The sequence below is a fragment of the Heptranchias perlo genome, chromosome 19 (assembly GCF_035084215.1).
Source record: "Heptranchias perlo isolate sHepPer1 chromosome 19, sHepPer1.hap1, whole genome shotgun sequence".
Lineage (NCBI taxonomy): Eukaryota > Metazoa > Chordata > Chondrichthyes > Hexanchiformes > Hexanchidae > Heptranchias > Heptranchias perlo.
This window is the reverse complement of record NC_090343.1, coordinates 7,912,513-7,984,366: the sequence shown is the minus strand read 5'-3', so window position 1 is coordinate 7,984,366 and position 71,854 is coordinate 7,912,513. Positions and strand designations below refer to the sequence as shown.

The 71,854-nt window shown below is 46.1% G+C and overlaps 2 protein-coding genes across 2 annotated transcripts; one reads left to right on the top strand and one right to left on the bottom strand.

The window, feature by feature from the left end:
- Nucleotides 1–153: 153 nt before the first annotated feature.
- Nucleotides 154–18,967, top strand: maf1a (MAF1 homolog, negative regulator of RNA polymerase III a). The gene is made up of 7 exons (XM_068000245.1): nt 154–403; nt 8,011–8,139; nt 10,199–10,367; nt 12,655–12,776; nt 15,077–15,196; nt 16,495–16,599; nt 18,126–18,967. The coding sequence occupies exons 1-7, from the start codon at nt 321–323 to the stop codon at nt 18,145–18,147; spliced, it is 750 nt and encodes a 249-aa protein (XP_067856346.1). The 5' UTR covers nt 154–320; the 3' UTR covers nt 18,148–18,967.
- Nucleotides 18,968–32,326: 13,359 nt separating this feature from the next.
- Nucleotides 32,327–43,874, bottom strand: trib3 (tribbles pseudokinase 3). Its single transcript, XM_068000244.1, has 4 exons — nt 43,112–43,874; nt 39,546–39,842; nt 37,068–37,360; nt 32,327–34,744 (listed from the first exon to the last, which is right to left on the bottom strand). Exons 2-4 carry the CDS (start codon nt 39,834–39,836, stop codon nt 34,288–34,290), a joined length of 1,041 nt encoding a protein of 346 aa, XP_067856345.1. The 5' UTR covers nt 39,837–39,842; nt 43,112–43,874; the 3' UTR covers nt 32,327–34,287.
- Nucleotides 43,875–71,854: the final 27,980 nt, after the last annotated feature.

Here is a 71,854-nt window from a genome sequence, read left to right as displayed (position 1 = left end):
AAGTTCTTTTTCACTAAGTTGACAGTTTTAAACAGTGAGCCAAATTGCAGTTGGGTGGCACCTGGACTACAGGTTAGACTCTGGCAGGGAAAGACTACAACTCCCATGATGCTGTTCAGCAGCCGCGCAGACTCACTGACGCCGTGCCGGGCGCGCAGGCGCACTGAGCCTAGCCGCCGGAGGAGGCCCAGCGATAGTCGGGAGCGTCGACCGTTACCGGAGCGGCCGAGAGATGCGCGGCCCCGATTCGGGCCGCGGCCTGACCCGTCTTATTCCGCTTTAATTTTCATTTAAAAAGAGAGAGAGAGAGAGAGTAAAACATGAAGCTGCTGCCGAACTCGAGCTTTGAGGCGATTAACTCGCAGCTCACCATCGAGACCGGAGACTGCGGCATCATCGGCAGGTGAGGGGAGGAGGGGGGAAGAGTCTGGGGGACATCTGGATCGGCAGGTGAGGGGGTGGGTCTGGGGGACATCTGGATCTGCAGGTGAGGGGGTGGGTCTGGGGAACATCTGGATCTGCAGGTGAGGGGGTGGGTCTGGGGAACATCTGGATCTGCAGGTGAGGGGGTGGGTCTGGGGAACATCTGGATCTGCAGGTGAGGGGGTGGGTCTGGGGAACGTCTGGATCTGCAGGTGGGTCTGGGGAACATCTGGATCTGCAGGTGAGCGGATCAGGGAAACACCTGGATCTGCAAGTGAGGAGTGTCTGGGGAACACCTGGATCTGCAGGTGGGTCTGGGGGACATCTGGTTCTTCACGTGGGTATGGGGAACATCTGGATCTGCAGGTGAGGGGGCTCTGGAGAACATCTGGATCTGCAGGTGAGGGGGCTCTGGAGAACATCTGGATCTGCAGGTGAGGGGGCTCTGGAGAACATCTGGATCTGCAAGTGAGGAGGGTCTGGGAAACACCTGAATCTGCAGATGAGGGATGGTCTGGGGAACACCTGGATCTGCAGGTGAGGGGGGTCTGGGAAACATCTGGATCTGCAGGTGAGGGGGGTCTGGGGAACACCTGGATCTGCAGGTAGGGGGTGGGTCTGGGGAACATCTGGATCTGCAGGTAGGGGTGGGTCTGGGGAACATCTGGATCTGCAGGTAGGGATGGGTCTGGGGAACATCTGGATCTGCAGGTGGGTCTGGGGAACACCTGGATCTGCAGGTGAGCTGATCGGGGAAACACCTGGATCTGCAAGTGAGGAGGGTCTGGGAAACACCTGAATCTGCAGATGAGGGGGGTCTGGGGAACATCTGGATCTTCAGGTAGGGGGTGGGTCTGGGGAACATCTGGATCTGCAGGTAGGGGTGGGTCTGGGGAACATCTGGATCTGCAGGTGGGTCTGGGGAACATCTGGATCTTCAGGTGGGTATGGGGAACATCTGGATTTGCAGTGAGGGGGCTCTGGAGAACATCTGGATCTGCAGGTGAGGGGGCTCTGGAGAACATCTGGATCTGCAGGTGCGGGGTCTGGGGAACACCTGGATCTGCAGGTGAGCGGATTGGGGAAACACCTGGATCTGCAAGTGAGGAGGGTCTGGGAAACACCTGAATCTGCAGATGAGGGATGGTCTGGGGAACACCTGGATCTGCAGGTGAGGGGGGTCTGGGAAACATCTGGATCTGCAGGTAAGGGGGGGTCTGGGGAACATCTGGATCTGCAGGTGAGGGGGGCTCCTGGGGAACACCTGAATCTCCATGTGATGGAGGGTCTGGGGAAACATCTGGATCTGCAAGTGAGGAGGGTCTGGGAATACCTGAATCTGCAGATGAGGGATGGTCTGGGAACACCTGGATCTGCAGGTGATGGGGGGGGGCCTGAGGAACACCTGGATCTGCAGGTGAAGGGGATCTGGGGAACACCTGGATCTGCAGGTGAAGGGGTTCTGGGGAATACCTGGATCTACAGGTGAACGGGGTCTGGGGAACACCTGGATCTGCAGGGGGAGTGGGGAACACCTAAATCTGTAGGGGTGGGAAATATGTGGAAAGCACCTGGACCTGAGTGGGGGTGGGGTTTCTGGGGAAGTGGGAAAAACCTGGACCGGGGTTGGGGGGGGGGGTTTGAGTAAAGTGGGGGATCTGGATCCGGGCATGGGGAAGTGGGGAGCACCTGGACCTTGTGGTGGGGGGGGTCTAAGGAAGCGGGCACCATCTGTACCTAGACCAGGACCTGGATCTTGGGCTTTACATGAACATGGACTTGGAGGAGGTGGAGTGGTAGAGTTAGAGAGACCTGGACCTGGATCTGGACCTAACTGATGGGGGTGGGGGTGGGGGGGGGGGTAGGGGATCAGGACACTGGGAGAACGCCCCTGCTTCTCGAATAGTTCCATGGGATTTTTTATCTGTGTCCATCTAAAGAGTCAGTCAGGGCCTTGCTTTAACATCTCATCTGAAAGACGGCGCCTCGGACTGTGCAGCACTCCCTCAGCACTTTACTGAAGTGTCAAAGTAGATTATGTACTCAAATCTCTGGAGTGGGACTTGAACTCACAACCTCCTGACCCAGAGGCAAGAGTGCTTGCAACCGAACCACGCTGATCAGGGATAAGAGAGAGAACAAGTTAGGCAGAGTAGAATAAACATGCCTGTTCACTCTTTGTTTCCGTGTAATTGCATTTCCTCTTGCTGGGTAGTTTAATGTCTCATTTATTTGAAGGGAGTGGCGGAGGAAGCGGGGGGGGAGAGGGGAAGGAACATAGGAGCAGTCTGCTTTGGTTGTCTTATTTTGTAGTTTCGGTAAATTGCTTTCAAAGAACTAGCAGATCTTCTGTGGCATCACTGACGGATAATTTGGAGTACAGCTGAGGTGTTTGGCTGCTACGGTCGAGCGTGTTTCAACTGGCTTTTTAACATGTTGGTCATAACGCACTGTGTCACAGAATGTGTGGTTCTTCTTAGAATGATACAGCACAGAAGGAGGCCAGTTGGCCCATCGTGCCTCTGCCGGCTCTTTGAAAGAGCTATTCAATTAGTCCCACTCCCCTGCAATGAATGTGGTTTTGGTCTTTTCATGAATAATTTTACTTTGAAATGTTCACGAGGTAAGATATCCTTTGTGCTGTGTCAAAAAATTATAAACCTGTTTTATAATACATTTCATTATATAAAGCACACAGAGGAAATCTTGCCTCAATATTGTTACCTTAAGGGAATCTGGTAGTGCTCTTAGTAAAGAACAGGTGATTATGAGGAAGTGACATCCCAACTAAACAATGGAAGGCCCTATGAACTGGTGTACCTTGACTTCCAAAAAACATTTGACAAACTTCTGCATAAAAGGCTCCTAGTTAAGCTTAGAGCAGTGGGGATTTAGGTTAAACCCTGGAAATGGAAAAGAAGTTGGTTGAAGGATAGGAAGCAGTGGATACATAGAGGGGTTATGTTAGGGTAGAAAGGAATTACTCAGTTGAGTACTTCAGAAATTATTATCGGGACCTCTACTGTTCTTCATTTTTCACAGGACAAAGAAGAACTTCCCCATATCAGCCCTAATTTGCCTTTCACTATCTTGCACACAACACATAGAAATGGACCACTGAGTAGAATAGGGGAGGCGGAAACCTTGGAATCATTTTAAAAACAGTTGCACTAAAGGGGGTCTTTTAAGGTCTTTCTGGATGTATGAGTTGAGATAAGTCAAGTGGCCTTCCTCATCTGTATCTATCTTGTGAAAAAAAAGTGTACTTTGTTGCCACTTGAGAAGATTAATACTGCATCTAGAGCGAAACTAGCCCCCCCCCCCATTTAACACTAGAAATGATGTAAAACTAAAATCAGCATGAGATAAAATTACTTTTATAATGTCTTCATACTGCCTTGAATCATTGTTCTTGGATATTTAGAAAGCAAGAACTTGCACTTATAAAGCTTCTTTCATGACCTCAGGATGTCCCAAAGCCCTTTACAGCCAATTAAGTACTTTTGAAGTGCAGTCACTGTTGTAATGTAGGGAATGCAGCAGCCAATTTGTGCACAGCAAGGTCCCACAAACAGCAATGAGATAAATGACCAGATTTTAGTGATGTCGGTTAAGGGATAAATATTGGCTAGGACATCGGGAGAAGTCCCCTGCTTTTCTTCAAATAGTGCCTTGGGATCTTTCCGTCCACCTGAGAAGGCAGACAAGCCTCAGTTTAACGTCTCATCCGAAAGACGGCACCTCCGACAGTGCAGCGTTCCCTCAGAAATGCACTGAAGGTCAGCCTAGATTATGTGCTCAAGTATCTAGATATCAAGCCCAACTTATGGGAAGGATTTTCCTCTTGATCCTGTAGATCGTTTCCTTCTCTTCTGCTGAAGGTGATGACTCCTGCTGGGTGCAGTTCCACGACACAAACCACCCTCTGATACTGCACCCAAGTGGCTACACTTCATGTGTGTTGGCAGTCTTATTTTTCTTATGAGACTTGGATGTCAACGCCTTAGAGAGGGTGCAGAGGAGATTTCCTAGAATAGTACCAGGCATGTAAGACTTAAGTTACATGGAGAGACTAGAGAAAACAGGGTTGTTCTCCTTAGAGCAGAGAAGGTCAAGAGGGCGATTTGATAGAGGTGTTCAAATTCATGAAGAGTTTTGATAGAGTAGATAAGGAGAAACTGTTTCCAGTGGCAGAAGGGTCGGTAACCAGAGGACACAGATTTAAGGTGATTGGCAAAAGAACCAGAGGCGACATGAGGAGAAAAAAATTTTACACAGCGAGTTGTTATGATCTGGAATGCACTGCCTGAAAGGGTGGTGGAAGCAGATTCAATAATAACTTTCAAAAGGGAATTGGATAAATACTTGAAGGGGAAAATTTTGCAGGGCTATGGGGAAAGATCAGGGGAGTGGGACTAATTGGCTAGCTCTTTCTAAGAGCCAGCACAGGCACGATGGGCCTCCAGTGCTCTATCATTCTATGATACTATGTATAATTTTGCTTGACAGCTTGAAGGGAGTAAGTGCATTTCCTTTGCAAACATAGGAAATGTCTGCCTTAAATGAATTTTCTTTGTGTAGGCCAACATGCATGGGAAAATCAAAATACAGCCCATTGTTTGTGTCCTCGGTGGCCTTTGCATTGCGATTGAATGCTTTTAAAACCAACAGACTTTCTTGGTATTTTCAGTTCCCTGTTTTGCCCTGCCTCTGCTGATGATGGGGCAAATAGGGAGTTTGGGAGGATTTTTTTGTGTGTCCACCTAAACCGTCAGTCAGGGCCTTGCTTTAACATCTTATCTGAAAGATGCTTTGGTAATAATTTTCCAAAATTCTCTGGACTCAGCAAAGGTCCCAGCAGATTGGAAAACTGCTAATGTAACACCCTTATTTAAAAAGGGTAGTCGGCAGAAGGCTGGAAATTATAGACCAGTTAGCCTAACATCTGTGGTGGGTAAAATTTTGGAGTCTGTTATTAAGGAGACAGTAACGGAACATTTAGATAAACATAATTTAATAGGACAAAGTCAGCATGGCTTTGTGAAGGGGAAGTCATGTCTGACAAATTTGCTTGAGTTCTTTGAGGACATAACGTACAGGGTGGATAAAGGGGGACCAGTGGACATAGTGTATTTAGACTTCCAGAAGGCATTCGACAAGGTGCCACATAAAAGATTATTGCTCAAGATAAAGAATCACTGGATTGGGGGTAATATTCTGGCATGGGTGGAGGATTGGTTATCTAACAGGAAGCAGAGAGTTGGGATAAATGGTTCATTCTCGGACTGGCAACCAGTAGCCAGTGGTGTTCCGCAGGGGTCGGTGCTGGGTCCCCAACTCGTTACAATCTATATTAACGATTTGGAGGAGGGGACCGACTGTAACATATCAAAGTTTGCAGATGATACAAAGATGGGAGGGAAAGTAGAGAGTGAGGAGGACATAAAAAACCTACAAAGGGATATAGACAGGCTGGGTGAGTGGGCGGAGATTTGGCAGATGCAATACAATATTAGAAAATGTGAGGTTATGCACTTTGGCAGGAAAAATCAGAGAGCAAGTTATTATCTTAATGGCGAGAAACTGGAAAGTACTGCAGTACAAAGGGATCTGGGGGTCCCAGTGCAAGAAAATCAAAAAGTTAGTTTGCAGGTGCAGCAGGTGATCAAGAAGGTCAACGGAATGTTGGCTTTTATTGCTAGGGGGATAGAATATAAAAACAGGGAGGTATTGCTGCAGTTATATAAGGTATTGGTGAGACCGCACCTGGAATACTGCATACAGTTTTGAACATAAGAAATAGGAGCAGGAGTAGGCCAATCGGCCCCTTGAGCCTGCTCCGCCATTCAATAAGATCATGGCTGATCTGATCCTAACCTCAAATCTAAATTCATGTCCAATTTCCTGCCCGCTCCCTGTAACCCCTAATTCCCTTTACTTCTAGGAAACTGTCTATTTCTGTTTTAAATTTATTTAATGATGTAGCTTCCACAGCTTCCTGGGGCAGCAAATTCCACAGACCTACTACCCTCTGAGTGAAGAAGTTTCTCCTCATCTCAGTTTTGAAAGAGCAGCCCCTTATTCTAAGATTATGCCCCCTAGTTCTAGTTTCACCCATCCTTGGGAACATCCTTACCGCATCCACCCGATCAAGCCCTTTCACAATCTTATGTGTTTCAATAAGATCGCCTCTCATTCTTCTGAACTCCAATGAGTAGAGTCCCAATCTACTCAACCTCTCCTCATATGTCCACCCCCTCATCCCCAGGATTAACCGAGTGAACCTTCTTTCTACTGCCTCGAGAGCAAGTATGTCTTTTCTTAAGTATGGAGACCAAAACTGTATGCAGTATTCCAGGTGCGGTCTCACCAATACCTTATATAACTGCAGCAATACCTCCCTGTTTTTATATTCTATCCCCCTAGCAATAAAAGCCAACATTCCGTTGGCCTTCTTGATCACCTGTTGCACCTGCATACTAACTTTTTGATTTTCTTGCACTAGGACCCCCAGATCCCTTTGTACTGCAGTACTTTCCAGTTTCTTGCCATTAAGATAATAACTTGCTCTCTGATTTTTCCTGCCAAAGTGTATAACCTCACATTTTCCAATATTGTATTGCATCTGCCAAATCTCCGCCCACTCACCCAGCCTGTCTATATCCCCTTGTAGGTTTTTTATGTCCTCCTCTCTGCTTTCCCTCCCATCTTTGTATCATCTGCAAACTTTGATATGTTACACTCGGTCCCCTCCAAACTTTGGTGTCCATACTTAAGAAAAGACATACTTGCTCTCGAGGCAGTACAAAGAAGGTTCACTCGGCTAATCCCGGGGATGAGGGGGTGGACATTTGAGGAGAGGTTGAGTAGATTGGGACTCTACTCATTGGAGTTCAGAAGAATGAGAGGCGATCTTATTGAAACATATAAGATTATGAAGGGGCTTGATCGGGTGGATGCGGTAAGGATGTTCCCAAGGATGGGTGAAACTAGAACTAGGGGGCATAATCTTAGAATAAGGGGCTGCTCTTTCAAAACTGAGATGAGGAGAAGCTTCTTCACTCAGAGGGTAGTAGGTCTGTGGAATTTGCTGCCCCAGGAAGCTGTGGAAGCTACATCATTAAATAAATTTAAAACGGAAATCGACAGTTTCCTAGAAGTAAAGGGAATTAGGGGTTACGGGGAGCAGGCAGGAAATTGGACATGAAGCTGAGTTCGGATCGGTCAAGGCCCTGTGGGTGGCGGAGAGGGCCCAGGGGCTGAGTGGCCGGGTCCTGCTCCTACTTCTTGTGTTCTTTAGATTTGAGGTTAGGATCAGATCAGCCATGATCTTATTGAATGGCGGAGCAGGCTCGAGGGGCCGATTGGCCTACTCCTGCTCCTATTTCTTATGTTCTTACGGCACCTCCAACAGTGCAGAACTCCTCAGTACCGTCAGCCTGGATTATGTGTTCAAGTCTCTGAAGTGGGACTTGAACCCACGACCTTCTGACTCAGAGGGAGATTGCTACTACCACTGAGCCAAAGGCTGACACCAAAAATATAGTACTGCCCAATCTGACTGTGCCTTGTGTATTGAATTTTCAGGATTGAGAGTTATTCCTGCAAGATGGCTGGAGAAGACAAACAGATGTTTAAGCATTTCTGTCAGGAGGGACAACCGCATGTTCTTGAGGTCCTGTCACCGCCACAGACTACTGGCATTAGCCCTAACAAGTAAGCTTTGGATTGTCGTTTTGAAGAATCATCTAGATTTATCTTCTTGTTTATATGGTGAAGTCGAAACGGACTTATCTCCATTAAGAAATGCTTTTCAGTGAAGCCTTTCCTCAACTCAGCTGATGCTGTTATAAGTTCTTATGTGACATTTTGAAAATGGATTTCCTTGGAAATTTTTCCCTGTTGCATTGAGTGAATTCAGTGAGTAAAACTTAGTAGTCATAAGGGGGATCGGATGAGTCAGTTGGTGATGGTGGTTTAGACACTGGCCTTTCACATCTAGGACCAGTCCAGACTGATGGATTGAAGTCTTTTGTCTGGGTGTAAGGGTCCTATATGAAATGAAGTCTCGGTCTAATTCCCTGTGGGCAAACCTCCTTCAGTTCGCTATTGGGCAGTAAATCGACATTCTTACTCGGAGGGGCTACAAGATGGCTGGTGTGGAAAATGTCACACTGATGCAATCGGGGTTGCTTATCTTGGGTTGCGGTTGAGTCATTGGTCAGAGAGAGGGACCTTTGATCTGTACGTAACTGCACTATACCTGACCTGGGAGCGCTTGATGTTGACGCTAGGTGTCTGAAATGGAAAGTGTTCCATTCCTCAGCACTAGCACCCCTTATCTTCATGAGCATAAAGGCCACAAAAAAGTAATTAAAAAAAAACTGGGTGGCCTTAATGGGGGTAGGTCAGGTGTGCAAGGAAAAATTTAGCAGCAGTAATTGTGGATAAAAGTTCCATTTATAAATTTCACTAGAAAACAGAAGACTTGGGCCATAGATAATGGTATTGCATGAAAAGTTAAAGCACCGTGGACTGCTATTACTGAGTGGTTAAGGGAAATTCCACACACGTGTTTCAGGAGGTACAGGCCAGGCAGGATGGGATAGGACAGAATTTTCTATTGCAGTATTAATGGCAAAACAGATAAGATCACAAATGACAGTGAATGGCTTAAAAAGCATCCATAAGTTGTAAAATTAGAGCACAATTCTTACTGTTGGCAGGGCCGGGCTAATAGATTTGGACATTCGTAGGAGAGGTTTGAGCACTTAGTTCCTGAGAGAAGTTCTGGCTTCCCTTTCAGACTAAGTATTTGAAGAGATTGGGGGAGAGAACAGAGGTCGTAACTTGAAACTTCTTTCCCCACTCCACCCCTCAGACAGTATTTTTTGGGTGACATTTTCCATTTATCTATATATGGATGCATCTTCGCTCAGTAGTGTCAAAGGCTTATTTAGTGCATTGGTGCCAATTGTATAGGAAAAATCTCACGTAAGCCTATTCAGTTTAATTCTGTGCCAATATATTTCTGCAATACTCTTAATTCATCAAAATTTCCGCCATTACTGCCACTTTATTTCACCCGAGTATCATACAGCTGCAAATGCTCTCTCCACACACAACCCAACTATGGAAGAACAAAATCTATCATTGCACTCCTAGGTGTTTTTCCACAGTTGACTGTCCTTCAGAGAAAAGACCCACCACCCTTACCTGGTCTGGGCTACAAAAGACCCAGCCCCACATTACGTGGTTGACTCTTAATGTCTTCAAGACAATTGGGGATAGGCAATAAATAGTACCTTGCCAATGTCTCCCACATCCCAAGAACAAACACACAAAAAAGTGTGGACATAGTACACAACCATTATGCTTTATTGAAATACTATTAATTTGTTTATCAATATTTGTTTATCCTTTCTCCCCATACCATATGCCTTTAACACTCCTGCAGGGGTTAGTGAGTGAACATCTTCCAAACAGTCCCTCTGGGGAGGCAATAGCCACTGCTCCTCAGCACATCTCACATCAGGAACTTGCTATCTGGAGAACAGTGGGAGCGAACACATGCCTTGCCGGTCCCTAAACTTGCTGTGCTCTGGCACCCTGTGTAGCCTACAATTGGATTCTCTTCAGATTGCAGTACAATTAGTTAAACGATTTTAATAAAGACCAATTTCCCAGTCTTTGTTTTTAGAACTTTTTAGTAAAGTTGATACGGAATAAGATGATGAACACGTTAACACATTCAACCCTCCGATTTATCTTCCAGGCTAAGTCGGAGTCAGAGTGGAGATGACAGCGAGGGCCCGCTGTGCGACAACTGCAGTCGCAAGACCTTGTTTTACTTAATCGCCACGCTCAATGCGTCCTTCCGCCCAGACTATGACTTCAGCAGAGCAAAGAGCCACGACTTCAGCAAGGAGCCCAGCCTCAAATGGGTAGGTGGAGGCTGAAGTGGATTGCAGGGACACTGGCCTAATTTTAGCTAGGTTCAAAAATGATCTACGTCAGCTACTTAAAGTCTGTTGGTTTTAATGTAGCAGGAATGTACTGGGCATCTGTTCAACTTAATAAGTTGGGTCTAAATAGAATCCAAAAAGCTGGTTATGAGATAAACAAACTCTTACTGTAAAAAGAACCATATATTGTTTGTTTGCTGCACAGTTGTTTTTTTTGAGAGTGCATCTCCAGCAGTGTTGTCATTGAGCTAATTTAAGAAGGAAGAAGAACTTGAATTTATACAGCACCTTTCACGACCTTGGGATGCTTTACAGCCAGTGAAGTACTTTATGAAGTGTAGTCACCATTGTAATGTAGGAAGCACGGCAGCCAATTTGTGCACAGCAAGCTCCCACAAACAGCAATGTGATAATGATCAAATAATCTGATTGTGATGTTGGTTGAGGGATAAATATTGGCCTAGGACACCGGGGTGTGGGGCGGGGGGGGTCTCTTGAGTGGGACTTGAACCCATGACCCTCTGACTCAGAGGCGAGAGTGCTAACAACTAAGCCACAACTGACACAGCGTAACAGTAGCTGTAGGAAGAAAATTGTGCTTAAGCCAATACACTTCTTCTGTACTACTCGTAATTTAGCACCTCACATTTCTCCTACCGCAAAGCCCACCAGTGGCAGACGTGTAACCCACAAGTACTTCACCCCAGTGTTAAACAGCTCAACATGCTCTCCACATACATCCCAAGCTTGAAATAGGGGGGAAAGATCTATAATCGTGCAGCTAGAATTTGTTTTATTGTTAAAGTAGACGGCTTATGAAAATTTCACACCCTCACCAATGTGCTCCGACTGAAATCATCCGAGAATACTGTGTAGAGTGAGGTGAGAGTGATTGCCCTTGACATCAAGGCAGCATTTGACCGAGTGCGGCACCAAGGAGCCCTAGTAAAATTGAAGTCAATGGGAATCGGGGGAAACCCTCCAGGCTGGAGTCATACCTAGCACAAAGGAAGATGGTAGTGGTTGTTGGAGGCCAATCATCTCAGCACCAGGACATTGCTGCAGGACTCCTCAGGACAATGCTCTGGGCCCAACCATCTTCAGCTGCTTCATCAATGACCTTCCCTCCATCATAAGGTCAGAAATGGGGATGCTCGCTGATGATTGCACATTCTTCAGTTCCATTCCAAACCCCTCAGATAATGAAGCCGTCTGCGCCCACATGCAGCAAGACCTGGACAACATCCAGGCTTGGGCTGATAAGTGGCAAGTGACATTCTTGCCAGACAAGTGCTAGGCAATGACCATCTTCAACTAGAGAGAGTCTAACCACCTCCCCTTGACATTCAACAGCATTACCATCGCCGAATCCCCCACCATCAACATCCTGGGGGTCACCATTGACTAGAAACTTAACTGGACCAGCCACATAAATACTGTGGCTACAAGAGCAGGTCAGAGGCTGGGGTATTCTGCGGCGAGTGACTCACCTCCTGACTCCCCAAAGCCTTTCCATCATCTACAAGGCACAAGTCAGGAGTGTGATGGAATACTTTCCATTTGCCTGGATGAGTGCAGCTCCAACAACACTCAAGAAGCTCGACACCATCCAGGACAAAGCAGCCCGCTTGATTGGCACCCCCATTCACCTCCCATCACCACCGTTGCACCGTGGCTGCAGTGTGTACCATCTACAGGATGCACTGCAGCAACTCGCCAAGGCTTCTTCGACAGCACCTCCCAAACCCGTGACCTCTCACCACCTAGAAGGACAAGGACAGCAGGCACATGGGAACAACACCACCTGCACGTTCCCCTGCAAGTCACACACCATCCCGACTTGGAAATATATCGCTGTTCCTTCATCGTCACTGGGTCAAAATCCTGGAACTCCCTACCTAACAGCACTGTGGGAGAACCTTCACCACACGGACTGCAGCGGTTCAAGAAGGCGGCTCACCACCACCACCTCGGGCAATTAGGGATGGGCAATAAATGCTGGCCTTGCCAGCGACGCCCACATCCCATGAACAAATCAAAAAAAATTTACTAGTCCCTTATTCCCTTCTCACTGTCCTTTTATATCACTGCATGTAGGTTACTGAAATACAGTGGTGGGTGCAGTACGGTTTCTCGAGATTAGCATTATCTTCAATGGGAAGGTTTTGAGCTTGTGGCACTCTAGCACAGCACCGTATGGACAATGTGTGTGTTTTTCATTTTATGAATGGTTACTAGCCTACTTCATGCTGTCTGGGTTCCTCAGGTTGTAAATGCAGTGAACGGCAGCTTGTCCTCAGCTGCCGGGGAGGAGTTTAACCAGCTAAAGCCTGAACTATGGAAGGCCATTAATGATGAGATCTGTCTTTCGGAATGTGAAATCTACAGGTAAGGAGTGTTCCTAGGCTCCTTTGTTGTGGCATTTTTCAGATTTTTTCACAGAATGTGCCCCCTGATTGTACACAAAAGTGCCAGAGCATTGGGAGCCTTAACAATACTCCTCTACAGATTCATAGTATTTTCAGTCTCTTTCTTGGAAGTGGTTTTCAAACTTTTCTGTGGGGGTCACAGAAAATAATGACACATTCCCAAGGAGCCCCAACAAATACTGGCTCGCTATCAGAGAATCCCTGCCTTAACTTGCCAAGAAAGCTGTCCAGAGTGCTGTTATTGCAGAAGTGTGTTTCTGTCAAAAATGCAGAAAAATTGAGAAATGTTATGACAGATGGACAGAAGTCGGATAGCTTTAGAAATCCCTGGGGTCCCCTTGCAGATACCTCAGTGTGAAAAACTATGATTTGAAGCAGAGGTGTTTAACCTTTTGGCGCTTTGTCTGATTTAAGGGTGCATTTAGCAACCAATGTTAAAGTTATACTGTAAATTTACCCTAATTTTCTATTTCTTTCTGTCTCTGTTTTTCCTCTCTCTCTCTCTCTTCGTGCTCTCTTTGTCTCTTTCTATTTTCTTTCTCTGTTTCTCTCCACTCTTTACCTTCATTTTATCACCTTCATTCCTGTCTCTTGCACTCTTTGTTTATCTCCCTCTCCGCTCTAATTCCACTAACATCTCGGCCCCTCCTTCTATGCTCTTTTACTTTTCTTTTTCTGTTTTTACGTTTTTTTTGTTTCTATGACCGTGGACAGTGAGCAGCAACAGTAAGAGGACTCAGGCAAGTGGCTAACTTAGAGGTGGGTCTCTGGCCAGATAGAAGCAGAACTTTTGGGATTTGGGTAGGCAGGCAGGTTAGAAGCATTGGCGTCTGTGGCCACCGTGTCTGGTGCATTGCGAATAAAGGGTGCTAGTGATCCTCCTGGGTGAGGACCAAGGAGTCTTCCGGTCGATGGCCACCTGTAGGAGACCTGGATCTATTGAGGGAGGAGAGCAGGAATGCTGGCATCATAAAGCTTAGTCTTCGTTAGCCTGAGCCAGTCAGTTGCTCCACAGTGGGCTATTTTCCTGATTGCTTTCACATCCAGTACAAAGCCCCAGATAAGTAATGATGTGGAGATGCCGGTGATGGACTGGGGTGTACAAATGTAAGGAATCTTACAACACCAGGTTATAGTCCCAACAGTTGGACTATAACCTGGTGTTGTAAGATTCCCCAGATAAGTAAAGTAAAGTGAAGTGAATGCCATTGATGAAAAGCACACGCCTCTGGAGTACCATTTTTTTCATCACGGGGGCATTATCACCGTTGCTTCATAAAATATATTCTGCCATGTAAGTCCCCTCACTCATAACTGACCTGTACTGTGATGTGAAACTTTTTGTAGCAAATTTTAGCTGGCATTAGAAACAAAATCTGATTGGCCAACTCTACTTAGTCCATTTACAGAGCAAGAATAGCTGGGGAAAACCTGGCAATTTTTTTTGGATCCTGGCTTCGTTTGCAGGATTGCATGGGATTGAAGTGCAGCTCCCACTCTCAGCAGCATCGCTCTCCTCCTTTAGCTAGTACCTGCATTACGGATTGCTGAGGCAAGTCCTGACTGAAGGGGAAAGGCAGCACAGCTGGGAACGAGAGCTGCTCGATGGTTCAGTGCGATCCTGCTGAGATATATATATATATATGTGTGTGTGTGTATGTATGTATATGAAAGTTCCCACAATCATACTGGCTGGTCAGCAGTTTCTGCTGGCGGGAGGGATCAGAAAGTAGAGCCTCCCAGGCCAGATTAGATTGAAATGCTGTTGGGCACCATTGGTTTAGAGTGTTTAGAGTGCCTAGTGGTGACAGGTGTCTCTTCCCCTGTTTGGTTAATAATGGTTAGGGTATGGAGAGAGATTGCAACTCTTCAGTAAGGCATGGTCTGGGGTAAGAAAGAGAGAGAGAGTAAACTGCACCATCCCATTGCTGGCGCTCAGTGTAACAAATCAATTAATGGCTAACCTGTTCTGTACAGCGCAACAGTCTAGGTGTGTCGGACTGTAAAGTTCTCCATCTTAGTAGAAATGTCTTGTGTAATATGGGCTGCACTTGTCTGCAAATCGCTGTTTTTGTTTCACCCTCTGCATTCCCATGTCCTGTTTGTTTTAAAGTAGTGTACAGCCTTATAGGAAGCCAATTTATAAGCAACCCTTTTGATATAGCTGGTTGCCTATAACAGGGCTCCATGTCATTTATAATGTGATTATTTGGATTGAATGTTAATAGATAGCTGTCTGAAACTTGTGTTATGGTACAGTTACAACCCAGATCTGGATTCGGACCCCTATGGTGAGGAGGGCAACTTGTGGTCATTCAATTACTTCTTTTACAACCAGAGGCTGAAGAGAATTGTGTTCCTCACTTGTCATTCAGTCAGGTGAGTATACTTTGATGCCAGTGACTTCCACTTCATGTTTGCAGCTGACCCATGTTTCCCCTTACTTTGGCAGGCTTGAGGTGGAGTCAGCTTTCCTCCTCTGTCTTGACTTGTGACTACCACATCAATCTGAATTTCCAAATCTCAGTTAAGCCAGCCACAAAAGTCCCTGAGTGACGCTTCCAGTTTTGTGGGGAACTATACATGCTTTGTGCTGTGAATCCATGCTCACTAGGGGCTGGGTTTAGAGCACCAAAATTAATAGAGAGTAAACTTTCATCCCATCAGTCTAAGCTGGATTTGAAAATGTTCTAACTCATCGACACCCATTTCTCTTATTGAAGAATAATTTTAAAATCCAGATGTTTCAAGTGTTCTTTACCATGTAATGTTAGGCAACAAATCAGCTTCTGTTTTACATAGAATTACATAGAATTTACAGCACAGAAAGAGGCCATTCGGCCCAACTGATCTTTGCTGGTGTTTATGCTCCACACAAGCCTCCTCCCACCCTCCTTCATCTAACCCTATCTGCATATCCTTCTATTCCGTTCTCCCTCATGTACTTATCTAGCTTCTCCTTAAATGCATGTATGCTATTTGCCTCAACTACTCCTTGTGGTAGCAAGTTCCACATTCTAACCACTCTCTGGGTAAAGGAGTTTCTCCTGAATTCCTTATTGGATTTATTAGTGACTATCTTATATTTATGACCCCTAGTTTTGGACTCCCTCACAAGTAGAAACATCTTCTCTACGTCTACTCTATCAAACCTCTTCATAATTTTAAAGACCTCTAATAGGTCACCTCACAGTCTTCTCTTTTCTAGAGGAAAAAAGTCCCAGCCTGTTGAGTCTTCCCTGATAGTTATAATTAAAAGCATACCCTGAACAGTAAAATTTGTACTGTGATGTGAAACTTCTTGTGGAGAATTTTGGCTGACATTTTAAAAAAAAATTGAATTGGTCAACTCTGCTAGTTCATTTACGGAGCAAAAATAAGCTGTAGTGAAATGCTGCGTAGTGTCCGCTGCCATCGAACAAGGCATAGCACAAGACTGGTCTCTACAGCCCAACAACGTGTGATTCATGTGACTGAGTGAAATTTAAAAAATAGTAGGATGTAATAGTTTACAAATGAAGCAGTGATTGGAGTGTTTGAGACAGTGTAAAAGTATTGAAAAACCAGAACTTTCTGTCCCAATGTAGAAGGTTCAAGACTTTTAAGATTTTTACTGAATATTTGGAATATTTGAAAATCCTGTTTTATTTAATGCTATTGTGTATATTTTTTTCTAGTGCGCTGATGGTTCCTGGTGATTCAGGGCTAGACAATGAACTGGACATGGAGCTGGAGGGTGAGAATAGTTTAGTAGAGGAGGAAGAGAACCTGGATGAAATGAGGTGAGTTAGTTTGTCTGATCCCCCTCCCTCCCATCCCTGGATCAATTGCAACTTAGAATTGCTGAAGGGTCACTTAGAACTTGAAGCTATCAGACTGAGGTCTTCACTTTGGATATTCGAGATTATGCTAATGCAATTCATCCGTTTCTTTTGAAGGCTATAATTTCCACCCATGAATTAGTTATGACTGGGAGGGTAAGGCAGAGACACTTATTATTACCTCCGTGATGTATCACTAACAAATTGGTAAATAAAAGCCTTCAGTTTGAATCCAGGTTGTCTTTCGGGTGAGACGTTAAACCGAGGCCCCGTCTGCCCTCTCAGGTGGACGTAAAAGATCCCACAGCACTGTTTTGAAGAAGAGCAGGGGAGTTCTCCCCGGAGTCCTAGCCAATATTTAACCCTCTACCAACATCACTAAAACAGATTGTCTGGTCATTATCACATTGCTGCTCGTGGGACCTTGCTGCGTGCGAATTGGCTGCCGCGTTTCCTATATTAGAACAGTGACTACACTTAATTGGCTGTAAAGTGCTTTGGGGTGTCCTGAGATTGCGAAAGGCGCTAAGTAAATGCAAGTTCTTTCTTTACAGGGATGGAAAAAAATTGAGTTTTGCACTTGAATTGTTCCGCTACATGCAAGAGAATTGTATTTAAGTTTAATCAATATGCTTAGGGCCCCTTAAAATAATTTTTAACAGATTTTTCACCAATAAATTCTCAGATTTTTTTTGGGGTGGTGAATCAGTTTATAAACTAGAGATTGGTCCTAAAAATTTCCTCCCAAATTTGATTTTTAAAAAAAAACTTCAAATTTCCCAGATTTTTCTTATCGAAAATCAAATCCAGAGATGCCTCTAATGTCAGGATGAGCATTGAAGAGTCTTGATAATAACAAAATGGATACACTGCGGACAGAGATTGCACATACTATTCATAGCACAAACTGCAAAATGAAAGTTTAGCATCAACTAATTCATATTTGTCAGACTTTAATAATATTTGTTCTTCGTAATGCTATGGTGGTGATGTGCTACTTTAAACAGTACTTTTAGCAGTCGACATTTTACAACACACAATTCATTCATAAATACTGCAGATGTATTTTTGCTGCTAAAATAGCTTGACAGTATTTTCTCATAAAAGTGGTGTGTGTGGACTGTGTAAATAATTGTGGGTTGTCATTTAGCTTAACTTGCGTGTTAGTCTCTACCTTGAAGTTTAGTGACGTTTAAAATAAAAATTGATTTTCTCCAAATTTACTTGGGGTTTTTGGGCTTCAATTTTTCCCCCTGGTTTTTGATGCTGAAACTGAAAAACTCAAAAAAAAAACCTTGGGTTTTTAAATTGGCAATAAAAACTGACTTTAAAGGTCCTTAAATATGCTTCTTGAGTTTTCCTGCTGTTTCCTGTTTATTAAAAGGTTATCAAACATTCAGTTGATTGTACCTCCCTTCTGCTGTTAACTCTCTTGTATATTGGTTGAGGGTCTACCTGATGTAAAGGATACCTGTTTTGCATTCTAGGTACAAAACCATTTGTGCTTGAAGCTGGAGCCCAATTAGACTGAAAATTCACTTTATTTTCCTACATCTTGAGATGGATGTTTCCAACTTCTGCTAGCTTTATAGGACTGCATTTAGATCTCATCTTAGTTTGCAGAAGAGTACGGAAAACCAAAATGATCCTTAACATGATAACGTTGAACAAAGGGCCCGTTTTTCAGTGATGACGAAAGACTCCTGCATTGAGAGCAGGACTGTTCACCGTGGACATTTATTGCTACAAGCCAGAAGCCAGCATTTTTTAAAAAACGAAAGTCGTAGGTAGCCAACAACCACACATCCCAAAGTATCTCTCTGTCTGTCCTTTCTACAGCTGTTTGTTGGATTAATCAATATTGGGGTTCCTGGAATCCCACCATGCTGCAAAATTTGTCTCCATACATGTTATTTTGAGTTGGTGCTCACTTCACGAGCATCAAATTAGAACTGCACTCGTTGAGCGATTTTTCTGGCACCAAATATTCATCTGGATGTTGAGAATGGACTCTTATCTACTTATGTACTGTCTTGCAAGTGCACTGCTCACTGCCCTTTTTATTTACGAGGGAGGCTATAATGTACAGATAACTTGTTTCGAATTGCTGCAGGATTTTGCTCCCTTGGCCAGTGAGATTCCAGGGATGGCAAGTATTCTATGGGTCATTTGTGTCCAGAATAAACTATATCTGTAAAGTAGGTTACTATTTCACACTCAATGAGGACAAGACACCATGTTAAAAGATCTCCGTAGGATTGTTCTGTTGCAAAACAAGTGTGTCACAGCCAATTTTCCTTTCTAAATATTAAAAGTTGATTTAAAGTAAGGGTAAAGACGTGGAGTTTGTATTTTTTAAAGTCACGTATTTACAGGATTCTGGGTTGGGGTGATGTAGGGCATGGGGATGCTGTATACTGACAGTTGTAGAACAGTTTTTCTCTTTCCCACCAGTTCTTCACTAAACATTTGCTAACTACGAGTAATGCACAAAGGGGAAGTTATAATGATTGCAGGTGGTGTTTCCAATGTCACAGAGCTGATGCAGGGCAAAGGGATTCTTCTTGCAGCTCATTATCTAACTCGTCCATTATTTTAAAATAGATATATGCACACTTTAAAAGCAGAAAAAAAGCTGTCAGATTAAGCTCTTTTAAGTAACTGTCAGATCCTATCAAATATTTCAGAAGTGTTCAGTGAGTAAATTTATGACACTTGCGGACGCTTACGATACAACTGTCTGTCCTCATCGAAAACATTTTTAGCCTTGAGAGTGCTGATCTCCTGTGATGTTGCTCACAATACAACTGAGCACAGTTGCGATGCTGAGCGACTCAGATGGACCTGTGTTTAGCCTAGCCTGTCCCCATTGAGATATTCCCAGTGAAAAATTGGCATATCGTAAAATCAATCCGAGGATGTAGATTGACAGCTACTTGTAAATCTGTGGCTCCTATCATAGGGCAATGGCCAGGTTATCAAGGTCAGGAAAAAAAAGTTTTTTCTTTAGTATATATTTTGAAGATTGTTCCCCTACAATTTGGTTTATATGAAGTAAGATGGATGTGCTGGACACAAAAGGTGAATGGTTGAACTATCTATGTTTGATGTATGTGTACAAGGTGAAAGATTGAACAACATTAAGATACCGTTTGTTTTCTTACACCAGACCCCTTCCCATCTTACCCTATCGCATGAAGGTTTCTCTGTCTTATTTTGTTCACTGTATTTGATCTAGACGATTCAATCAATCAGAACATCTCTGGGCCGGACTCAAAGCCTATCTCAGACTGGCTGGATAAAATTTTCCTCCTTTCGATGGCTGTAATGGTCCATGTGGAATTAGATTGGGTAGCATCAATCCAAGTGGGCACGAGTCCACAGCAAAAAATTAGCATTAATTTCCACATTCATTACTTCACTCGGGCACGGGGTTTCAAGCGATATCACACTGATTCAGTTGATGATTAAGGTAATCCTATACTTAATGTATTTTATTGTTTTTCCTACTTGTTCAGTTGAAACACAATATGACATCTCGTTATCCAAATGGTTTGGCTTTTTACAGCACAACAGTACATTTGTGAAGGGTGGACAATGGCACGTTGTCCAACATGTGCTTTGTTCTTCATTGGACTGTTTTTCACAAGGAGCCTGGTGCATCTCTACTGTTTGATCCAGTACCCATATGCGGTTGGGTTTCTCAACGTTTTATTTCTTTGTTCAATGTCTTCGCTTTGCGCGGCTTGCATTGTGCAGTGGAACATGTCTTCCAGCGATTTGGGCCTTTTTCCAACTTTCTTCCCTCCTGCGCTGACTGCATGATGGGCTATGGTTGATAGGTGCCAGTAGCCCTCCAGTGCCTGATCCACGTGTCCATTCTTCCACGTGCCCGCCCAGACAGTCAACGTTGACAGGATGTTAAACCCCGAGGACTGCGCACCTGACTCTCACCTTGTCCCCACGTGCGGATTCTCCAGCAGTGGTTACAAGACAGCGATCTGGAACAGGAACCCTGGCTGACTTCTCCACCCACCCCCTTCTGAATCCTGATGTGCTGTGGGCAATTGTACTGCTCCCCAAGTGATACTTAATCAACACTTTATTGATGAATAAGATTTACAGGTAAGATTTATTCATGGGTAAAGTTTTGGTTTGGACAAATTTAAATATTTTTAAGACGCTCAACAAAAACTCCTAAGACATGGGTTAAACGGTTAGTTAACCCCTACAGTTCACATTTCCCCCATTACAGGAAACGTGTTGCACCAGTTGACATTTTTGAGACTTAGATCGATAGGTTTTTGTTGGGTAAGGGTATCAAAGGATATGACATAATGACGGGTAAATGGAGTTGAGATATAGATCAACCGTACAATAACAACTTGCATTTATATAGCACCTTTAACGTACTAAAAACACCCCAAGGCACTTCACAGGAGCGTTATCAGACAAAACTTGACACCAAGCCACATAAGGAAATACTAGGACAGGTGACCAAAGGCTTGGTCAAAGAGTTTTAAGGATCGTCTTAAATGAAGAGGTTTAGGGAGGGAATTACAGAGTTTAGGGCCTAGGCAGATGAAGGCATGGCTTCAGTGGTGGAGCGATGAAAATCGAGGATGCGCAAGAAGCCAGAATTAGGGGGGCACAGAGATCTCTGAGGGTTGTAGGGCTGGAGGAGATTACAGAGATAGGGATCTAATTGAAAGGCGGAACAGGCTAGAGGGGCTGAATGGCCTATTCCTATTCCTAGTTCTCGCTCCATTGATGCTGAAGTTCCTTCTCTAAGTGCCGTTTGTGTAATAACATCTGAAACACAAGATGCAGCTTTTCTTTAGTAGTTCTTTTAGAGGAAGACAGCATGGTATCCTTACTACATGGACTTGGGATTGAAAGATTCTCATCTGCCAATTTTAGGGATTGGGGAAGAGCAATGCAGTTGCAAGTTATTTTGCAACTTTGGAGATGTTGAGAAGACCAGCAATTCGCCAGCCTTAAAATCAGATTGGTTCACTTCACCTCCATGTCAAATTGCTTCATATTTCTGTACTTTCCTGCAGCTTCTGAGTCTTTCAGCTCTTCCCTCCTGATTATTTCATTGTGCAGAAACAATCACTATTATTTAACACCTAGATTCTCCCACCACCCCCCCCCCCAACCTTGCTGTGGGTAGCTGCTTACCCTCCTGACAGAATGGCTAAGTTCAGGGGCTCACTATGTGGGGAGTTACAGGCATGATCCACTTCCCAGCACTCCATGCATCAGAGCCCCTACACGATGTACTGTCTTGGGTATTTCATTTTTTAAATGGAATTTATTTTAGTTGTAGGGAAGATTAAAAAGCTACAATCAGTGTGTGCTCACGTCTGGTTGTGCAGCACTGCTGGAGCCAGTAATTGCTTGTGAGCAGTGAAGACATGGGGCATTGTCATATAATTCAATTGTGGTGATGTAATTGTGGACACAATGTTTGAAAAGGGTACTATGACTCTATCCCAGTCTCAAACCACACGCTGTATAGTTTCTGATATACAAACTTAAAATGGAGCACAATAGTAAAGAGTCTTTAGCTTTCTGATCATCGGGCTCACTTCAACAACAGCAATTTGCATTTATATAGCCGCTTTAATGTGTAAAACATCCCAAGGCACTTCACATGAACGTCATCAAGCAAAATTTGACACGGTGCCACATAGAAATATTAGAACAGGTGACCAAAAGCTTGGCCAAAAATGTAGGTTTTAAGGAGTGTCTTAAAAGAGGAGAGAGAGGTCAGGGAGGGAATTTCAGAGCTTAGCGTCTCGGCAGCTGAAGGCACGGCCGCCAATTGTGGGGCAATGGAAATCGGGGATGCGCAAGAGGCCAGAATTGTAGGAGCCCAGAGATCTTGGAGGGTTGTAGGGCCGGAGGAGGTTACAGAGGTGCAGAAGTGTGGCTACTGTCTGTTGTATTACTAGAGAGCTTTTTGTGGCTGTTTCTGCCAGAATGGGAGTGACGCTCATCTGTGTTCTTGATCTAGGTATGTTTGTGTCTTTGGCCCTCAGATGCATAACTTAATCTGGCTGACATGCAAATACCTTGTGTTTCTTGCAAAACTGTTGTGAGTCTTTGGGTATCTGCTAGTGCTGTAAATGGAAATCCAGAACTCTTATGGATAGTTCACGTACAGTCCCACCTGTTAAACAATGGATCTCTTTACGTGAGTTATTTGCAGTTGGTTGTTTGACTCTTGACAAGTTTTCTTTAATATTGATTTCTGCACAGTTTAAAAGGGGTGCTGTACAGTTTAAAAGGGGTGCTGCACAGTTTAAAAGGGGTGCTGTGTGATATGGTAGTGCAGCACATTATAACACCGGTGTGTGGCCCCACTGACTGGTGGAACATGGGCTGTACAATGCTGCAAATGTTAAGCTTCTAAATCAGCCATGTTGCTGTGGGGAAGAGCAAGCAGAGGGGTTTAAACTGTGAAATAGAGAATCTGAGGGAAGAGTTGTGTTTTGAGGTACCTCCTAGGAAGAGTAGGCTTCAGAATAGCATTGGCATGCTGAATTGGATCACCCATTTGCCTCCTACACTTTGCCTGGTGCATGGCATAGGCTAAACCCAATTAGGGGAGGGGAAGTAGATCATTTAAAAAGAGAAGGGGATTTTTACGAATAAAAAATACTTCTGGGAAAAATGTGTTGCAAGATCATTTTTACCCAGGTTTCTATATGGAGTCATTGTGATTGATAATGCTATATCAGCAATTATATGTTAGTTTCTTTTCATAATTAAAACTTCACTGTGAAAGTTCTTTCAACACATCGTATGTCTCGGGTAGTGCAAACTCACCCCAGTGGTCAGTCTGGTGCCACTTTGAGCATTTTTTGCATGTGGAGGGTGTGTATTTTTGAATGCACTGAAATACAGGTGGAATCAGCAAATCATGGCGGATTAAGATCAATGAGATTTATACAAATCTAGGTTTCTGCCATGCTCATGCGTTGAGGGAAATTTCACTTGCTGCCTTGAAAGATGTTGGAAAAAATTTCCATACAGTCATAGTACTGTGGGTTGAGTTGATTGAGTGTAATATCTGTGTGTATACCAGCATTACGTTTGAATTCGAGCCACCTTCGGATTGTGACTTAGCACGGGTACACAAACTCCATTCTGCAGCAGCTCGCACTCATAGCACCTTTTATATCGTTTCCTACATTGCAACAGTGACTACACTTCAAAAGTACTTTGTTGGCTGTAAAGCGCTTTGGGGCGTCCAGAGGTTGCAAAAGGCGCTGTGTAAATGCAAGTTGCTTTCTTTTTTTCTTCACGTAGCAAAGCTCCCCAAAGCACTAAAGAAGGGGCCCAAGCAGGAATTGGGAGAAGAGTTAGGAGAGATGACAGAAGGCACTCTCTTAAGATATAGGCCTTGAAGAGGAATTTGAAGGTGGGGAGAAATGCAGCAGAGCGGGCGGGTTTAAGAAAAGAACTACTAAAAGAATGAAGGTAACACCTTGGATAATTGTATTCTCCCCACTCAAAGAAACAAAGCCTAATTCTGTCGTATTCTCGGTTATAAAGTTCAACACTAACAGTGTTAATCAGTATTGTATTACTGATTTATTTAAATGCCATGCAATGAAGCATCATAATGAATAATAAAAACATGCTGTGAGCTATGTTATGTTGTACTGCTATCTCCTTGTAATTTTATGAGCCATAAGTTAAACTAGGTGCATTAAAGTAGTTTGGACCATGAAGAACTTTGGCTTCTAATTCTACACTGCTATCATGATTCTATGTATGCGCTGCACATTCACAACCGCAATTTCATCTATATTTTGTATTGAATTAACTTGGCAGCAGTTTTTTTTTTCTTAATTTATATAGAAGCCTGCTGATGGAGGCCGCGGGTTTGGGAGGTGCTGCCGAAGAAGCCTTGACGAGTTTCTGCAGTACATCCTGTAGATAGTACACACTGCAGCCATGGTGTGCCAGTGACGGAGGGAGTGAATGTTTAAGCTAGTAGGTGGGGTGGCGATCAAGCGGACTTCATTGTCTTGGATGGTATCGAGCCTCTTGAGTGTTGTGCCCCTGCGGCAAGTGGAGAGTATTCTATCGCACGCTGCCTTGTAGATGGTGGAGAGGCTTTGGGAGTCAGGAGGTGAGCCACTTGCTGCAGAATATCCAGCCTCTGACCTGCTCTATGTAGGCACAGCATTTATGTAGCTGTTCGCGTTGAGTTTCTGGTCAATGGTGACGCTCCAGAATGCTGATGGTGGGGGACTTGGTGATGGTAATGCAATTGAATGTCAAGGGGAGATGGTTAGAGTCTCTCTTCTGGAGATTGTCATTGCCTGGTACTTGGGTGATGTGAATGTTACTTGCCATTTGTCAGCCCAAGCCTGTATATTGTCCATGTTGCATGCTGGAATGGACTGCTACATTATCTGAGAAAATGATTCAATCATCAGCGAATAGCCCCACTTCTGACCTAATGATGGAGAGGAGGTCATTGATGAACAGATGCCGCCCTGAGGAACTCCTGCAGTGATGTCCTGGCCCCCAACAACTACAACCATCTTCCTTTGTTCCCGGTAGAACTCCAGACATTGGAGGGTTTTCCTCCCCGATCCCTATTGACTTCAGATTTACTGCCACACTTGGTCGAATGCTGCCTTGATGTCAAGGGCAATCACTCTCACCTGTGGAATTCCTGTGGTGCTCTTGTGTCCATGTTTGGACCAAGTTTTTAATGAGGTCTAGAGCTGCATGGTCCTGGCAGAATCCAAACAGCATTGGTGAGAAAGTGCCACATAATAACACTGTTGATGATTCCTTCCATCGCTTTCCTGCGAGTAGGCTGATGGGGTGGTAATTTGCTGGGTTGGATTTGTCGTGCTTCTTGTGGACTGGACTTACCTGGGCAATTTTCCACGTTGTTGGGTAGATGCTATTATGTAGCTGCACTGGAACAGCTTAGTTAAGAGCACGGCTGGTCCTGGAGCACAAGTCGTCAGCACTACAGCCAGGATGTTGTCAAGGCCCGTAATCTTTGCTGTGTCCAGTGCACTCAGCCATTTCTTGATGTCTAGTGGAGTGAATCGAATGGGCTGAAGACTGATTTCTGTGATGGTGGGGATCTCAGGAGGAGGCTAAGAAGGAGCATCCACTCCATACTTCTGGCTAATGATGGTTGCAAATGCTTCAGCCTTGTTTTTTGCACTCACATATCTGATTTTTTTTTTGATGCACTGAACGGCTCTGACCCTTCTCCAGTTTGATAATAGTATTGATTCCAGTCCCTCACCTTGCTGCAAGTGGTCATTTTTGTCAGTGGCCTGGTTATGAAGTGTACAACTCTGGAACACAAATCCTGGTCATAAAATGTGAACTCTGATGCACAAGTTTATAAAGCATCCAACTTTAGTACAAGAACCATCGTTAGAAAATGTAGAACTCAATATTATAAAATGTGCATGTTTGGTACATGAATTCTAGTTAGAAAATGTACAACTCTTGAGTTATACATAGAAGTTACAACACAGAAACAGACCATTTGACCCAAACAGTCCAAATTTGTGTTTACCCTTCACACAAGTGAACTGTCCTAATCACTTTTACTCGCCCTATTCCCATAGCCCTTCATCTCCTATTCCTTCATCCACCGTCCAATCTAATCTTGAATGTTGACACATAGTTTCTGCCTTAATCACTAATCTGGGAATTGAATTCCACAGCCTCACAACTCTCTGTGTACAGAAGTGTCTCTCGCCCTCTGTCCTAAATCTCTGACATTTAATCTGGTATCTGTGACCCCCTCAACTACTGGAAACAACCTTTATCTATAAACCCTGTCCCCTACTTTTGTAATTTTAAACACTTCTACCATATCACCCCATAATCTGTGATCTAACTTAAAAAGCCCCAATATCAAGTCTTTCTTCATATTTGTACTACTTCATATTAGAGGCATAATTGTGAATCTGCGTTGTACCCCCTTTAAAGACTCAATATCCTTCCTACAGTGTGGAGCCCAATACTATACACTCTAACAGGTCTTATTAGGGTTTTATATTACTCATCATTACATCCTGGTTTTTATATTTTATACCTAGTGATAAAACCTAGAATTCCATTAGCTTCTTTCACAGCCTTATCAACCTGAAGTGTTGCCTTTACTGTCCTCTGAACCTCTACCCCAAAATCCCACTGCTCTTACACAGCACTTGGTCTGCTTCTGTTCAGAGTTGTAAACAATTTTACAACACCAAGTTATAGTCCAACAAATTTATTTTAAATTCCACAAGCTTTCGGAGGCTTCCTCCTTCCTCAGGTGAACGGTGTGGAAGGAGGAAGCCTCCGAAAGCTTGTGGAATTTAAAATAAATTTGTTGGACTATAACTTGGTGTTGTAAAATTGTTTACAATTGTCAACCCCAGTCCATCACCGGCATCTCCACATCTATTCAGAATATAATTACTGTTGCTATTTTTTTTCAAAATCCATAACTTCACATTTACTAATTTCCATCTGCTGCTTTTTAGCCCATTCCTCCATCTTAACAACATCTTTTTGCAGCTTCCTTTGGTCTTCTAAAGAATGAACTGTACCTCCTATTATGGTGTAATCTGCAAATTTCCACACTAGTCCCTCTAGGCTTTTATCCAAATCATTGATGTATACAGTGGTCTCAGAACTACCACTACCCACTTCCAACCACTCTGGAAAACTCCTACTCTGTTTTCTCCCTTCTAACCAATTTTTAATCTCTCCCCGCCCCGATTCCATACTCCTTAATTTTCTCTAGTAATCTCCCCGTACCTTGTCAAAGGTTTTCCCAAAGTCCATGTACATTAAATACACTGCATTTTCCCCCATCTATCATGTCTGTTACCTCCCCAAAGAATTCTGAGGTTTTTGAAGCACGATTTTGTCTTTTTTGAAATCCATGCTATCTACTTCTAACTATTTTCTCTTTATCTAGATATGTGGTAATCTCGTCCTTAGACTCTTGAGTTGACTGGCTTGTAATTATCAGTATGTCTAAAATGTGTGTGAATCTTAGCTATAAAATGTACAACTTTAAGTTATAAAATGTATAACTCTGGTCCGGGAATCCTAATTAGAAAAGCTGCAGTTTTAGCAATCAATGTGTGTCTTCCCTGTACTTGATTGGGGGAGAGGAATGAAGTTGCTATAAATGTAGTTTATCTTTACTAAAAAGCGATTTCGCTCACGTAAAATGTGAAGTCGTTCAGTCCATCCAAAAACCAGTACGGCAAGACCGATTCATGGGCGATAACACCAATAAGGTGGTGGACATAAGCTGCCCGGTGTTTGCTGTTATGGTTTGATATTGTCTGAATTTCCATTAAATCTCAACCAGCTGTCCATTATTCTCTCACTGTGCAGTTCTGTGGTTAACGATTTAACCCCAAGTGCACTGCGGATGAGTTATCGCTGGCACAATCTCACTGCCAATAAGATGGATCTGATGACTCACCCTGCTTTCCTACTTCTATTTTTCATTAAAAATAGCGTCTTGAATGGTCCTAGGTTCAGTGCCACTAACTGATCTAAGCTGGGGCAGCAGTTTCGTTGTGTAAATGAGCTCAGTGTCAGAGTTCCTATCCTGATTGCTATCCAATGATCCCTACCGAGTGTAGATAATGGATAAGGATGGGATTGGACTTGGCTTTGATATCCTCTACAGTTGAATACCTCGGTGACCCTCACTGTCGAGGTTTCATGTGGATGAGGTGAGGTGGGGGTCCTGGACCCTTTGAAACCCCCGCCTGGTGAGGAGTCAGTAAGAAGGGGTAAAATTGGCAAAGGAAAATAAAAATAAAATGGAAAAAAAGCGTTTTAAATTTTTATTTAAAATTCCTTGTGCATAATGCTATCATTGCTGTAATAAATTCTGACATCTGAGTAGCTCGGTTACTGTGATGGTGTTTGGCATGCAAGCGGAATGTTTTATAATAGCCAGGCCAGGCATACTGAAACTCCCTTAACCGCTGGTAGTCTGATGGTTAGATGGAGTTTCTAATGGATGAATCTCTGAAGGTGTAGTGCTTAATGAGAACTGCCTATTAGAGTAGTAATGAAGGACACCAGATATGTCGAGCAATTGACTATAGTTGCTTAGACTAGGCTTGTGTTCCCTTGACCTGATTGAAGTGTTTAAGATGATTAAAGGAATTGATAGGTTAGGGAGGAACTATTTCCTCTGGTGGGGGGAGTCCAGAACAAGGGGGCATAACTTTAAAATTAGAGCTAGACTGCTCAGAGGTGATGTCAGAGAGCACTTCTTCACACAAAGGGGAGTGGAAATCTGGAACTCTCTCCCCCAAAAAGCTGTTGAGGCTGGGGGTCAATTGAAAATTTCAAAACTGAGATTGATAGATTTTTGTTAGGCGAGGGTATTAAGGGTTACGGAACCAAGGCAGGTGGATGGAGTTAAGGTACAGATCAGCCATGATCTAATTGAATGGCGGAACAGGCTCGAGGGGCTGAATGGCCTCCTCCTGTTCCTACGATTGAAGCCTGATTGAAAGACGTGTGAGAATGATTCTAGGCAGTGCGGCCATGTCCCCATTTCTGTCTAAAACTGCACGCACACTACATCTGGATCAACGACTGCAGAAGTGGGAAAATGTGGTCGGCTGCTTTATTAAATCTAAAGCTGACATGAGTGACATACTCTCAATATAAAATCCCATATCATCCACCCTTTACATCTTTCCAAAACAACTGCCGCTCCAAAAAAGCTGTCTGTGCTGCCGCTGCAGTACAGCATTGAACCACCAGGTGGAGGTGTTGCAACGTATCACTGTTTCCCATCAGTTGGGCCATTGCTCGCACTTAAGATGTTGGGAAGTTACTTAGAAAATCACAAATGGCCACCGACAGAATTGTGCTGTGGGGGAAGGGAAGCACTTTCATAACAAAATACTTGCCCCAATCTTCAGTCACTTTAAATTTTTTTTAAAAAGCCTCCTATCTCTTAGGAGAAATGTTTGTGGCAGGGACTACATTCCCACTGAGTTAGTAGAGGTGTATGTTCCTGCTCGCTGGATGCCCCTGTCGGCATTGGGCGACCGTGATAATAGTATTGAGATCAGTGCCCATCATATTTTTGTCAGTTTCCCTAATCCAATAACGGCTCATTGTTTTTTTTAAATAAACAAGGGGTTTGGATGGTGTATGTTTCTGTGTATATGATGATGCCTACCTGGAAGTGATTCCAGGTTGTAATATATGAAAGGTGTGTTTTTTGTTGCCCCTGCCTTGCATTTTTTTTTTTGCATGGATCATTCCACAACCAACAACAACAACTTGCATTTATGTAGCGCCTTTAACCTAGTAAAACGTCCCAAGGCGCTTCACGGGAGCGATTATCAAACAAAGTTTGACACCGAACCATATTGGGAGAAGACAGGATGTCAATCAGCACCAGACGGGATGCTTGAGAGCGATTAGGGTGAATTGTCCCCTGATCTGCCTTCTCTTTGGCAGGGGGACAGGGATGTAAGACCATAAGAGATAGGAGCAGGAATAGGCCATTCGGCCCCTCGAGCCTGCTCCGCCATTCAATGAGATCATGGCTGATCTGATTTTTACCTCAACTCCACTTTCCCGCCTTTTCCCCATATCCTTTGACTCCCTTGCTGATCAAAAATTTGTCCAACTCAGCCTTGAATGTATTCAATGACTCGGCCTCCACAGCTTTTTGGGGTAAAGAATTCCAAAGATTCACGATCCTCTGGGAGAAGAAATTCCTCCTCATTTCCGTCTTAAACGGGCGACCCCTTATTCTGAGACTATGCCCTCTAGTTTTAGATTCCCCCGTGAGGGGTAACATCCTCTCAGCATCTACCCTATCGAGTCCCCTCAGAATCTTGTATGTTTCAATAAGATCTCCTCTCATTCTTCTAAACTCCAATGAGTATAGACCCAACCTGTTCAATCTTTCCTCATAAGACAACCCTTCCATACCCAAAATCAACCTAGTGAACCTTCTCTGAACTGCCTCCAATGCAAGTATGTCCTTCCTTAATTAAGGGCACCAGAACTGTCCGCATGTCATTCACCCACACCTTCCCTTCGATGATACACCTGATTTGTAAACTTAAATGTGAAAAATGGTAAATGGAACCCCACGCTGTGTCACCCTGTGGCACACACTGCAGTACCACTTGTTAAAGAAATGTGCCAATGCACCCTCCCTGCATTACCCAAATTAGACTTGAGTTTTCCATTAATCAACTTTGGATTATTTCTTATGGCCGAGTGGTTAAGTGCAGTACTCAATGTGAAATTGGGCCACATAAGGTCCTTGGTCTGTGCTGAGTTAGCTGATCTGAGTCAGAGCAATTCCACGGGCACTACAGTTGCCTCAGTGTCGCTGCCCCAGGAAAGGAAAACAATCAGCCAGGGTTTCTTGCTATCCAGCGTGGGTTTATGCTCATCGAGTGAGAGATGGATTGGGCTTGGTACTGGTGTTGACAGCAGGACTTGTTAATAGCCATGTGTGAATATGTTTTGAGTTGTATTTCCAAGTTCGTAGATAGCGCGGAGTTAGGAGGCACAGTAAGTTGTGTCGATGGGAGCAGGATGTTACAAAGGGACATAGGCAGACTGAGTAAGCAAAACTATGGCAGGTGGAGTTCAATGCGGGGAAGTGTAATGTCATCCACTTTGGATCTGAGAAAGACAAGTCGGAATATTTCTTAATGGTGAGAGACTAGAAGCTGTGGAGGAGCAACGGTATTTAGGTGCCCGTGTACACAGATCACTAAAAGCTGGTGCACGGGTAGAAAAATTAATCGAAAAGGTGAATGAAATGTTGGCCGTTATCTCAAGGGGGTTAGAATTCAAAAGTGAGGCTCCCGAGGTGCAGAGCCTTGGTCAGACTCCCTCTGGAGTACGTCGAGTTTTGGAAGGGGTGCCCTTTGACCTTGTAATAAAGTCTTTATGCAGCTGAAGCTGACCTGTTGAATCAGCCCTTGTAAATAATTTATTAAAACCCTTTCTGATGTCAGGTGGAGCCCGAGTCGCAGATTTACTTTATTAGTGACTAAGGGGTTTCACAAAGCAGCAATGTTTCGGTGCTAGCGGAAGAAACTTTGATTAAAGTGATTCAGACAGGCAGTTGCAGGATAGATGGACACAAATCTGAGTGTTGGAGATGGGGGCGATGGTCACTGCAACTTGCCAGCGGTGGCCACTTTGTCCATGTTTGCAGTTAAGATCAGTCGATTCTCAAGTTTCCAGTGTTTCAGGGAGTCACCCCATCACACAGCTAGGCTTCCTGGAGTAGGGAACGTTTGAATCTCTTGATTTTAATGCCGGATCCGATTGCTCATGTGCATCTTTTGTCGTACTGCTTTCAGTCTTGGGGTGGGGGTGTGCGATAGTGTAAAATGGGAGACAGTGAGTCAGCAGCTCTTTTTACACCTCTCCCCATTCTTATTCCCGTTGACATCAATAGAAATTTTTTTTTAAAATCAGGAGATGTATTAAGCTGGCTGCCGACTCACTAATCATCCGTTTTGCACAATTGCATAGTCAAGATATCTTGTGATATGGGTCTTGTTTGATCATTTTAAAAAGTGAAACAGCACCCACTTCTTACACGACCCAGCTCCAGCAAGAAGGTGAAATAGCATACATACGGTTCAGAAATTAACACTAAACAAAAAATACAATTTTTTTTAATTGAAATCGACAAATATACAATCAGTACGTAGTGTTCGTGCTGCTGCGCAGATTATCAAACATATTTACATCAACTTGTCATTCTGTATCATACGACACTGTACAAAACCACAAGAGGACTAGTACCTGCCCGAGGAGAGGCCAACATCAGGCCAAGCCTGTTACTCGCATGGATTTTAGACGAGTTACGGTACAGGGTTAGTGGGGACAAGGGTTTGCTAACAGATACTAAAGGCACAACAACTGATCGCTGTTGAATTGTCGCATTGGCTGTGATCAGTCATTACGGGAGGACTCGTCAGCTGCAGGTCTTAGCAAAGAGTCACAGGAAGAACTTTCCACGTATTTTTGGCAACTTAGAACTAACCGACTGCCCCCCTATAGAACACCGTTGGTCATTGTGAAGGCAGTCTTTAACTAAAGAAGGGCCACACAAGGCATCAACTGGGTGGTCTCAACGCTTTCACATACGAGATAGACTCGTGCCATCAAACTGTGGCCATACGGTGCCCGCAAGCAGAAGGGGCAAAGGCAGCTCACCCCCCCCCCCCCTCCCTGATATTTTAAGTGCTCTTAAAACATCAAGAGGGCATTGAGCAGTACACTCTAACACTGTCAGGTAAAAATATACAGTTTTTAGACATATGTACACAAATCACTTTATTATCAGATGACAGTACTGAGTTTGAAATCCAATCATTCCAGTGCCAAGTATCAGCCAACCCCTTGATCCCATGCTACAAATCACTCAGGGACCATGAAATCCATTTGTTCCACAGTCTGTAAACACTGAAGAGGCATTAAATGTAATGTGCATCAAGTATCAAGAGGTGCATATCAGGTTCTTGAACAGCAAACTCTGTTGAGAGAGCCACACTGCACAGCCTGAATTTACACATTAGTCAGTTCTAGATCGGGGTGGGGGTGGCAGGAGGAGGAGGAAGAAAGGAAAAAGACAGTTCCGTCCGGACTCTGCGATATCGTTGCTGACCCTTATCCGTTCCCTAAAAGCACCATTAAGAAAAAAATAATCCTTCAGTTTTGTACAATAACGGGGCTGGGAGAGGAACTTTTGGTTTAAGCGGCAAAGTTTACCAAATTCTGGTGTTCCTACAGATTCACCGTGTGAAGATGAGTTATTGTACGCAATACTGCCGGCAGAGGCAATATTTAGATGAACTGTTCTGCATTCTACCCAATTTGGAGTAGATCGCAACAAAATTCTAGCAGAGAACATCATTTTGTTTCCCCCCTCAAAAGGGCAGCATTAATAAGCACTTTGGTCCCCAGTTTTAAGGAAGGATAAGTCATGGGAAATAGGCCATACAATCAACCAATAAACTATCAGTACAGAATAATTGTTACATCCCATCGCAGGTCAGGTATCAGAAGATAGATCAGAAGTCCGTGGATTTAGTCAGGCATCACTAAACAGGTCATCAGCTGCTCCCCCGACCCCTCCCTCAGATGGCTAATTTCCATCATAGTCTCTCTTGCTCCGAGGTAATCCTGGTTTTACTGTTATTGCTGTCACAACCTCCAGGTGCTACAAATAAGCCCACCAGTAGTTCTCCTACATTCCCTATCTTGGGAACGGTCTGGTGTGGACTTCCGAGAGGTTTGGAAGGCTGATGGTGGGGACCCGGACTGGGTTGACCGCCTTACCGTCCAAGCGCGCGCGCACACGCGCACACCACCGCATCACGTTGCAAACATTGACGGACGAGAGGACTATCCCCAACGCCCGAGGTGCCACCTTCAATCAAAAAACCCCTACCCCTGGTTGCTGGGAACAGTCAGCAACCCAACGTCAAAAGGCTTTCACTTCAGACCGCCTCAACAAAGGAGGGTACCGAAGTTTAAAGTTGCTGTCAATTCACATAAGGCACGCAACATGTGCTTTTTAATATACGCATATATATTTTATCAATTGTAAAATTTCTACAAATCGAGCGTGTCCTCCCTGTAACTATCTGGGACCAACTGATCGGGCGATGGTCCTGAGCTGGTATTGAAGGTTACGTTGAAGTTGGAGTTGAACCAAGGATGATCCAAGATCTCACTGGCTGTCAGTCTATCGGCCGGGTTCTGCCGGAGGATACATCGGATAAGGCACTTGGCTTTGGGGGAGATGGTGTCCGGGACGGTGTAGACCCCCCGTCGGATCTTGCTGAAGAGGGCGGCTGGCTCGGTGTCCTGAAAGGGGTAGCGGCCCACCAGCATGGTGTAAAGGACCACGCCCAGGCTCCAGACGTCTGCGGCTTTCCCCGAGTACGACTGCTTTGTGTTGAGGATCTCCGGCCCCACGTAGGCAGGGCAGCCGTGCTTATCCATCAAGGAATCGTCCTTTCCCTTCAGGACACAGGCATCTTCCAGATTTTCCAGCCTCAGTTTGTTTCTGGAAGAGGAAAAAAAAAACGTTAATTTAGAGTGTGTGCTTTTAAAAATTAGTTTTATCTCATTACCTGTTTAAAATGAATAAACATTTTTAAAGAATAGCCTGACAATCACTAACAATTGAAGCAAGTTCCACCACAGCAGAGATACTGGTTCATTTTCCGGGAATCGCCTTTTTTGCAAACAAATTACCACATTTAATTTTTTTTTCAAATTTACAGAGAGGCATGTTAAAAGTTGTAATCACTTCTAGAATGTTTCTTAGAGGATCTGTACACCTCAGAGAGCTTGTGAGTAGGCTGCTCATGAGGCCTTGTACATAGATACAAGGTTAAATGTGACAGAACAAGTGAAACTCCTTTACAGAGAGTTGTGCGGCTGTGGAATTCACTCCTAGGGTTAGTGATTGAGGCAGAAACTATGTCAACATTGAAGATTAGATTGGATAGGTGGATGAAGGAACAGGGTGGGTAAACGTGATTAGGACTATTTGCTCGTGCGGAGGGTAAACTACAACATGGACTGTTTGGGCCGAATGGCCTGTTTCCTTGTAACTTCTTTCTGTCCGAAACTAATAATTCGCCTTGGCTCAGTCGGTAGCACTCTCGCCTTTGAATCCAGAGGTTGTGGGTTCAAGCCTCTCTCTCTCTCTCTCGAGAGAGAGAGACTGGAACACGTAATCTAGGCTGACACTCCAGTGCCAGCACCGAGGGAGCTCTGCACTGTCAGAGGTGCTGTCTTTCAGATGAGATTTAAACCGAGGCCCCGTCCTACCCTCAAGGGTGGAAGTAAAAGTCCCACCGCACTATTTTGAAGAAGAGCAGGGGGAGTTTCTCCCCAGTATCCTGGCCAACATTTATCCCTCAACCAACACCTAAAAACACGATCTGGTCATTTATTCCACTGCTGTTTGTGGGACCTTGCTGTGCTCAAATTGGCTGCTGCGTTTGCCTACTTAACAGTGACTGTGCTTTAAAAGTAGTTCACCGGCAGGGAGCAGGTTGGGATGTTCAAGACGCTATAAATACTAGTTCTTTGATTCCACAATTTCCAGCAATCAGTTTTTCTCTTTTAATACTGACCACTTGGTGGCAATGTGCAGATACTGGGACAGAACCATGGCTATTCAGCACCATTAACTGGCTGAAATAAGACTACAATTATACTACACTTCAACGATGATAACTCAAATCAAAACTAGGTGGACAATGTGTTTTCAAAAACCAAATATAATACAAATTATAATACACATCCATCAGTACAATGTTTTGGGTGAAACCAAGACATTTAATTGACAGCGTGTATATTACTTTAGTATCCATGATGTGGAGATGCCGGTGATGGACTGGGGTTGACAAATGTAAGGAGTCTTACAACACCAGGTTATAGTCCAACAGCTTTATTTGAAGTTTCAAATAAAGCTGTTGGACTATAACCTGGTGTTGTAAGACATCTTACATATATTACTTTAATACAGCAACTCCTGGGACAATGCAATCAAAGCAAATTAAAAGGCCGGGGGAGGGGTGAAGGGAAAAGGAACGGTTCAGATTGTCACAATAAACCAAGAGGGTGACCGTGCGATTTGGCGCTGCCAGCGGAGAGATGGTACTCACAGGGAGTATCTCGGGAGAAATTTATCCCGATTCTCAGTCACGAGTTGCGTGGCCAGGATTTCCAGCGCTCCCTATGCTGATCAGCTCCCCACCGGCAGCACAGAATCACCGCTCAACACCGGGAGCTATCAGTAGATTCCGTTACACACGAGCTCGTGGAGCAGTGACCCACAGCCTTTAATCACTCCCTTTTTTTGTGCAATTTTCTTTTTGACCGTTCTCTTTCTTCCTCTCCTTAATCCTTGCACCATCCTTCGGCCAAGCCAACAGGTCTACCAAGAAGCTGGCTTGAGGCTGCCCGGGAATCATTTCACGTAGGACACTAGTAGCCAGGAAGAAGTGATCTTCACCCCATCTTGTCTGGGTTCAAAAGAAAAGAACGAACTTGCATTTCTATACCACCGTTCACGACCTCAGGACGTCCCAAAGCACTTTACAGCCAATGAAGTACAGTCACTTGTAGGGAAACGCAGCAACCAATTTACGCACAGCAAGCTCCCACAGACAACAATGACTAGATAAACTGTTTTAGTGATGTTGGTTGAGGGATAAATATTGGCCAGGACACCGGGAAAGAATTCCCCTGCTCTTCGAAATAGTCCAAGCAGAAGTCCGAGTGTTGAAAGGCCACACCCGACTACAAAACTGCCATTACCTTTTTCTTAAAAAGTGGTTCACTACACGGTACCGACCTGGTTCCCAACTCACCTCTGTCCGTCAGTGAAGACGAATTTACGCAGCTTGAGGTCGCGGAGCACGATCCCGTGGTCGTGGCAATGCGCCACTGCCTGGGCCATCTGCCTGAACAGCATGGCTGCCTCCTCCTCGCGGAGCCGCTTGCACGTCCGCACGTACGAGTGCATGTCCCCGTGGCCGCGCTGGAAAAGCACGTAGGCCTTGCGGTCTCCCGCGATCACTTCCGCCATCTGGCCGACGTGTGGGTGCGGCGGGAGGCGGGCGTAGGGTGCAATCACTTCGCTGTAGCGTTTCATCGCGAACACCTGCAATGTGGATGAAAGCCGGTGAAGACAACGACAATACCAACAACTTGCATTTATGGCGCGCCTTTAATGTAGTAAAGACGTCCCAAGGCGCTTGACAGGAGCGTCACGAGTCAAAAATTGACACCGAGCCACATGAGATATTAGGACAGTTAAAGAGGTGGAGCGTCTTAAAGGAGCAGAGAGAGGTGGAGAAGTTTTGGGGGGGGGGTTTCCAAACTTGGAGCCTAGGTGATTGAAGGCACAGCCGCCAATCATGCTACCCAGTTCGCCGTCCCCTAAAAACATGCTTCAACACACACACACACACACACACACACACACACAAATGCCTTCTCCTCCCCGTGGCTAAGATATATCCTGCTTTAAACAAAAGTGGTGGAAACTACAGCCTGGCACCAAGTCACACAGAAGACGAAAGCCAGGCAAACGACAACCCATTTTTTTTAATTTTTGGAACAGTTTGAAAAGCCCCGGCTTCAGCTCCTGAACTCGCCACTTGAGGTCACAATGCCATGGTGAGTCGGTGTTAGAAGCTGATTGGCACCATTGAGGTTTGTGCCAATTCTCACTGCCAGGTAAAGGAAGGAGGCAGGTAATGGAGCGGAGGCTGCTTCTCACATGGGACCAGTCTCAGGCGCTTCCCAGAAGTTGACCCAACATTACTGCAGAGAACATTACTGGTCTCCCAGACGGGGAGTTTGGAAAGTGGGTGATTCAGGGGAATTGGGCGAAAGGGAAAAGCATCAAGAGGAAAATAAATGCGTTGTTGACAGGTGAATTTATTGAAAGGATGAGAATCAACAAAGGACATAAACACAAAAGGCAGCGGAGGATTTCTTTGAAGTATTACACCACTCATCGCAGGAAATGACCATTTACAAAAAATATTCGCAATAGCAATTAAGCTGTGGTTAGTGGTTGGAAGCTGTGCTCTGATCAAGGTCAAAGGTTGGGTTGGAGAGATAGCGAGAGAAAGAGGTGAAATTCCAGGCCAGAAACTCTTATGTCCTCTTCTGAAACCTCTTCCCCACCCACAGCCTGGGGTACTGAGGCCAACTGTCCCCCTTCACACAACCTGGGGTACTGAGGCCAATTGTCCCCCTCTCCCATGATCTGGGGTACTGATGCCAATTGTCCCGCCTCCCACGACCTGGGGTACCAAGGCCAATTGTCCCCCTCTCCCATGATCTGGGGTACTGAGGTCAATTGTCCCCCCCTCCCACAGCCTGGGGTACTGATGCCAATTGTCCCGCCTCCCACGACCTGGGGTACCAAGGCCAATTATCCCCCTCTCCCATGATCTGGGGTACTGAGGTCAATTGTCCCCCCCTCCCACGATCTGGGGTACCGAGGTCAATTGTCCCCCCCTCCCATGATCTGGGGTACTGAGGCCAATTGTCCCCCCTCTCCCATGACCTGGGGTACTGAGACCAATTGTCCCCCTCTCCCATGACCTGGGGTACTGAGACCAATTGTCCCCCCTCTCCCATGATCTGGGGTACTGAGGCCAATTGTCCTCCCTCTCCCATGACCTGGGGTACCGAGGCCAATTGTCCCCCTCTCCCATGACCTGGGGTACTGAGACCAATTGTCCCCCCTCTCCCATGATCTGGGGTACTGAGACCAATTGTCCCCCCTCTCCCATGATCTGGGGTACTGAGACCAATTGTCCCCCCTCTCCCATGACCTGGGGTACCGAGGCCAATTGTCCCCCCTCTCCCATGACCTGGGGTAAAGAGGCCAATTGTCCCCCTCTCCCACGACCTGGGGTACTGAGACCAATTGTCCCCCTCTCCCACGACCTGGGGTACTGAGACCAATTGTCCCCCCTCTCCCACGACCTGGGGTAAAGAGGCCAATTGTCCCCCCTCTCCCATGATCTGGGATACCGAGGCCAATTGTCCCCCTCTCCCACGACCTGGGGTACTGAGACCAATTGTCCCCCTCTCCCACGACCTGGGGTACTGAGACCAATTTTCCCCCCTCCCACGACCTGGGGTAATGAGGCCTATTGTCCCCCCTCCCACAGCCAAGAAAAAAACCCAACCCACTCCCAACTCAGTTAAGATCAGCTAACACAATGCAGGCCAGGAATGGAACCGGTTCCCTCCCTGGTCTGTATGCGACACATGGGGCTACTACACAGCAAGCTCCCCCCACCGCTAACATCAATAACCCGTACCTTGCAGATGTATTCCTGTTCCGTGTGGGTGTGGATAGCCCTGTAGCAGTTATTCGCCTCTGTATGATTGAGCAGAAGGTACGGCCCAATGCGGGAGGCGCTGTTGTCATCGGAGGAGGAGGAGGGCGTAGGAGAAGGTGAGCCGAGGCACGGAGATAAGGCTGGGATGGACGGCTGGCTCAAACGGGCCCGTTTACATTTGGGAAGGTCGGGGTCATCGGCATCATCGAAGTCTAACCTCTTCAGCCTGGTGGGGAGAGAGGGCAGCGATCGCTGGGCGTTGATACTCATGAGGATCTGGGGGAGAAAAGAATCAACAGTTTTACAAAATGGCTTCTTATACCGATCCCCAAGCTTACTTCCATAGGAACTGGAGGAGGCCATTCAGCCCCTCGAGCCTGTGCTGCCATTCAGTTAGATCATGGCTGATCTGTATCTTAACTCCATCTTTGGTTCTGTAACCCTTAATACCCTCGCCTAGCAAAAATCTATCAATCTCAGTTTTGCAATTTTCAATTGACGCCCAGCCTCAACAGCTTTTTTTTTGGGGGGGTGGGGGGCGGGGAGAGAGAGAGTTCCAGATTTCCGCTCCCCTTTGTGTGAAGAAGTGCTTCCTGACATCACCCCTGAATGGCCTTGCTCTAATTTTAAGGTTATGCCCCCTTGTTCTGGACTCCCCCCCCACCAGAGGAAATAATTTCTTTATATCTACCCTATCAAACCCTTTAATCATCTTAAATTTACTCTCTTCCCCCACCCCAACTGTATTTAAACAGCAGAGCACAAGGTGACGCTCAAATCCAATCAATCATACAGATGACACACCAATCGCAGGACTATGCTGGCCCACCCATCTTTCCAAACACTTGACGCAACCAAAGACAGAAGGCAGATTGTAGAGTCACACTGGGCCATTCACACTGCACCAGGGGTATGAATCTCAGCCAAGTGTTTGTGCAATATCCGCACAATGGGGAAAGAAAGTGGTTACTCAGGAGGTCACTGCCCCCTTCGACCCCACCACAACACGAGCAGGTGTTTACCCCATTTTATGCCAAGTTTTAGCCCATCAATGCAATGTCTCTGTGCTGATAGACAATCAACGAGAGATAGTCCAACTCCACCCTGCGAGCAGCTTATTTGAACTTGTGTTTCATATCTTTTTAATTAATATTTTAAACGCTTCAGGGGAGGTCCCGTTTAACCACCTCCTTTCTAGTTTATTAGGGCTGTGAAAGTCTAAGTCAGGAAAACAGCCTTAACCTCCACAAGTTGTATGGTTCACATTCACTTGGTTTGGAAATTCCAATTCTGCACCAGTTAAGGTGAGGGTGTGTGTGGAGTCTGAAGCCGAGGGGGCCCGATGTAAAATAAGTGTGGATAGCCTAAAATCTAGATTCCAGCAGGCATGGGTCCATGACACAAGACTGACCAGAATTTAGCATTAATTTGGAGGCCATTGAGGATGGCTGGTTGGAATGCCACACTGGTGCAGTAGGGGGTGCTGGGGTATAGTGCAAGCCTGTAACACAACCAACTGACCAGAGAGAGAAACACACAACAACAGAGCTTTCATCCTGTAACCACCCCCTTCCCCCCCCCCACCAAAACACACAGACGCCGTTCCAAACCGACCACCACCCCAAGCACAGGTCCAACTCCGCTCCTCCCCACTCCCCCAAAAACAAACACACATACATCCAGATCCATTGCTTCATCAACCCTGTTGCAGTACAAACTGGTAAACACAAGAGGAGTCCAGATTCCATCTCTGGCTCTCGACAGCCTCAGAGGCTGGCTGACCTGTGATGAATCACATTCAGGATGAATCAATTGGCTAAGTATAGGTAACAAATCACTGCCCAGCCAATCATTACAGGGCCAAGAGGTCAAGTACATCCCTCCTCCATGAACAGCACTGACTCTCTGTGTCTTACCAACATACTCCCAATAAAATCTAATAAGCTCAAAAAGAAATCCTGCCATTGTTACGGAAACACGTCAGAGCGCTTCACACAATGAATTACTTTTGGGGGCAGTCACTTTTTTTTTTAAAAAGTGAAAGGCGAACCATGAGCTGGAAATGGGTTTCGAGTGATGACCTCGCCCCCTCCCAATCTCTGTAACCTCCTCCAGCCCTACAACCCTCCGAGATCTCTGGGCTCCTCCAATTCTGGCCTCTTGCGCATCCCCGATTCCCATCGCCCCACCGTTGGCGGCCGTGCTTTCAGCTGCCTGGGCTCTGGAATTCCCTCCCTAAACCTCTCTCTCCTTTAAGACCCTCCTTTGACCAAGCTTTTGGTCACCTGTCCTAATATCTCCTTATGTGGCTCGGTGTTAAATTTTGTTTGATAATCGCTCCTGTGAAGTGCCTTGGGACGTTTTATTACGTTAAATGCGCTATATAAATCCAAGTTGTTGTTAGACAGTTTGGGTCAAACTGGCTCCTGGTGTGGGGTTGGAGCAGAACACATCACATGGCATTGGGAAGAAAGGAACAAAGGCAGTGGCTGAGTGGCCAGACTCAAACTCTTCCCTTGGAGCACAGGAGGAGACCATTCAGCCCCTCTAACCTGTTCCACTGATCTGTATCTTAACTCCACCTACCCGCCTTGGTTCCACAACACTTAATACCCTCGCTTAACAAAAGTCTATCAATCTCAGTTTTGAATTTTTCAAATGACCCCCAGCCTCAACAGCTTTTTTGGGGGAAGAGAGTTCCAAATTTCCACTCCCCTTTGTGTGAAGAAGTGCTTCCTGACATCACCCCTGAACGGCCCAGGTCTAATTTTTAAGGTTATGCCCCCTTTGTTCTGGAGTCCCGCACCAGAGGAAAGAGTTTCTCTCTTATCTATCCTATCCAATCCTTTAATCATCTTAAACACTTCACCGGTCTTGATTTCCCCTGAACTAATCCCAGCCATCCCTGTACACGGGGTGGGCGGGCAGGAAGGAAGGACAGACAGCGACGAGACTGCTACCAGGAGTTTGCTAACTACCACATTCATAAATAGTGCAGAAAGTTCCGGTATCGCCGTAAGTTTACATTAAACACATTGTAACACCAGCGGGCAGGGGAGTCCCGGGACACACAATATCACACCAAAAAAAAAACACCCACAAACAAGTTTAAAAGCTCACAGAAAACGACACGCGCGATAACCGACTACGAATATAAAAGTAACAAAGACTTCAATTAAAAACTAAACCCAGAAACTCCAAAAGAATAACGGTTACAGAGGAGGGGTTTGGGGGGGGGTGGAAGGAAGTCTGTAGAAACTTCTGTGACGTTAAAACTCTAAACAAAGGACTACTTTTCTGTAATATAATTTAAAACACAACCTGAGCAGGGAGGAGAGGGGGAAAAGGAACCGTGAAATATTTGGAAGTATTTATCACAATTCCTCAACACCATTTAAAAAAGGGAAGGGGAGGGGAGGGGGGAAAGAGAGGGTCGTGAGGACAAAGAAAAAATAAAACACCCGCCCCGATTTAAAAAAAAACACAATTCAATCATAAAACATTAAATTTATACGAGTTTCACACACTTTAAAAAAAACTCTTACCTAAGTATTTTTCGTTACAAAAAAAAGGAGGGGAAATTCGCCGAATTAGTTTCAATTCGGAATTCTCTAAACAAAGGAATATCCGAGGTCGGCGACTCCCACGTCTTTCTCTCTCTCTCTCCTCTTTGTTGAATTAAAGTTCCCAGGCTCGGGCAGATACCGGGCTCCTGAGCCCAGGTGGGGGGTTTAAACTTTGTTTTCCCCCTGCCTTTTCCTTCCTTCTCCCCCTTGGTTCTTCGTTACCAGCGGCGGCTCAGAATTCCCCACACGTGCAGGTCAGAGACCCCGAAAGTGACATGAAACCGTACAACTTAAAAACAGCAACAAGTCGCGTTATCTTCCATCATCCGCCAAAATATTTTTATTTGCAATACATGAAGTTCCAGAGAAGGAGGGGGGGGGGGAAATCAATCCTTTGTAATTCCTCGAACAAGAACTTATTTAAAAATTCCAACTCCCCATAACCAGAATAATTAAAAGGGGGGAAAAGAAACTCTCCGAGTAAGAAGGCAAGTTGTTACTTTGTGTTCAGAAGTATCTTTCTCTCTCTCTTTCCATTAGATTCCGAGGTTGATAAGTTCTCTGGTCCCGCTTTCCCCTGGTTGGTTTTAAACTGCCTGCTACTGAGGTCTCGGATGTCGGTGAGGTCTTTCTGTATGAGTGAGTGTGTGTGTGTCTCTCTCTCTCTCCGCCCAGACAGGGTATGATGTGAGGCTGTTATAATCTTACTGAATTATTACACGGTGCTTTCACTCTCACTCTGAGCTGGCTGACGTTGACTGGGTCGCCTATTGCAACATCCTTCCCCTCCATGCAACACACACACAACTATTGGCAACAGAACCGAGGAGAGAGAGAGAGAGAGAGGCAGGGGGGAAGCACCATGTTTCAAAGACAGGTTTAACCAGATAACCAGAGGTGGGCGGGCAAACCATTAGGATGCTCACCACCACCCCCCATATATAATGCTCGTCAGATCTCACTAAACCATCCCCATTCTATTCACTCCCCCTGTAAATCATTCATCTTTAAAATCACAACATTTTTAAGTGAGAGAAAAACACAACTGAAAATGATGGAGGTTCCACACCAGCATACGAAAGGGTCGGGTTCAGGTTCCCATCAGTCTGGATTGGATTTAAATCCATAATCCCAGAGCCCCACAGGGTAACGGGCCAGACACTGACCATAACCTCGCTGGGATAGTTTTAATTTTGTTTTGGGTCTCACATTTCTTTGTAGAGTGAGAGAGAGAGAGCAGCCTTCCCTGCCAGTGTAAATACTGACTGTATGCTCCTTGTTATTGGTGTGTTTACATTTACACTGGATTAATGATTACATCTGCAGCTTATTGAGAAATCATTTCAATTTACATCTAATCAGTCTGTATTATATATTAATGATTGCCCCTCTACAGTTATGCACCAATAACTTAAAACTCTTTTATTAGGTGTGTTTTTGCTGAAATTTAAGACTGCATATTAAATGGTCATTTATTACATGGCCTCCCCAAGAACACCCCCACACAAACTCCAACTAGTCAAGAACAGTCCTGCCCCTTACTAAAGGCTGCTCACAGTTTTTACCTCTGAGTCAGAGAGCCTTGGGTTCAAGCCCCATTCCAGGACTCGAGCACGTTATCTAGGCTGAAGCCTCAGGGCAGTCCTGGCATGGTGCGGCACTGTCGGAGGTGCCATTTTTGGCATAAGACGTTAATGTAAAATAAAAACTGTGATGCTATTTGAAGAAGAGCTGAGGGTTCTCCTGGTGTCTTCAAATACCACCAAAAATATATTAATTGGCCATTTATCTCTGCTGCCTGTGGGACCTTGCTGTGCACAAATTGGCTGTTGCATCTGGTTACATAACAACAGTACGACATTTCAAAAGTTCCCCAGCGTATTGATTTCAAAATCTTCCTCCTCATTTACAAATCACTCCATGGCCTTGTTTACTCTACCTCTGCAACTTCCTCCAGCTCCTCTGCTCTGATTCTGCTTCTTAAGCATTCCCTCTCGTCCCACTCCACTATTGGTGGGACCACTGTCAGTCACCATGGCCCCGTACTCTGGAATTCTAAACCCCTCTGCCTCTCTATCCACGAAAAAAACCCATCAAAAATACTGAAACATGACAGAGGCATTTTGTTATATTAAATGCAATCTACAAAGTATTTTTGCTGTTAAATAGAAACATTGACTGTGTTAACCATTACCGTAATACAACATCAGCTTGCATTTATAAAGCACCTTTAACTTGGTAAAACAACCCAAGGTGCTTCACAGGAGCGTTATCAGACAAAAATTGACTTTAGGTCAAAGAAGGAGACATTAGGACAGGTGATCAAAAGCTTGGTCAAAGAGGTAGGTTTTAAGGAGCGTCTTACAGGAGGAGAGAGAGGCGGAGAGGTTTAGGGAGGGAATTCCAGAGCTTCGGGCCTAGGCAGCTGAAGGCACGGCCGCCAATGACGCGGCAAAGGAAATCGGGGATGCACAAGAGGCCAGAGTTGGGGGAGGGTTACAGAGATAGGGAGGGGGAAGGGATTTGAAAACAAGGATGAGAGTTTTAAAATCGAGCCGTTCCCGGACCAGGAGCCAATGTAGGTTAGGAGCACAGGGGGTGACGGGTGAACGGGACTTGGTGCGAGTTAGGATACGGGCAGCAGAGTTTTGGATGAGCTCAAGGTTATTGGCTCGGTCTCCCTGATTAATTTGTTAGTTTCAACTCTGTCTCAAAACACCCGTCCATTAGTCACAGATAAGTTCTGATGGGGAGTCCGGCATCATACCCTCCGACCTGTAATTTGTCGAAAGGGTGGAAGTCATGACACTTGGGTTGGGTGTGGGTTTTTCCGTACATCGAGCAAACCAGATGATTTCGCCAGCGGCTTGGGGATCCCGTGTACTTCAACATTGAGCTATCCCAAATAAAAGGTGTCCGTTGACTGGAATGACCTGCACGGGTACCTGAAAGGAAGAAACAGGGAAGGGCTGGCTCAAAAAACAAAAAGGAACAGCCCGAGTACGGGATTGGAGTTGTTTGGAATTGGAGACTCTGATTTGTGTCTTTTCAGTGGATGGTTGCACAACCAGCTTAAATTGCACAAAACTCTCCAGTTCAGAGGTGATGAAATTTTTACAAGAACAACTTGCATTTATGTAGCGCCTTTAACATAGTAAAACATCCCAAGTGTTAGCAAACAAAATTTGACACTGAGCCACAACATGAGATATTAGGACAGGTGACCAAAAGCTTGGTCAAAGAGGTAGGTTTTAAGGAGCGTCTTAGAGGAGGAGAGAGAGAGGCGGAGAGGTTTAAGGAGGGAATTCCAGAGCTTAGGGCCTAGGCAGCTGAAGGCACGGCCGCCAATGGTGGAGCGATTAAAAATCGGGGGATGCGCAAGAGGCCAGAATTGGAGGAGCGCAGAGATCTCAGCGGGTTGGAGGGCTGGAGGAGGTTACAGAGATAGGAAGGGGTGAGGCCATGGAGGGATTTGAAAACAAGGATGCCAATATTAAAATCGAGGCGTTCCTGGACCGGATAATATAGGATAAGGAGGAGGTGATGCTCCATTCTATTCCTTGCAGGAGTTTTCATTTTAAACACGTTCCACAGAATGTTTTGCACAGCCCAGTGTTGGGGGAGGGAAGGAAGGTGGGCACATTTAAAACTTTTATTTGCATTTATTGATTCTGCTGCTGGCTGACAAATAACAACAATTTACATTTTATTGCCGTGCCCTAAGGCAGTGGGGGCCTTTCAGATTAAAAACTGGCTTTAATCATAAACCTGAAAAGTTGCACTATAGGGAAACCAATAGTTAGGACTCAGTAGTTGGGAACATTCGAACAGAAGGAGGCCATTCAGCCCCTCGAGCCTGTTCCGCCATTCAATTAGCTCATGGTTGATCTGTATCTTAACTCCACTTACCGGCCTTCGCTCCGTATCCTTTGATACACTCACCTTAAATTAAACAAAAAACCCAACTCTCTTGGTTAATGCACGCAACACCAGCACAAACCGCCTGTTATTATACTTGTCAGACTTTCATTGCTTGAAGAAAATTGAAAGAGTGGCACTAACATCTGGAACTGATGGGAGTGGGAGGCGGAATTCTCCTCTGCAATCCTACCCGGAAGAGCACGAGGGGGAATGTCGGTAAATCAGGGTGGTTTGTTGCCCTCCCCGCCCCGCCACGTCCCAGGAGTGGGAGAGGGGGCGAGGGGGGGGGGGCCATTTGAAGGTGACGGTAGGGCCCTCCCCTCCCTCCAAGTAATGGTGGTAATTATTCAAATGGAGGGAGAGAGCTTCCTCCTCTCCCCCTTCACTCGACCCCAGAGACTTACCGACTGAAGACCGAGCTGGGTGGGTGGGGTGGGGGGGCCTTCGGGCCGATTTTCAGGGGCGCTCCTGCCTCCTGTAAGGCCCCTGGTTGGACCTCGTGGCGCTGCCCTGCTGCACCGTTCCCCGGACTTTCCTGGGTGGCATTAGCCGGGTACCTCATGAGGCCGTGCATCCCCAATGAGCCTCAACCCAGGGAAAAACGGACCAGGCTGTTGTGGAGAAGGGAGGGGAACGGGGGTGGTGGGGGGGGACAGGCAGAAGTACCCCATCCCCTCACCCCGCTGAAACTCTTCCCCCAAAGGGCTGGCGTATCAACTATTCGCCTGGCGGATTTTCCTCTTTAGCGCTGGGGTAAGGCATCCCGTGGCACGTAGGAAATTCTGGGGAATGGGGTGCATTACTGGCTCATGCCCATCCTCCAGATTTTCCGCGACGCGCTGCACCCCAGGGGCGTCTTATGCCCAAAGACTTAAAGAGAAAAAATCTGCTCTGTAAAAACAGCTGCAAAAAACAAGGTACAGAGAGGAAGGGGGAGCCAAATTCACAGGGGGGGGAGAAAAAAATGTGGAGTGGAGAGGAGGGAGGGCCCCAGAAACAAGAAATTAATGTTTTCAGGCTGGCTTTGCATAGGCACTGGCCGATTGCGCCATCTCTAACTTACTCAAAGCTGCTGAGTGATTACATTGCAACATTGCACACCGATTGCACATACTAAACAATGTACAGGGCAAAACAGGCGGAGCCTGGGAAGCTCCCATCATAAATAACACCGTTGCCATGGCGAACGTGAATGGACTGAACTTAAAAGGCAATGTTTGAATGATGTGGTATTTTCGGTATGGGCGGCTGATTTATTAGCCTTCTTTTTAACGCAACTTGTTTTGGCTGTGTGTGCTTGAATCTTTTTCCCTTTAGAAGCTGCGTCGGTCGCTAATTATAAGCCCGAGAGTTATGGCTTTGTCCCCGTTTCCTGAATCTCACTCGCAGCCCCCTCGCTGTGGCCACGTGAGCCATCAAGAGCCCTGGGTTTCAGCTTCCCAATCGCATTGCATACGTTGTGAATCACATTGCATGGGCTGTAAGGGTGCTTTTGGGACGTCCTGAGGTCGTGAAAGGCGCTATATAAATGCATGCCTTTCTTTTTATAATCCCTCCCAAATTTTCTTTGAGGCTTTTCTTCCCGGGAGGTAACAGTTCTACGAGTGCTGGCGGGCCTGTGCTACCTCATCCATGTGGCTGTTTCTTCATGTGGGCTGCACGTACAGGTGGGAAATTCGACTCTGGAGGGCATCACAGTTTACCCCGGTGCTGCCCTTGCCTAACATCCGCACGCTCGCACTCCATAAGCAAAGGGTTCACTGGACCGTGAACGGGTGTGGGAGCGACGACTGATTGATGCTCTACCCGACCCAGGGGTGCAGGGCGGCCAATTGTAATGGTGCCCTAGCCGGGGCCCAGATGAGGAACTGAACCTGGAAAGTTTATGATTGCCCCGTATGGCTCAGTAACCATCAGGGGAGCTAGGCCCCTTTGCCAGCTAAGAGAATTCAGTCAACAAGGGTAGGCGTGTTTGAATTCCAAACCTCTAGATTGAAATTCCTTAACATCACCATCCCAACATCTGTTTCCGTGCTTAACCGCAAGAGACAGTGGTGGCCTCCAACACCTGAACTGAGTGCAAAAGAACATGCCCCCATTTGGATTCTGAAATGACCTCAAAGTTCGCCAAGTTCAGTTGAAGAAAGAGTTGCATTTACATAGCGCCTTTCACAATCTCAGGACCTCCCAAAGTTCTTCACAGCCGACAAATTACTTTCAAAATGTAGTCACTGTTGTGAGAAATGCGGCAGCCAATCTGCACACAGCAAGGTCCCACAAACGTCAATGCGATAGTGACCAGATCATCTGTTTTTAGTGCTGTTGGTTGAGGGATAAATATTGACCCCAGTACACCAGGGAGAACTCCTCTGCTCATCTTCAAACACTGCCTTGGGATCTTTTATATCCACCTGAGAGGGCAGATTGGTTTAACATCTCATCCAAAAGGCCACACTTCTGACAGTGCAGCATTCCCCTGGGCAGTGTCAGCCGGGATTACGTACTCAACTCTCTGGAGTGGGATTATGAAGCCACAGCCTTCTGACTCAAAGGGGAGAGTGCAACCCCACTGAGCCACAGCCGCTACTTTACAGGCCTCGTGATTCCTAGTCTCGATGCGGCTTGGCAATGGTCAAGGGGAGGTGGTCAGCGGCACAACAGGACTGGTCTGGATTAAACTGATAAGCGCAGAACTGGCTGGCCAAAAAGGTAGTGTACTCTGGATCAGGATTATAAATAGCAGCAAGTCATCGATGACTAAGAAAGCTCTCATCACACCTACATACTCAGAGCCAGCCCACAGAGCTGAACAGAGCCAGGAAAACTTGGTGCACTCGACCCTGAAAATAACCCGTCTCATTTAATCATCTGAGCATAGATTTCCAATGGACCAAACCACTGAACAGAACAACGGAACATTTAAGTGCAAAAAGCCAGATCGAATGCAATGTGTTCTCCGATTTTGTCCATTTTAATAGTCTCAGTTAAAGTCAATTTAGTGGAAGAGGCCATTGTAAATAATATCAAAATAATTAGAATTGCTTAAATAGTTTGATTAAGCATGTGTAAGCATAGGTGTGTACCTGCCTTTATCTGTGCCTCTCTCCTTGTCTCCCTATAAACATTTCCAGCTTCATGCTTGAGCCAAATCCTGTTTTGGGACAGTGTCCATTCTCCAGACTCTTGGTTTTACATTTAGACAGGGGGGGGGAGGGGTGGTGGTCTCTGCAGACGCAGTTAGACCACAGACCACAGACTGCAAACAGACAGGGCCAGCTCCCCGCATTGATCCCAACGACAAATTCATAGACGCCTGTTTTCGAAGGTCTATGCTGCTGCCGGGAAAAGAGATCAGGGTTTGTTTACAGTGTGGGGTCCACCCATCAGTGGGAGAATGGCTCTTCCTTTGTTGTTTACATTCATATATACTGTAAAAGTGCCTTATGTGTGCCTGTGTCTGTAACTATAGCAGTGTCTGTGGGCTTACATCAGTAGACAATGTTATATTTGCTGAGAGGTCCGGGAGAGCAGGGAGCAATGCTCAAACAGAGGCCCCCACCACCCCCCAATCTCTGTACGCCACCCTCCCCTGTTTATTTTATCGTGCCTTCGGTTGTTTAGGCCACCCGCTCTGGAATTTCCGCCTCTCCAGCTCCCTCTCCTCCTTTAAGACCCTCTTTGAAACCCACCCATTTCTATCTGATCGCGCCTCTGTGAAGCGCCTTGGGACGTTCTTCCACTTTGAAGGCGCTATATAAATGCAAATTGTTGTTGCGGAACCAAACAGCATGCAATCTGTCACCTTCCCTTTTAGCTGGTGCCCCTACTAAACATGGTGCAGTTGGCACACACTATTATGACATTATCGATGAATGCACCTTCAAGGAAATTGTACCCGGCCTCTGTCTCAGGCTGAACGCAGACTGTTCGCAATCTCGGCATCCTATTCGGCCCCGAACTGAGCTTCCAACCTGCATCACAGAGACCACCTGTATTCCATCTCTGTCACGTCACCCGACTCCGCCCATCTGCCACTGAAAGCCCGGTCCATGCCTTTTCCACCTTCGGACCCGATTGTTCCAATGCTCTCCTGGCCGGCCTCCCATCCTCCACCCTCTGTAAACTTCAGCTCATCCAGAACAAGAGGAACTCGTACCCTCCCCCGCACCAAGTCCCGCTCACCCTTCACCCCTGTCCTTGTTGATATACGTCGGCTTCCGGTCCAGCAACGCCTCGAGTTTAAAATTCTCAACCCTTCGTGAGTTCGAGAAGCTGCAGATCCCCAAACTTCTACCTCCAGCGTCACTGATACACCTTGAGGGAAATTCACTTTTGTCCCGACCTTCTGTGGGCAAATCCATGGGAGGTCCACTGCCATATCCAATGTCTATATAATCATGGTGTGGATGCATTTCTGTGTATGTTTCTGAATAATGGGGGAATTTTAACTCCTTCTGCCCAGTGGAAACTGGTGCACTTACCACTCGTATCCCGCCGCTGGCCATTTTAACCCCGTGTTTTCTTGCGCGATTGAGGCACCCCCCCCGCAAATGTAAATGGTGTCATTAGGACCACGATGCAATTTTAACCATCTGCTGAGTGGGGCACAATGTTGGGTAAGTTTTAAACCTATCTCTGTGGGGCCAGGAGGAACGGGAGTGCTCCTCTGGGCCGCGCAAAGGAAGTTTGGGCTCCCCTCCCCCGCCCTCTGAAACCCTCCCGAACCTCTGCCACGACTGACCTGACCGCTGAACCGGCGACCTCCTTGACCCCCCAACCTTCGCAAGCCTTAAAGCCGGCCAGCTGCCTCTGGACGCCCTGCTTCGGGCGTGCATCAGGACGGCAGATTGTTAATGTGGCCCGGCCGTTAAAATGGACCGAGATTCCCCACTGCCCAAGCGTCCCGTCCGGCTTCCCACCCGGGAGTTAAAATTCCTCCCTCCCCCTGCCCCCGCCAATCAGCGTGCATCTGTGTGCAGCCTATTCCCTTTGCCTAATTTAAATGACCCAATCATTAAAATTTGGTTTGGCACTAAAATGGCGCATTATTTACATTACTTAATTCAAATGATTGGATCATTCAAATTCTTCAGCGCTGAAACGGCTTGGAATTATCAGAAGTAGACTTGTGTGCAACCTGGAAAACCAGCAGAAAGCCCAAAAGAAAGAAAGAACTTGCATTTATATAGCGCCTTTCACGACCTCAGGACGACCCAAAGCACTTTACAGCCAATGAAGTACTTTTGAAGTGTAGTCACTGCTCCAAGGGTCTTCAAGCTGGCTTTCGCCCTCCACAATTACAACTCATTTAGATTACAGCTAACCATTTCCTCGCCCGCATTAATCACCGCACTCCCACCACCTTATGCTGTCCAAGTTCAGTTGGTTCTCCAAGATCCAGTGGATTGAATTTAAGGTGCTTGTGCTTGGTTCCAACGACCTCAATGGCCATGCCCACTTTACTGTAGCAAGCTTCTCCAACTATCTGTCCCCACAAGCACCTGCGCCCTTAGTTCACCAGTTCCTCTAGCGGGTGCTGCCCACGCAGCTGTTATGCCCCTGCCCCCCCGACACCCCCTTGACCTTCCTCCCTGCTTCCAAGAAACCTCCCCACCATCCTTCCCATTGGCCCTGACTTCCGTCAGCCAACGCTCTCTGCTTTTTCCTTCCTGTCCACGTTTTCCCCCTTTCCCCCCCCACCCCGCTCTTCATCTAAAGTGCTGCAACCTCTTCCTGTACCCGAGGAGCCCCGTAGGGTTGTAGGCAGTTGCTGTTATCAACTGAAGCTCTTTGGCATCAAAATGGAAGGGTCAAACCATCACACTCTCAGGGGCAGAAGAACAGCTCTGGGCACTGTGAGCGGCCACATGGTAACTGGAATTCTAGATGACGGAGTTTGCTACGTTGCTATCTGTAGTGAGGAAGCAGTTCTTTCCCCTGCGACTGGATAATTAATGAATCTGTTGAAAATAAAGAACAACAGCCATTGGTAAGCACGTGGGTGTGTGAGGGTAGAAAGTTGGACGAGGACCTGCTCGCTCCTCAAAGCTGCTAAAGTGGAAAATCTGGAGTGAAACCCATTTAACTGGAGGATGTCCATATTTTTCTGTGATTAACGTCCTGCTGACGAAATCTCATTCTGACGTTGTTTGAAAGCCAAGTGTTCCTGCAGAGTTTCCTAGTGGATCGTTAGTCGTGGACAAAAGGCAGTCCTTCTCCCCTTTTTATTTTTGTTCAGCAGATATTTCAAGGCCATTCCCTCATATTGATTCAATCACTCGACATCCAGTGCCATTTGGTTTCAATGGATTAACATCAGGAGTGTGATGTCTGCCCCAGTGGGTTTCTGTGATTGCCGCTCGGCGGGAACCACTGCTTTGAAGCCAGCATCAATCACCTGTCAGAGTGTGGTTTTTCCGGAGAAAGGCTCAGTGCGTATTGTTTGGTTAGGTGTGTGTGTGCTGTTCTCTTTTCCTGTGTAACATCATGTATAGACTCAACAAGAAGATTGCACAGTACTCTTACTGTTCCCCCCCCCCTCTCTCCTCTCCCCACACACACACACATGCCCATACATGTGGTGACCTTCAGGGAGTCTGTCTCTGCCTCTGCTTTCTCTGTGTCTCCGTCCTTATCTTTATCTCTGTGCCTTTGAATTACAATCTTCCCAGATGATCTGGCCATTTATTTCAACAAACAACAACAACTTGCATTTATATGGCACCTTTAACATAGTAAAACGTCCAAAGAAGCTTCACAGGAGCAATCATCAAGCAAAATTTGACACCAAGCCACATAAGGAGATATTAGGACAGGTGACCAAAAGCGAGGTAGGTTTTAAGGGGCGTCTTAAAGGAGGAGAGAGAGGCGGAGAGGTTTAGGGAGGGAATTCCAGAGCATCGGGCCTAGGCAGCTGAAGGCATGGCTGCCAATGGTGGAGCGATGAAAATCGGGAATTTGCAAGAGGCAGAATCGGAGGAGCGCAGGGATCTTGGAGGGTTGTCGGGCTGGAGGATGTGGGATCTTGCTGTGCGCAAATTGTCTGCCGCGTATTCCTACATTACAACAGTGACTACATTTGGAAAGTACTTAATTGGCTGCGAAGCGCTTAGGGATGTCGTGAGGATGTGAAAGGTGCTATATAAATGCAAGTTCTTCCTTTACCTCAGCATATCATTTTAAAGCCTTTGAATGTACATTTATTTCTAACTAATGCACATTGTGTTTCTTTTAAACTATTTTATTCATTTTTCCTGTATCCAGATCAACATTTATCTCTAAACCAACACCAAAACCAGATTATCTGGTCATTTATTTCATTGCTGTTCAGTGGGATCTTGCTGTGCGCAAATTGGCTGCCGCGTTTCCCTACGTTACAATAGTGACTGCGCCTCAAAAATACTTAATTGGCTGTAAAGCGCTGTGGGACATCCTGAGGTCATGAAAGGCGCTATATAAATAAATGCCAGTTCTTAATCCTCCCGTCGGCAGTAGCCCCAGGTCTGCTCGCGGTGCTGTAATTGTGAAGTGGAAGCTAGAGCTCCCCTAATGGCCTGTAGTACCGTCTCAAGAGGTGGCATCGCCTCACACACAGCCAAAGGGGCAACACCGATGGTGACAGTTCCGATTCACAGCCTTGCACTGCAGATACTTTTGTGCGGCTACCGGTGCTCTGGAATCTGGCCTGTAATATAACAGGACAGTTCCCAGAGTCCTGTACATTATGGAATCATTAACGCTAGAAGCGGTTTGATCACATGAGCTGTTTATTTCTCTGGATTCTTGTCTGTCCTTAGAGCTCTCTGTCTTTCTGTACCTCTAAAGGCGCTTGTCATTAGAACAGTGTAGTTGATGGGGAAATGCATGGTCCTCCAGCTGCCCGCTGCCCTTGCAAGTATAAACAACCTGACGACCTCTGTTCTTCCGAAAGCAGCAGAGACGCCCATTTCCCTTGGCCTCGTGTGCTGATATTGGGGTCTTTATTCAACGACAAAGCCATGGAGCTGGATTCCCTCTTTGATGGATCTCTAACCTCCAACAGGAGTCATGATGTGGAGAGGCCGGTGATGGACTGGGGTGGACAAATGTAAGGATTATTTTAAAATCACAAGCTTTCGGAGATTATCCCCTTTCACCTGACGAAGGGGATAATCTCCGAAAGCTTGTGATTTTAAAATAAAATTGTTGGTCTATAACCTGGTGTTGTAAGATTCCTTACATTTCTCCAACAGGAGTGACAACAGCAGGCAAAACCATTCATAATTTTGAAAACTTCTATTAGATTCCCCTCCCCCTCCCTTAACCTTCTCTGTACCGGTGAAAAAGTCCCAATTTGTCAAACCTTTCGTAACTGTAACCTCATCGCTGGTATTGGTCTTTCCATTGTTCCCATGTCCTTCCTATAAGGGGATACCCAGCATGGCCCACAATACTCCAGCTGTGGCAGGAACAAATATCTTGTACAACTTTAACATCACTTGCTTGCTTTTATATTCAATGCCCCTATGAATCTCTTACATGGCACCTTATTGAATTCCTTCTGAAAATCCACATATATAATATCCGCTGTATCCCCCTTCATCTATACATGCTGTGAGTTCAACTAAATGGGTCAGGCATGACCTACCCGTTACAAATCCATACTGACTATCCTATTGCCATTCTAAGTGTTCACTAATTTCATCCCATATTATTGGCTCAAGAAGCTTACCCACAACCAAGGTAAAACTAATTGGCCTATAATTTCCTGGCTGATAGTGTTGTAGAAACCGTCCCACAATATAAACAGGGCGGTTCCTGCAACTGGAAACATTTCTGCAATGTAAATAATGCATCAGTCTCAGTCAGTCTCTCTGATTAATTCTCCCTCTCCCAGTCCCTCTATCTTTGTTCTTCTCTGTAGTTCTATCTTTATCTGTCTTTACATTTGTCTCAGTCTATCTCTGTCACTTTTTGATCTATTCTTCTTGGCTTCGTGCCTGACTCTTTTTCTTTCTGTCTCTCTCTTTCTGTGCACCATCCAATAATTCTCAATGTTGGTGATTTCTGAACGGCCAAGGTGGTTTCCACTAGTCTTAGAACTTTGATTATGTCACCAGACCTCACTAACTGTTAGTAACGTGTAATATTGTGGCCCATTTCTCTATGTCTTTACATCCATCTGAGAGGGCAGGTTGAGCCTCGGTTTAATGTCTCATCTGAAAGGCGGCACCTCCGACAGTGCAGCACTCCCTCGGTACTGGAGAGTCAGTCTGGATTTTGTGCTCAAGTTTCCGGAGTGGGACTTGAATCCACAATCTTCTGACTAAATGAACGAGCTCCTTTGTAGGCTAGTTATACCAGACAGTTTGCACCAATGCAAAGAGATTTTGGCACACTCTCAGTACTGCACTGGAGTGTCAGCCTAGATTATGTGCTCAAATCTCTGGAGTGGGATTTAAACTCAGAACCTCCTGATTTAGAGGTGAGAGTGTTACCACTGAGCCAAGGCTGATACATTAATACAACTGCTTCATCAATGATCTTCCCTCCATCATAAGGTCAGAAATGGGGATGTTCGTTGATGATTGCACAGTGTTCAGTTCCATTCGCAACCCGTGAAATAATGAAGCAGTCCGAGCCCGCGTGCAGCAAGACCTGGACAACATCCAGGCTTGGGCTGATAAGTGGCAAGTAACATTCGCGCCAGACAAATGCCAGGCAATGACCATCTCCAACAAGAGAGAGTCTAACCACCTCCCCTTGACATTCAACGGCATTACCAGCGCCGAATCCCCCACCATCAACATCCTGGGAGTCACCATTGACCAGAAACCTAACTGGACCAGCCACATTAAATACTGTGGCTACAAGACCAGGTCAGAGGCTGGATATTCTGCAGCTAGTGACTCAGCTCCTGACTCCCCAAAGCCTTTCCACTTCTACAAGGCACAAGTCAGGACTGTGATGGAATACCCTCCACTTGCCTGGATGAGTGCAGCTCCAGCAACACTTGAGAAGCTCGACACCATCCAGGACAAAGCAGCCCGCTTGATTGGCACCCCATCCACCACCCTAAACATTCACTCCCTTCACCACAGGCGCACAGTGGCTGCAGTGTGTACCATCCACAGGATGCACTGCAGCAACTCGCGAAGGCTTCTTCGACAGCACCTCCCAAACCCACGACCTCTACCACCTAGAAGGACAAGAGCAGCAGGTGCATGGGAACACCACCACCTGCACGTTCCCCTCCAAGTCACACACCATCCCGACTTGGAAATATATCACCGTTCCTTCATCGTCGTTGGGTCAAAATCCTGGAACTCCCTTCCTAACAGCAATGTGGGAGAACTGTCACCACACGGACTGCAGCAGTTCAAGAAGGCAGCTCACCACCACCTTCTCAAGGGCAATTAGGGATGGGCAATAAATGCCGGCCTCGCCAGCAACGCCCACATCCCATGAACGAATAAAAAATAAGTATGATTAACAACTAATAACATAAAGCACACCTGTTTGAGTTTAATTTCCTTTGTGTAAGTTTTTTTAAACACCAGTTAATGCATTTGCATAAATTCCTGTTTATACTGTTTTAAAACCGTTGATAGCCCTTTGATTTTAAACGGGACGGTGACTGCTTTCAAATATCACAGACAGGAATTTATGCGTGTGGATTGACCAGGGCACCAAGGAGAGAAAGTTAAACTCGTTACAGTCAGGGATCAGCATTGAGAGACACCATTAGAACAAATAGTCCCCATAGCTGAATAAACCAATCCCTGTGAACTGCACAAACAACTGACAGTCTGACCTTAGGGCAATAGTCCCACCTTGGGGTACAGTAAAAGTTACAAATAATCCATTTGAGTTTCAATCTTTTTTTTAATGCATTCATCTGTATCCTCCACGAGACTATTACCTTGTAATTACCCAGGGATATCCATTATTTTCTTTATATATTATCTGCATCTCTCATTGAGATTATAGTGTTCTAATCACTTCCATTATTTTCTGTGTATACCATTATTAGTGATATTAATAATAACCCCTCCGACTCCAGTCTTCTATGTATCTCTCCCTACCCCTTCGGCCCACTATTGCTGGCATTGGGTTCAGCTGTCTCGGTCCTACACTTTCAAACTCCCCGAGCAAAGTTCTTCACCTCTTTATTTCTCTCCAACTTCAAAAACCTCCTCAAGTCTTATCTCTTTGACCAGGTTTTGGGTGACCACTTCCCCCACCCCCTTCCTCCCCCCCGACCGAGGCTTTCTCTTCCGATCATTGTCCATTCTTTTTACACCCATTTCCGAAGTCCCTGGGGGACGTTTCCTTATGTTAGAGGCGCTGTATACGAACAAGTCGGCGTATGTTATGTTTATGTACTGCATTCTCGGCCTCACTCAACGCAAGGGCAGCAGCACAACCTGGGTTGATGTCTGTGGCTCTCGATGCTCCTGTGCTCCGATCTCGAAAGTACCATTGGCAAGGGAGATTACCAAATATAGAGATTCATCAAACAGTAAGAAGAGAGAGTGAGTGATACTGAAAGGGATGTTTTTCCTACTGGGATTTAGTTCCTCCTTTCAGGTTCCTGTTTGTTTTGGTTACATTAAATTAAAGTAACAAAGGGGCTTCCCTGATGGTTCAGCTGGTTAAATCGAGCTATACAGAGCAGGAAGGTCCTAGGTTAATCCCTGGTCTGCGGAGAGTTAGCTAATCACAGTTCGAGCCCTTGGTGTCAGCCGTGGCTCAAGGGGTAGCACTCTTGCCTCTGAGTCAGAAGGGCTGTGGGTTTAAGTCCCACTCCAGAGACTTAAGCACGGAATCTAGGCCGATACTCCAGTGCAGTACTGAGGGAGTGCTGCACTGTTGGAGGTGCTGTCTTTCAGATGAGAAGTTAAACCGAGGCCCTATCTTTTTTTATATATTCGTTCATGGGATGTGGGCGTCGCTGGCGAGGCCAGCATTTATTGTCCATCCCTAATTGCCCTTGAGAAGGTGGTGGTGAGCCGCCGGAGTCCGTGTGGTGACGGTTCTCCCACAGTGCTGTTAGGAAGGGAGTTCCAGGATTTTGACCCAGCGACGATGAAGGAACGGCGATATATTTCCAAGTCAGGATGATGTGTGACTTGGAGGGGAACGTGCAGGTGGTGTTGTTCCTATGTGCCTGCTGCTCTTGTCCTTCTAGGTGGTAGAGGTCGCGGGTTTGGGAGGTGCTGTTGAAGAAGCCTTGGCGAGTTGCTGCAGTGCATCCTGTGGATGGTACACACTGCAGCCACTGCCCTCTCAGATGGGCGTAAAAGACCCACGGCACTATTTCAAAGAAGAACGGGGGAGTTCTCCCTGGTGTCCTGACCAATATTTATGCCTCAACCAACATCACTAAAACAGATTATCTGGTCATTATCACATTGCTGTTTGTGGGATCTTGCTGTGCGCAAATTGGCTGCTGCATTTTCTACATCACAACAGTGACTACACTTCAAAAAGTACTTAATTGACTGTAAAGCGCTTTGGGATGTCCTGAGCTCACGAAAGGCACTAAATAAATGCAAGTCTTTCATGTTTTTACTTGCACAAGATATTAGAGGGCTTCCAGCACCTGTGCAACTGTATGCCAGCAAGGAGTCATCACCTTTAAGAGAAGAGGAGAGGGGAATAAAATTAAAGGGACATTCATCAATAAAATGATCTCTCGTAAATGTATTTCTTTCCCTCCTCCATTCCTATCCTATGTTCGGCATATTAGATGGGAATTATACAAATGCAATTGTTTCTAGTAATTCTATTAAATCAATCACTTAAAATGAGAATCAATGTAAAAGGGCCTTGGGGAACACATAGCTTTCACAACAACAGCAACAACAACAGCAGCAGCAGCAACAACAACAACAACTACTTGGATTTCTATACCGTCTTTAACATAATAAAACGTCCCAAGGCGCTTCACAGGAGCGATTATCAAACAAAATTTGACATCGAGCCACATAAGGAGATATTAGGACAGGTGACCAAAAGCTTGGTCAAAGAGGTAGGTTTTAAGGAGGGTCTTAAAGGAGGAGAGAGAGGTAGGGAGGTTTAGGGAGGGAATTCCAGAGCTTAGGGCCTGAGCAGCCAATGGTGGAGCGATGAAAATCGGGGATGCGCAAGAGGCCAGAATTAGAGCAGCGCAGAGATCTCGGAGGGTTTTAGTGTCTAATACACCAAATTCCATGAAACAAGAACCCCTCTCCAGCTTCTCCCCCTTCACCAAATTTAAGGAGCGTGCAGTTGCATTGTGAATACTCTGGGATGAAATGAGGTAACGTATAGCCTGGTGACTCCATACGTGTGAAGTTGACTGGAATATTCAGACAGTGATCTGTCTTGCCAAGCTTGCGTTGAAGTGGGCGTGTTTTGTGATGGCTCCTGTTTTGCAGGGGTCCGGTCGCACTGTCTTTTGAAAGTTGCAAATTGCGACCGCTGCTTTCTGGCACCGACCCTTTCCCCGATGGCTCAGGGGAAACCCGCTGGCCCACGGCCAGAAAATATAACGGCAAGGCAGAACCTGCCGTACCAGTGACACTGCCTCCTCGGGCACCGGGGACAAAAACTGCCCCCCCATCCCTTCCCCCCCGCTGTAGCTCTCCGCACCACCGCGTCTCACTTATCTTTACAAGCCTGCTGCCATTGACTGCAGAGCTGTAAATATAACAGGGTCTAAAAGTTTCGCCAGGCTTGATACTCACTGACGCTGTTGTGCAGCTGAGCGTGGCTGCTTTCGACATCTGCAAACAGGGTCAAAGGATTTCTAGTTCAAGACCAAGGATTAACTGACCAACCGGTTGTGACCCAAGAATGCTTGACCATTACTTTTACAGGTCAACACTGTCCAATTCTCCACATAATATAAGTAGGCTGTTTAACATGAACAGAGGGCTCACACTCATGAATAACAAGCCCCATTGGGTCTTTCTGTGCTATAATGTATCACTCTATCATACTTTGTTACTCAGGTTCTAAGCGGTATTGATCAATGGAACAGAAATAGTGCGTTTGACATAACTCGCAAACTACAACAAGGAGGCACGCACTCAAGCTCAGAGAAGAGAAAGCGAACAGGCATTCTGGTTTTAAATACTTTACACAGAAAGTGGTGAATATATGGAACAGATTATCACATGGAATAGATTTCGAGTTAAGGTAATGGAGGCAAAAATCTGGAATCATTTAAGGAACAGTAGGATGCCATGATGAGACTCTTTCTGGATAGATCATCTAGGATGGGCAGAACGACATTCTTCATCCATATCTATCGTCAGCTTCGCTGACCTACATTGGCTTCCGGTCTGGCAACGCCTCAATTTTAAAATCCCATTCATGTTTTCAAATCCCTCCATGGCCTCGCACCTCCCTATCTCTGTGACCTCCTCCAGCCCTACAACCCTCTGAGATCTCTGTGCTCCTCCAATTCTTGGCCTCTTGCGCATCCCCGATTTTCATCGCTCCACCACTGGCGGCCGTGCCTTCAGTTGCCTAGGCCCTAAGCTCTGGAATTCCCTCCCTAAACCTCTCCGCCTTGCTACCTCTCCCCCCCCCTTTAAGACGCACCTTAAAACCTACCACATTGACCAAGCTTTTGGTCACCTGTCCTAATATCTCCTTACGTGGCTCGGTGTCAAATTTTGTTTGATAATCGCTCCTGTGAAGCGCCTTGGGACGTTTCACTACGTTAAAGGCGTTTTATAAGTAAAAGTTGCTGTTGCTGATGGCAGTGATGGTGACCAGCAAATTCAAAAGGGAATTTGTTCCAGCAAATTCAAGAGGGAACTGGATAAGTTGCAGAGAAAGACATTGAGAGGCAACACTGATAGAGTGGCATTTTTCGAACCAGGGACAGGTCAATGGACTCAGCCTCCTCCCAATATCCCCACCATCACAGAAGCCAGTCTTCAGGCAATTCGATTCACTCCACGTGATATCAAGAAACAGTTGAGTGCACTGGATACAGCAAAGGCTATGGGCCCCGACAACATCCCAGCTGTATTGCTGAAGACTTGTGCTCCAGAACTAGCTGCGCCTCTAGCCAAACTGTTCCAGTACAGCTACAACACTGGCATCTACCCGACAATGTGGAAAATTGCCCAGGTATGCCCTGTCCACAAAAAGCAGGACAAATCCAATCCGGCCAATTACCGCCCCATCAGTCTACTCTCAATCATCAGCAAAGTGATGGAAGGTGTCGTCGACAGTGCTATCAAGCGACACTTACTCACCAATAACCTGCTCACCGATGCTCAGTTTGGGTTCCGCCAGGACCACTCGGCTCCAGACCTCATTACAGCCTTGGTCCAGACATGGACAAAAGAGCTGAATTCCAGAGGTGAGGTGAGAGTGACTGCCCTTGACATCAAGACAGCATTTGACCGAGTGTGGCACCAAGGAGCCCTAATAAAATTGAAGTCAATCGGAATCAGGGGGAAAACTGTCCAGTGGCTGGAATCATACCTAGCACAAAGGAAGATGTTAGTGGTTGTTGGAGGCCAATCATCTCAGCCCCAGGACTTGGTGCAGGAGTTCCTCAGGGCAGTGTCCTAGGTCCAACCATCTTCAGCTGCTTCATCAATGACCTTCCCTCCATCATAAGGTCAGAAATGGGGATGTTCGCTGATGATTGCACAGTGTTCAGTTGCATTCGCAACCCCTCAGATAATGAAGCAGTCCGTGCCCACATGCAGCAAGACCTGGACAACATCCAGGCTTGGGCTGATAAGTGACAAGTAACATTCATGCCAGACAAGTGCCAGGCAATGACCATCTCCAACAAGAGAGAGTCTAACCACCTCCCCTTGACATTCAACAGCATTACCATCGCCGAATCCCCCACCATCAACATCCTGGGGGTCACCATTGACCAGAAACTTAACTGGACCAGCCACATAAATACTGTGGCTACAAGAGCAGGTCATAGGCTGGGTATTCTGCGGCGAGTGACTCACCTCCTGACTCCCCAAAGCCTTTCCACCATCTACAAGGCACAAGTCAGGAGTGTGATGGAATACTCTCCACTTGCCTGGATGAGTGCAGCTCCAACAACACTCAAGAAGCTCGACACCATCCAGGACAAAGCAGCCCGTTTGATTGGCACCCCATCCCCCACCCTAAACATTCACTCCCTTCACCACCGGTGCACAGTGGCTGCAGTGTGCACCATCCACAGGATGCACTGCAGCAACTCGCCAAAGCTTCTTCGACAGCACCTCCCAAACCCGCGACCTCTACCACCTAGAAGAACAAGAGCAGCAGGCGCATGGGAACAACACCACCTGCACGTTCCCCTGCAAGTCACACAACATCCTGACTTGGAAATATATCGCTGTCCCTTCATCGTCGCTGGGTCGAAATCCTGGAACTCTCTTCCTAACAGCACTGTGGGAGAACCTTCACCACACGGACTGCAGTGGTTCAAGAAGGCGGCTCACCACCACCTCCTCAAGGTCAATTAGGGATGGGCAATAAATGCCAGCCTCGCCAGCGACGCCCACATCCCATGAACGAATAAAAAAAACAATGGTCACCTCTGCTCCTCTGCACTCCGATTATTCCTGTGCGGAGGGATTTTCAGTTGCCGGATGCAAAACGGGCCCGAAAAACGGGTGGCTGTCAGATGAAAATCAGGGAGGAGGGCAGGCTCATCTCTGCCTCATTGAGGCCCCAGATCCGTATGATGTAATTTTCTGGCAGGCCAGTAAACGGGCGAGTGGACTGCCCACCTGAAACAGGCGTAAAACAAATCAGGGTCCTGTGCCAGTTGTAGGACCCTGTTTGCAATTTTCAGGTACAAATGGGCGCCTTGTAGGCTCTGCCAGTTTGTACCAGGCATTGAGTGGCCCGAACCAACAGTTCTTAAAGGGGCCCCTCAAAAAATGTACACAAATCCTTGACGGTGGCAGGACAAGTTCACAAAACTGTTGGAAAAGCTTACAGGATCCTGGGCTTCATAAATAGAGGCATAGGGCTCGATATTAGCAGGGCGGCGGGTTCTCAGCGGGGGGTCGACTGGGCGCGTGGGTAACGTGCCCGGTGAAATCAGGGTGCTCCGCACGCAATTACAGGATAATTGGAGCCACTTACCTGTGCTTCCGGGTTTCCCGCTGGTAAGCTGCGCGGCGGGCGGACTGAGCATGCGCAGCAAGGTCTGTCAGCTGGAGGAGCCCTATTTAAAGGGGCAGTCCACCACTGACTGATGCTGCAGAAAATAGGAAAAAATTACAGCATGGAGTAGCCCAGGGGGAAGGCTGCTCCCAGGTTTAATGATTCCTCACTCCAGGTATCAATACATGGGGTGAGGAGGAGGGGGAGGACAGAGATCCTCCCCCCGGCGGGCGGGAGGAAGCGGCCTGCCTCTGCCACCAAGAAGGCCTGGCTCGAGGTGGCAGAGGAGGTCACCAGCACCACCAACATATTGCCCACCTGCACACAGTGCAGGAGGCGCTGCAATGACCTAAGTAGGTCAGCCGAAGTGAGTACACTTACTCATTCCCCTACACTCCGTCTGCCACATCACCGCTCCCACCCCACATCTCCTTCTGCACTGCCAACACTATTCTATCACATCACCCCTCACACCCAATCAAAGCTCATCCTCATCTTACCTGCACTTACTCATCTTGCCAGTACTCATCCCACCACTACCACTCAACCCAATCCTCATACAATCTCATGGCTCTATCTCATACTCACCCTCTCGTGCATCTCTTTCATGGTCAGCCTCACTCAACCTCCCACTACCTGTGCTGCAGCCACAGGGCATGCATCACATATGTGCAGTAGGCAGCGTAAGGCAAACGTGCCGTGAGCATGAAGGGGGTTTGAGGGTTTGTCATGGTTTTTACTTATATTTGATTTCTGATCAACTCACATTACATATTATATTGTCACCACTACTGCCACGTCTTTGCGAATCTTGTCTGGTTTGTGCAATAATGCCCTTTCCTGAGGATCACAATGAAGACCCACAACTGATGCCACCCATTGTGTCACTGCAGAGTGGGTGTAGGTGTATTTGCAGGGCTCTTTTATGCAGACGACTGAGAGACATCGGCGATGTCCCTGGTGGCACCCTAGAAGGATACGGAGGAGAAGTTGTTGAGGGCAGTGGTGACTTTGACAGCGACAGGTAAGAAGAAAGTGCTCGGGCCAGCCGGGAGCAGCTCGGCATGAAGGAGGCTGCAGATGTCCACGACTACATGTCCACTGAAGCTGAGCATTGGTCTGCAGACCCTGTGGCGAGGGTAGTGCCCTCTGCAACGCATCTCTCTCTACTGTGCAGGTGGATGTGTCACAGCACTGTGTTGTGGAGCTCCACGTGTCAGAGGTGGATGGTGTGGCCGGCGAGGCTGGTGATGCTGTTCGTCCTCCGAGGAGGTCATGACTGCAGCTACGGCGGCCCCCATCCGGAAGATGTACATCTGAGGGGGTCCGCAAGGTAGGTAAATGTGTCTAGACACCGGGGTAAGTGTGCAGGTTTATGCATTTGATTGTTAGGAGGAGGGTGGTGGAGGCCAAACTTTGTCCAAAGTGACAGAGTGGCCTCCTGCAATGAGTGAGGGTCTCCACCCCCCCCCTCCCCACCTGTCAAATGGACCTTTGCAGCTGCCACAGGCTGGTGGCTGCAACACGTCCATTTCAACTGGGAGTGTTTCCCCCAGTACGGGAAACAGTCTCAGTTAATTGCAAAACCCGATCCCTCCTAAAATATCAGGTCAATCAGGTCTGTAAACGACCTGAAGTACCTGTTCAAGTACTTTAAGTGGCACCCCGCCGGCTTTAATTGCCTGCGGGAGTCCCACATGCGGGGGCTGCGCGCGCATGTCAGCGCGTCACTGGGGGAACCCGGAAATGGGGCGGGTTGGAGCCGGGCTCCGCACCCTTCCCGGGAATCCCGGATTTTCGCAGCCCCCCCGCCACGAACGCACCCGATCGCGGGTGCGAAAGTAGAGCCCATAGAGTACAAAAGCATGGAAGCTTATAAAAGACTAGTTAGGCCTCAGCTGGAGTATTGTGTTCAATTCTGAGCACCGCACTTTAGGAAGGACGTCAAGGTCTTAATAAGGAACATAGGAACATAAGAAATAGGAGCAGGAGTAGACCGTACGGCCCCTCGAGCCTGCTCCGCCAGTCAATAAGATCGTGGCTGATCTTCTACCTCAACTCCACTTTCCCGCCCGATCCCCATATCCCTTGATTCCTGTGGAGTCTAAAAATCTATCTATCTCAGCCTGAATATACTCAATGACTCAGCATCTATGGCCCTCTGGGGTAGAGATTCCAAAGATTCACCACCCTCTGAGTGAAGAAATTCCTCCTCGTCTCAGTTTTAAATGTCCTGAGACTATGCCCCCTAGTCCTAGACTGTCCAGCCAGGGGAAACAATGCTCTCAACATCTACCCTGTCAAGCCCCCTCAGAATCTTATATGTTTCAATGAGATCACCTCTCATTCTTCTAAGCTCCAGAGAGTATAGGCCCATTCTACTCAATCTCTCATCATAATACAACCCTCTCATCCCAGGAATCAATCTAGTGAATCTTCGTTGCACCGCCTGGAAGGCAAGTATATCCTTCCTTAGATAAGGAGACCAAAACTGTATGCAGTGCTCCAGGTGAGGTCTCACTAAAGCCCTGTACAATTGTAGTAAGACTTCCTTATCCTTGTACTCCAATCCCCTTGCGATAAAGGCCAACATGCCATTTGCCTTCCTAATTGCTTGCTGTACCTAGATGCTAACTTATTGTGTTTCTTGCATGAGGATACCCAAATCTCTCTGAACACCAACATTTAATAGTTTCTCACCATTTAAAAAATATTCTGTTTTTCTATTCTTCCTACCAAAGTGAATAACCTCACTTAACCTGTCTGTATCCCTTTGCAGACACTTTGTGTCCTCCTCACAGCTTGCTTTCCCACCTAGCTTTGTATCGTCAGCAATCTTGGATACATTACACTCGGTCCCTTCATCTAAGTCATTAATAATTAAGAGAGGGTGCAGAAAAGGTTTACTTGAATGGTAGCAGGGATGAGGGACTTTAGTTATGTGGGGAGACTGGAAAAACTGGTGTTGTTCTCCTTCGAGCAGAGAAGGTTAAGAGGAGATTTGATAGAGGTGTTCAAAATCATGAAGGGTTTTGATAGAGTAAATAAGGAGAAACTGTTTCCAGTGGCAGAAGGGTCGGTAACCGGAGGTCACAGATTTAAGGCAATTGGCAAAAGAACCAGAGGCGAGATGAGGAAACATTTCTTTACGCAGCGAGTTGTTATGATCTGGAATTCACCGCCTGAAAGGGTGGGGGAAGATTCAACAGTAACTTTCAAAAGGGAATTGTGTAAATAATTGAAGGGAAAAAATTTACAGGTCACTGGGGAAAGGGCAGGGGAGTGGGACGAATTGGATAGCTCTACTAAAGAGCTGGCACAGGCACGACGGGCTGAATGGCCTCCTTCTGAGCTGTGTCATACTATGATACTATGAAGAAATGTTAAATTTTTATTTCTGTGGGGCCGGGTGGCGTGCCCCACCTGTCATTACACATTCCGATGATGCCTTCCCATCAGTAGTGCTCAATTTGAATACGTCAATCCCCATATTTCGGCAGTTGCGTTCGAGGGCTGCTGTCACTCCCGGTGGACAATCTGGAGCAGCCCCCCGGGCTATTTTCCTTCCCCCTCCCCGAGATCCGCCTGGAATCCGGCGGCAGATTTGAGTGGATGTTCGATCCCGAATGGCCTATATTTAAAATTTGTTTCTATTTTTGCACTTTAGGATTGATATTACAGCAATAAAGCTATTTCGGAAGCCTGCGTCATCGTTATTGCTATAATATTAAGATTTATTTCGATGCCGCAGCCTGAGCCGATAACTTTAAAAAAAAAGTAGCAGTCAGTCCAGGAAAGCTGTCACTTCCTGGACTTGCGTTTTAAGTGATTGGTGGCAGGATGTCATTATTGTTACAATCACCGCAGCCTACGATGGCACATAAGGCTTTTTACTAAAATGACGATGCTCCTTTAACCAAACTATTTCCCGCTCTACGCGACGATAGGTTAAAAACAGGCCCAAGTAATACTTTCCTAGCATTATTAATGAGATCAGCTGCAACAGGTTGCACGCTGCAGCAAAAAGTACATTCTACTGCCACGAACAGCGCCGTACAACTATCAAAGAGGCTTTTCGACAGCAATGTATTGTCAATCTATTCGTCAGAAAACAGGAAACACATCGACAAGTGCAACTGTATGCCTTTAAGAACGAAAGACTTGCATTTATACAGCGCCTTTCATGATCTCAGGACATCACAAAGCGCATTACAGCCACTTAAGTACTTTTTGAAATCTTGTCACTGTTGTAATGTAGGAAACGCAGCAGCCAATTTGCTCACAGCAAGGTCCCACAAACAGCAATGTGATAATGACCAGATCATTTGTTTATTTTTTAGTGATGTTGGTTGAGGGATAAATATTTGCCAGGACAATATTGCTGCTCTTCTTTGAAATAGTGCCATGGGATCATTTACATACACCTGAGAGGGCAGGTGGGGGCCTCAGTTTAATGTCACATTTAAAAGACAGCCCCTCTGACAGTGCAGCACTCCCTCAGTACTGTACTGGAGTGTCAGCCTAGATTTTATGCTCAAAGTCTCTGGAGAGAGGACTTGAACCCACAACCTTCTGACTCAGAGGTAGGAGTGTTAGCCAGTGAGCCATGGCTGACATCAGTTCCAATGAAGGGCCTACACCTGAAACATTAACTGGTCTGTTCTCTCCATGGATGCTGACTGACCTGTCGAGTGCTTCTGGCATTTTCTGCTTTTGTTTCCAAACTATCAGCTTATGATTGTAGCTATTGACTTTGTGACTTCAATGGGTCAGCTCTGAGACTGAGTTCTAATAGGCCTCACATCGATTCAGGTCAAAGTGACATGAAACCTTTAACTGAGCCCAGTTCACTGATTTATTGTTCTTGTAGTTTTGTGATCAGCGTTTTAATCAAAGAATAGGTGATAATCAAATGGTCAGCTTGTGGCAAGGCCTTTTGGCCTACCTTGGGGGCACAGTCCCTTTCAGAACTGTCCTTTCAGCTCTGAGGCCTGCTTTGATATTTAGCCTAAATAGGGCCTCCATCTTGCTCATAGGCCATTGCATCTCCTGTGCAGTTTTCTGAATGTCTTGCAGAACTCACAAAATGTGAACACACCGCATCATGCAATAACAGAACACAAATCCTAAGTGTCACACAGGGACATAAGATCATGGCTGATCTTCTACCTGAACTCCACTTTCCTGCCTATCCCCATATCCCTTGGTTCCCTTAGAGTCCAAAAATCTATCGATCTCAATCTTGAATATACTCAACGACTGAGCATCCACAGCCCTCTGGAGTGGAGAATTCCAAAGATTCACAGCTCTCTGAGTGAAGAAATTTTTCTTCATCTCGGTCCTAAAACCCCTTATCTTGAGACTATGACCCCTAGTTCTAGATTCTCCAGCCAGGGGAAACAGCCTCTCAGCATCTACCCTGTCAAGCCCTCTAAGAATTTTATACATTTCAATGTGATCACCTCTCATTCTTCTAAACTCCAGAGAATATAGGCCCATTCTACTCAGTCTCTCCTCAGAGGACAACTCTCTCATCCCAGGAATCAATCTAGTGAACCTTTGTTGCACCCCATCTAAGGCAAGTATATCCTTCCTTAGGTAAGGAGACCAAAACTGCACAAAGTACTCCAGGTGTGGTCTCACCAGAACCCTATATAATTGTAGCAAGACCTCCTTACTCTTATACTCCAAGCCACTTGCAATAAAGGCTAACATATCATTTGCCTTCCTAATTGCTTGCTGTACCCGCATGTTCTAGGATTTGTGTACAAGGACACCCAAATCCCTTTGAATACTAACATTTCTTAGACTTTAATCTTTTAAAAAATATTCTGCTTTTCTATTCTTCCTACCAAAGTGGATAATTTCACATTTCCCCACATTATACTCCATCTGCCACCTTCTCAACCACTCACTTAACCTGTCTATATCCCTTTGCAGCCTGTTTGGATCTTCCTCACAGCTTACTTTCCCACAATCTAGGCTTGTATTCCCTCGAGTATAGAAGATTAAGGGGTGATTTAATTGAGGTGTTTAAGATGATGAAAGGATTTGATAGGGTAGATAGAGAGAAACTATTTCCTCTGGTGGGAGAGTCCAGAACAAGGAGGCATAATCTTAAATTTAGAGCTAGGCTGTTCAGGGGTGATGTCAGGAAGCATTTCTTCACACAAAGGGGAGTGGAAATCTGGAACTCTCTCCCCCAAAAAGCTGTTGAGGCTGGGGGTCAATTGAAAATTTCAAAACTGAGATTGATCGATTTTTGTTAGGCGAGGGTATTAAGGGTTACAGAACCAAGACGGGTAGATGGAGTTAAGGTACAGATCAGCCATGATCTTATTGAAAGGTGATCACGGTGATTGCCTTGGCAACGGGCAGTTGCCAAGGCAATCACCGTGATCACCTTTCAATAAGATCATGGCTGATCTGTACCTTAACTCCATCTACCCGTCTTGGTTCTGTAACCCTTAATACCCTCGCCTAACAAAAATCGATCAATCTCAGTTTTGAAATTTTCAATTGACCCCCAGCCTCAACAGCTTTTTGGGGGAGAGAGTTCCAGATTTCCAAATTCTGAACACGGTGATTGCCTTGGCAACGGGCAGTTGCAGGGGCAGTCTGTAAACACCATGTATTATTGTTCAATATGTATAAATGCGTAGGCTTCAAGGAGATCTTGAAACATTTGCCTGAGGAAGGAGAAAATCTCCGAAAGCTTGTGAATTTAAAATAAAATTGCTGGACTATAACTTGGTGTTGTAAAATTGTTTACAATTGTCAACCCCAGTCCATCACCGGCATCTCCACATTATTGAAAGGCAGAACAGGCTCGAGGGGCTGAATGGCCTCCCCCCGTTCCTATGAACAGTAAGCAGAGCAGCGGGAGTCTATCTCTACTTGCTGCTTCATAAAAATGCCCTCTGTTCATTATTGTATTAGTATTATTGTCATTATTACACTATCATTATAAAATCAAAGTGAGGGGTCAGGGCATTCTATGCAGGACACCAAGAGGCGCAGCAAGAGAAGATGAGGGTAAAATCAGGAGGAAGGGACTGGCAAGTGAAGGAAAGTGGACCATAGTCAGAAGTCCTGAGAAAGAACGAGTTAGAATGAAAGAGGGGGGGAGCTGTTACAAGCATCACAATCGGTCTCAGCACCTTCGTGTAAGGGGAGGAAAATTCAGCTCCTGCTTGCTGTTAGTGACTCACATTGGAAGGAGTGTGGGGCAGGTCTTTTACTTTGTGCGTTGGGGGAAACGGGCGATTAGCGAGTTGGCAGCCTGTTCTGCATCTCTCCCGATTTCTACTTCCATTCAAAGTCGACGGAAATAAAAACAAGAACGAGAGGTGAAATGGGCCGTCGACTCGCTAATCACCCACTTTACACCATCGCACAAAGTCCAGATCTACTTCCCCCCACCGTGGGTGTGAATATTGGGCTAGGACAGGCTGAAACTCGGCTGTGATATCCCCCTCCCCCTTGTTAGAATCGTAGAATGAAACAGCACAGAAGGAGGCCATTCGGCTCATCGTGAATAACCTGCTAACACTCACCGTCCAGGATCACACCTGCGGACTGGCTGATTGTGTGTGTGTGTGTTACTGGAGGGAAGCTGATGCCAATTGAACTGTGATTAGATTTTCATCGCTATCTTTCCTCTATTGCACAATCTTACACATCCTC

Coding starts and splice junctions, on each gene's coding strand:
- maf1a (XM_068000245.1), top strand. CDS start 321: ATGAAGCTGCTGCCGAACTCGAGCTTTGAGGCGATTAACTCGCAGCTC. Junction 8,140..10,198: donor ACTGGCATTAGCCCTAACAA/GTAAGCTTTGGA, acceptor TTTATCTTCCAG/GCTAAGTCGGAGTCAGAGTG. Junction 12,777..15,076: donor TCGGAATGTGAAATCTACAG/GTAAGGAGTGTT, acceptor GTTATGGTACAG/TTACAACCCAGATCTGGATT.
- trib3 (XM_068000244.1), bottom strand. CDS start 39,836: ATGAGTATCAACGCCCAGCGATCGCTGCCCTCTCTCCCCACCAGGCTG. Junction 37,361..39,545: donor AACAGGAATACATCTGCAAG/GTACGGGTTATT, acceptor TCCACATTGCAG/GTGTTCGCGATGAAACGCTA. Junction 34,745..37,067: donor GTCTTCACTGACGGACAGAG/GTGAGTTGGGAA, acceptor TTCCTCTTCCAG/AAACAAACTGAGGCTGGAAA.